General features: G+C 42.1%; 3 protein-coding genes across 4 annotated transcripts; 1 reads left to right on the forward strand and 2 right to left on the reverse strand.

Moving 5' to 3' along the window:
* Positions 1 to 11840: 11840 nt before the first annotated feature.
* On the reverse strand, positions 11841 to 37510 carry LOC130121531 (TBC1 domain family member 10A-like). Its single transcript, XM_056290366.1, has 9 exons — positions 36884 to 37510; positions 31432 to 31531; positions 29751 to 29858; positions 25355 to 25461; positions 25160 to 25274; positions 22012 to 22077; positions 19239 to 19428; positions 16830 to 16984; positions 11841 to 15822 (listed from the first exon to the last, which is right to left on the reverse strand). Exons 1-9 carry the CDS (start codon positions 37084 to 37086, stop codon positions 15421 to 15423), a joined length of 1446 nt encoding a protein of 481 aa, XP_056146341.1. The 5' UTR covers positions 37087 to 37510; the 3' UTR covers positions 11841 to 15420.
* Positions 37511 to 46508: 8998 nt separating this feature from the next.
* Positions 46509 to 54892, reverse strand: LOC130121824 (protein phosphatase PTC7 homolog). The gene is made up of 6 exons (XM_056290744.1): positions 54379 to 54892; positions 52328 to 52507; positions 51005 to 51203; positions 49106 to 49229; positions 48860 to 48989; positions 46509 to 47975 (listed from the first exon to the last, which is right to left on the reverse strand). Exons 1-6 carry the CDS (start codon positions 54578 to 54580, stop codon positions 47917 to 47919), a joined length of 894 nt encoding a protein of 297 aa, XP_056146719.1. The 5' UTR covers positions 54581 to 54892; the 3' UTR covers positions 46509 to 47916.
* Positions 54893 to 55742: 850 nt separating this feature from the next.
* prnpb (prion protein b) lies at positions 55743 to 60468 on the forward strand. Of its 2 annotated transcripts, none has more exons than XM_056290284.1 (2): positions 55743 to 55821; positions 56394 to 60468. In XM_056290284.1, exon 2 carries the CDS (start codon positions 56401 to 56403, stop codon positions 58012 to 58014), a length of 1614 nt encoding a protein of 537 aa, XP_056146259.1. In that variant the 5' UTR covers positions 55743 to 55821; positions 56394 to 56400; the 3' UTR covers positions 58015 to 60468. The 2 variants fall into 2 exon arrangements, with proteins under 2 accessions (XP_056146259.1, XP_056146260.1); XM_056290285.1 differs by having other exon boundaries at positions 55788 to 55821; positions 56399 to 60468.
* The last annotated feature ends 3653 nt before the right edge of the window (positions 60469 to 64121 follow it).

A 64121-nucleotide genomic window follows, 5' to 3' on the forward strand; every position in this document is an offset into this window, starting at 1 on the left:
ATTTTGATCACTATCCAAAAATAATCTCACGCATTCGTTGTTGCAATGTCTCCACTCTCACATCACAGATCTGGGTTAGTCATACATTTCTTCAGTTTCATAAATTGCTCCAGTTAAAGAACAACGTTGTCAAAGACAACTCTCGTTATTTTTTATTGGTAATGCCTACAGCAACTCATTCTCTAATCTGTTTTTCAAGCATTACATGTTGTCATATGCTACAGGCGGGTCGTAAATGTGTCTATTTTAAGCCCAACAGCTATGCAGCAGTTTAAGGCCCTTTTTCATAAGTGGACATTATAAAGCTGTCCTGTATTTTACCGCATTTTTTTTACTGTTTGTCCTTCATTTGGATTGTTTACATCCGGTATCCCAAGAACCCTTCTGTGCACCATTGTGAAAGGTCAGGGTGTGACCTTGTTGAATAATCATTTCGCTGGCCTGCATCTCTGGTGACAATGCATGTTTTTAGCCCTCGGCTACACACTGATAAGAGTCACAACGTTTTTATGGTTAGTTGGCTCTCCTGACCCCACTCGCATCCCGAAGACAACTAGAGCAACTGCACGGTTACCAGTGTTGTAGTCGAGTCACTAAACCTCGGGTCCGAGTTGAGTCTCGAGTCCCCAGTGTTCCAGTCTGAGTCCGAGTCCCCAAAGAAAAGTCCGAGTGCGAGTCCGAGTCAAGTCCCTATTACCCGAGTCCGAGTCATCAAGGTTGAGTCTGAGTCGAGTTCCAAGATGGGCTCCAGTGTTCCACTCAGGCACCGTAAAAAAGCCGCCATACAAATAACAAAGGTCTACATTAAACAAAAAATGACACTGCTGCCACCATTTCAAAGGGAGTTTATTTACTTTGTGACACAATAGCCAAAAAAAACTAACAAAAACAAAGAAAAACAGTCTTTATCAATTAACAAGTCCGAGTCCTCATCTCCAACTTCCGAGTCCGAATGCAGTCAATGCTCGAGTCCAAGTCCGAGTCATTAGTGCTCAGTCCAAGTCGAGTCACGAGTCCTGAAAATCAGGACTCGAGTCGGACTCGAGTCCGAGTCCTGGACTCAAGTACTACAGCACTGACGCTTACTGGACCCTTAAGGAGCCTAACAAATTGTTGCCTGGCACCAGTGATGTGCAATCAGGGGAGGCAGGGGAGGCAGTGCCTCACACAGGCTAATAAAAAAAAAAACCATGATAGTTACAATTTTACCTTTTTATTTTCTTAACTTTAATTTGTTTGTACTTTAATTTGTAAAACTTGTTGTTTTATCAATAAAAGGCATGCCCTATTCAGGATGGCCTGCTCCCAAAGCTAGCATTTGTGAAAGCAGGCTGCTGAGGCAGAGTCTGCTTGTGCCTCTCTCTGGCACAAGTAAATATAGTTCACTGCCTGCCCAGCCATGGACCTCACTGCACGTTACTGCCTGGCACCTGTTTGCTGGTAAATACTGACGGTCAACCTGGTTGACAGAAAACACATTGTCCTGTTCTTCCTCCTGTTGACTCCTGGTTCAGGGCCTGCTGATTAGGGATATTTATTGATATAAATGTTATGACAGAAAAGGGCTATCCCTAAAGGTTTGCCAAAAGCTAAAAATAGCCCAGAGCTGCGATCAGGGTCACCAGTGAAAATATAACCATAATACAGAGCCGGGGCGCCTCCCTGTCTGTGACGCAGAGCAGCAGCGAGAGGTGAAACCAGTTAGTGTTTACAGGAACAATGAGCCACCTCTGTTGTAGCTCACTTAAACTGCCCATCTGTGTTTGTTTGCATTAACAAAGAGTTGTAGCAGTGTTACCGGTCAGTCCTCACTTCCTGTCTGACACAGGATAGGGACCAACTTAAGTTCCAGGAGGGGTGTGTGTGTGTGTTTGTGTGTGTGTGTGTGTGTGTGTGTGTGTGTGTGTGTGTGTGTGTGTGTGTGTGTGAGAGAGAGAGAGAGAGAGAGAGAGAGAGAGAGAGAGAGAGAGAGAGAGACAGTGTGTGAGGAGGGTGTTAAAGATGATAATATACCTGACCAACAACCAACATGCTTGACAAGCAAGACAACATGCTTGACCCAAGTTTTGACCTTTGACCAGCCGATGCTGTTTGGATTTACTGTAATAACTAATATATAGTTGTTGTATTGTTGTAGACACTGTAAAATCTTTCCAAATGATTATTACTCAGGGAAAGTGGATCATAGTAAAACCATAGAAAGAGAAAAGCAATATCACATTTCTTGTGATATTGCCTCTTTTTTTAAAATTAAAATACTAAACAAACTCTATAGCCATGTATTATACCATTTATTTATTTATTTATTTATTTATTTATTTATATTCCCACCTTTTTCTCCCAATTATACTTGGCCAATTACCCCACTCTTCCGAGCCATCTCGGTTTCTGCTCCGCCCCCTCTGTCGATCTGGGGAGGGTTGCAGACTACCACATGCCTCCTCCGATATATGTGTTTCGGGGATTTGAACTGGCGATCCCTGTGTTGGTGGGCAACGGAATAGACCACTACCCTACCCAGACACTCTGATAGTAACTCTGTAAGAGCACTTTAGGAATATCTTTTAAACTAAAGAAGGACTACAGCATTTGTTTATTATTCTGACAAGAATGCTAATATTTTGTAATGGTTTTCGGTAGTGCATTTTGTATGGGTTTGCAGACTTGCCCACTATCACTTTAACCGTAGAAACAATGCCACATGCGCCACATTGCTCAAACTTAATGCAATGCGCTATAAGCCATTGAATGCCATGCTATGGGAATGGACACAGTAATAGAGTTCACTATTGTTTGGTGAAAGTTGGACTCGAGAAAGTTAGAGTCAGCATTTACTCAAAGTCCTGCATTTGTTTCTCTGCATTGAACATGCCGCTCCATTTTACCTGAACTGCATGTATCGAGGGCACTAATGTCATTATCTTACCCTAGATATCAATATTTTCTTGCATCAGTATCACAAAGATTGACAAATACTATTAACTACCTCGACCATCTATAGGAATCTGTTAAGGTGGTGCTCAGTAAAGGATCTCCCCACCCACCCCATTGCTCCATCATACAAACCCATCTCAGAAAAAAAAATTGTCATGGTATAGAAAATGCAGATAAAAAAGCAGTGATTTCTAAACATACTTTGTATGGTATTTCACTGTATGAAAACAAGATAATTCATGTTTTGTCTGATCAACTTCATTTCATTTGTACATACATCCATTCCTGCCATTCAGGCCTGCAACACATTCCAAAAAAAAGTTTAGACAGAGCAGTTTAGGGCTAGTAATGAGGTAAAATAATTATATAATGATGTGATTTGAAACAGGTGATGTCCATCATGATTTCGTGTGTAAGCAGCATCCAGGAAAGGCCTGGTCCTTTACGCGCAAAGATGGGCTGAGAATCGACAGTTTGTCAACAAATGCGTGAGAAAATTATCGAAATGTTTAAAAACAATATTCATCTCATCTCATCTCATCTCATCTCATCTCATCTTATCATCAGCCGCGATAGGTCGCGACGGCAGCACACTAAGTAGGGCACTCCGGATGTCCCTCTCCCCAGCAATGCCCTCCAGCTCCTCCTGGGGGATCTCAAGGTGTTGCCAGGACAGATTGGACATGTAGTCCCTCCAGCGAGTTCTGGGTCTACCCTGGGGTCTCCTCCCACTTGAACGTGCCCGGAAAACCTTCAAAGGAAGGTGCCCAGGGGGTATCCTAATCAGATGCCTGAACCAGTTCAACTGCAGAGGTGTAAAAACCAGGTATAGAAAGTAAAAGTCCAAACCATGTATTTGCTCTACTCATGCACTATACCAGCAGATTCTAGTCAACACCACTCCTCAACTAGGTAGGGAAAACTAGTTAATGAAATCAGCTGGTTTAGTAAAATGGTTGGAGCAAATACACGGTTTGGACATTTATTTTCTGGACCTGGTTTTTACGCCTCAGCTCAACTGGCTCCTTTCAACGCATACGAAGGAGCAGCAGCTCTACTCTGAGCTCCCTCCGGATGTCTGAGCTCCTCACCCTATCTCTAAGGCTGAGCCCAGCCACCTTACAGAGGAAAACTCATTTCAGCTGCTTGTATCCGCGATCTCACCCTTTCGGTCACTACCCAAACCTCATGACCATAGGTGAGGATTGGAACTAAGATTGACTGGTAAGCTTTGCTTTCTGGCTCAGCTCCCTCTTCACCACCACAATAGTCCGGTACAACGTCCGCATTGCTGCTGATGCTGCAACAATCCGCAAGTCAATCTCCTGCTCCATCCTACCCTCACTCGTGAACAAGACCCCGAGATACTTGAACTCCTTCACTCGAGGCAACAACTCATGCCCAACCCAGAGGGAGCAATCCATCATTTTCCGATAGAGAACCATGGCCTCAGACTTCGAGGTGCTGACTCTCATCCCGGCCATTTCAAACTTCGCTGCAAACCACCCCAGTGTGCGCTGGAGGTTGAGTTCTGATGAAGCAGACAAAACCACATCATCTGCGAAGAGCAGAGATGCAATTTGGTGGTTTCCAAAATGAACATACTCTGCACCTTAGCTGTGCCTTGACATCCTGTCCATAAATATCACAAACAGAATTGGAGACAAGGGACAACCTTGGCAGAGTCCGACACCCACTGAAAACGTGTTTGACTTTGTGCCAAGAATGCGGACCGGATGGCTTGTAGTAAATGCCCCGGTACTTCATACTCCTGCAGTACCCCCCACAGAGTGCCCCTGGTGTACACGGTCATAAGCCTTCTCCAAGTCCACAAAACACATGTAGACTGGCTGGATAAATTCCCATGCCTTTCTTAGCACTTCTGCAAGGGTAAAGAGTTTGTCCGTTTTTCCACGGCCAGGACGGAATCCTCATTGTTTCTCCTGGATCCGAGGTTCGACAGTTGGTTGGAGCCTCCTTTCCAACACCCTAGAGTAGACTTTCCCAGTGAGGCTGAGCAGTGTGATGCCCCAATAATTGGAGCACACCTTCCGGTCCCCCTTTTTTAAATATGAGAACCACCATCCCCGTCTGCCACTCCACAGGTACTGTCCCCAACCTCCACACAACACTGAAGAGGCGTGTCAGCCAAGACAGCCCAAAAATGTCCAGAGCCTCAGAATCTCATCCATACCCGAAGCCCACACCCAAGGAGCTTTTAAACTACCTCGGAGACCTCTGCCAGGGATATGGGTGGGGCTTCCCCGAGTCTTCAGATTCTATCTCCTCCACTCAGGACGTGTTAGCCGGGTACAGGAGCTCCTCAAAGTGTTATTTCCACCGCCCGACAACATTCCCCGTCCGGGTCAGCAGCCCCCCCCCCCGGCTGAACGCAGCCTGAGTCAAGCCCTGCTTCCCCTTCCTGAGTCACCGGATGGTTTGCCAGAACTTCATTGAGTACTCCGAAAGTCCTCCTCCACAGCCTCGCTGAACTCCTCCCACACTTGGGTTTTTGCTTCCACAACTGCTGAAGCCGCAGCCCTTCTGGCCTCCCGGTACCTGTCTGCTGCTTCAGGAGACCCCTGGGCCAACAAACCCGAAAGGCCTTCTTCTTCAGCCTGACGGCTTCCCTCACCACCGGTGTCCACCAGCGGGTTCTTTGACAGGCACTGCTGACCTTATGACTACAGTTCCTACCCTGCCACATCTGCAATAGAGGCTTTGAACATGGCCCACTCAGATTCCATGTCCCCAGCCTCCCTCAGGATACACGAGAACTTCTTCCGGAGGTGGGAGTTGAAGACCTCATGGACAGGGACCTCTGTCAAATGTTCCCAGTTCACCCTCACTACACGTTTGGGTTTGTCATGTCATGGTGTGTGATCCTGCACACCTGCGCCCAAGCTCCCTGATTGGCCTCCCCTAGGTATATATGTCCCTGGGTTGCTCTGGCGCTTTATCGTTCATCTCACACTCTCTCAAAGACTCTTGATTGCCAGAGTGCTTCGTCTGTTGTGAGCTTTCCCCACGGTCTATTCCTCCCGTATGTGCCTGCTGTTTGTAAGTTTGCCACTTCCTGATGTGAGCTTTCCCCGCTATCTGTGTCGTTTGTTAGTCTCGTTTAATGAAAGAGTTGTCTGCACTTGGGTCCTCTCCCTGCTCTTGTCGTGACAGTATAAACTGACCGAGTATGAACCCAGTGGATGGCTTGCTTAGCGTTGGCTGTTTTTAGTGTCATCGTGTGGAGTTCAGGGAGTTGTGAATGGGTGGGAGAGCTAGCGTTGGATTGACTGAGGGAGCGTCTGCTGCACCCTGTCCGAAGCTGCGCCTGAAGAGGAAATACTGAGGGTGATCTGACAGGACGGGGAAGTGGGGCAGGCGAAGCTAACTGCTAGCCCATGCAGACTGGCAGTTCCGGTAACACCGAGGGCATTCTGCAGGGAGGTGTTGAAGGTGTCTGGCTGGGACAGCTAGCGTTGGATCGACTAAGGGAAGCTGGTCTGCTGCATCCGGTTGGCCCAAGCACCACGGCCCTGCCCGAAGCTGCGCCTGAAGAGGAAGCACCGAGGGCGGTGTGACAGGACGCGGAAGCGGGGCGGGGCAGGCTAAGCTAACCGTTCTGACAGTCATCCTGGCGTTCATTCTATTGGACAGTGATTTATTTTTTTTTAGTTTGGATGTATGTGTTAGTTTGGATATGTGTTCTTGTAGTTCTTGTTGTTTTTGGATGTGTGTTTTTGTCTTTGTGTTGCACTGCTGTGGGCTGGGGAAAACGATATTTCATTTGAAATATGAATAATATAATATCGTTTAATAATGTCGTTTGCAATGACAGTGTTCCTGATTCCAGATTTTTCTGAAATATGTTGCAAGAATCAATATCGAAGCAAGTGCTAATTAAAAAAAACAAACAATAAAATTCATTAAGTAAATAATCAAATAATGAATGTGCTGTTGTATTGTTTTCGATGAAATACTGGTCAGAAATAATTCAGTTTTGATACTGCCCCAACTTTTTCTGATTAGGAGCTGGAGCTGCAAGATGTGCAACAGCAGAAATGTGTAGTGCTGCTGGGCGACTGGCTCCACGGCAGCGCAACTGCAGCACTAAAAACGTGTGCATGCTCAGTATGCAACCATCAACAGCCATATCTTGCTTGAGGGAATACCGAGCGGGCAAGGACCACGTCCATCTTGTCTCGTTTCCTGGATGCAAGGCCGACATTGTTCTGGAAGCACTTCATAGCGACCGGGCATGAGAATGGCGCAAAATATAAAAAGGGTGCGGAATACTGCGTGAGGTGGGATTTAGCGGCGTTTTGTGTTGTTATCCTTTTTATCCGTGTAACACGAACCACTGCATAGATTTTTATGGCTGTCCAAACTTCACAGCATTTGTGAAACCCAAGTCATTAAACCAGTTCAACGTCTTGACACACACACACACACACACACACACACACACACACACACACACACACACACACACACACACACACACACACACACACACACACACACACACGCTAAGCAACATCAATGAATACACTGGCTGAAATACAATAACCTATTGTAACTTCAGACCAGGGGTCTTGCCGCCCATATGGTTTTGTCATCAGTCTCAATTATGACAGGGCTGCACGGTCCCTTTCTGCCGTATCTACTAACACATCCATCCCTGAAAAAGTCAGTCTCCGTGTCTCTCAGCCTCAACACGAACACGAACACGTGCTCATAGGCACGCCTGCATGATAGTTGTGTTGATTATGTGTTTTAAAGTGCAACATTTTTTTTACATTTTGCACCATTATATCTAATAACGAGTCATTCGAAGGACTGAAGAGAGCTCCCTTTCTGTTTTCACTCACTGTATCTTGGTGATTGTCCCTGTGTTATCACAAGCTGCCTGTGCTGCTTCTGTTCTCCTCAGTATCAGCACGTCTGGCACAACGTTCACAGGGTTGGCGTGAAGAGCAGTGGTCTTGACGCGCGTGCGCGCACACACATAGATGCACGTGCGCGCGCACACCACGTTCACAGGGTTGGAGTGGAGAGCAATGGTCTTGACGCGCGCGCGCGCACACACACACACAGATGCACGCACACGCACGCACGTGCACACACACACACAGAGCTGTGCTCCCTGTATCCTCTCCAAACCCCTGGCTTCCTTGCTGGGGAAAGAGGGGAGTAGGTGATAGGAAGAGAGGAGACAGTGGGGATGTGATACAACAATAGCAGGAAGTGACTTCAGATCAATGCAGGTTGTGTAAACTATACCAACAGATAAACACCTAGCAAACAAACGTCTCCGGCGAGCCATAAACAAGATCACTCACGCTTTTAAGCCTCATGCTCAGGATTAAGGACAACTTGGCCTTTCATCAGTCGTGGACCAAAAAAATAATAATAATAAACAAATAAACCTGCAATCACAATCGTAGCAAAATACATATTAAAAAAAACAATTATCAAAAAAATAAAAATAAATCAATGACTGAAATTTAAAAATATATATACCATGATGCTCTCTGCACTTCGGATCGCAGGTGAGTGATAAAACATTGTGTTTTTTTGTGGCGTTTATAACAACTGACAAACATTATTTATTTACACATCAACATGCTTAACACTGCAGCACTATGCCTAAAAGTACTGTTCTTCATTTTGCTGCTTGGTGTGTTTTGTAATTGCCAGCAACTGTTTAAACACTTATTAATCGACTCAAAAACACTTAAACTTCAAACGTATTTTTATAGTAAATCTTGGGTGTTTGCTGTTGAAAAGTAGCTGGCGGACTTGGGACTGTGGAGGTTATAACTCAAGCTACTGTTATCCTGCGGAGCTCCATAAAAGGGCCCACACATTTCCGGTCTACTGTCCATTGAAAGAGCATCTGTCTGACCCCTGATGCCTGCCTACTCAGAGGGAGCACGTGCATACACGTGCTTACGCGCGCACGCGCACGGTTTGTTTTTTATACTTAAGGACCTTCACTGTCATTGACTACGTTCGTCCCCTAGCCCCTGACTCCAACCTTAACCATCAGCACTACATGCCTAACCTTAACCCTTACCTGACATTTCAGCCAATCCCAATTCTTTTTTATTTTCGTCCTTTTTCCTCCCCAAATGTATCCGGCCAATTACCTCACTGTTCCGGGTCGTCCCCGATCGCTGCTCCACCCCTACCACAAGACTCATCAGATATACATGTGGAGTCGCCAGCCGCTTCTTTTCACCTGACAGTGAGGAGTTTCACCTGACAGTGAGGAGTTTCACCATGGGAATGTAGCGCGTGGGAAGATCACGCTATTCCCCCCAGTTCCCCCTCCTCCCCGAACAGGTACCCCGAGTGACCAGAGGGGGCGCTGGTGCAGCGACCAGGACACATACCCACCCGCAGACACGGCCGATTGCGTCTGTAGGGACGCCCGACCAAGCAGGAGGCAACACTGGGATTCGAACCGGCGACCCCTGTGTTGGTAGGCAACGGAATAGACCGCTACGCTACCCGGACACCCAGCCAATCCTAATCCTAACCCTGAACCTATCCTAACCCTAACGTAACCCCTTGAAGACGTGAAAATGTCCCCACTCGTTTGATTAAAATACTCAAATCCACCCTCACAAACACAGCAGAGCAGGACCCAGAGACATTTACATGGTGAGTACCCCCCCACACACACACACCCACACACAGATTATACAAAAACCTCATGTTCCTTTTTTTTTTTTTTTGCTGTGTGTTGTTTTTAACTCTAGCCCCACATCCCAATGGGAAAAGGGGCGCTATGGGGTTGGGGGGGGTCAGCGGTAGACCCTTATTACTTGTTACTAAAAAGCTTTACAGGAGATTTACAGCTCATGAAGACAGACTATAATCTCTTAGACGCTTCACACATATGGCCAATGAGATCATCAAGTTCACCCCTCTGAAAAATGCCATAGTGTATAAACACATCACATTAAAACAAAAAGAAAAGATGATTAAAGGATATTTCCCCCTCGGAGACAACAACGGTCCCAGCCTGTGTTGTTATTTTAAAGCGATATGCAGAGGACAGCGTTATCTATGTCCAGGCTTGTACTGTGTCTGTAGATGTGGCTGGTTGCAGATGCACGTCTGGGTCAACTCTCCTCCACACCAGATTAGCTGTGAGGCCGGTCTCCTATTACATCCTCTCCAGTCTAATTCCATGGTCTAATAAGTATCCGAGTCCCAAAAGAGAGAGACGGGTCAAGGGGCAGACAAAACATTGTTTACTGAAATATAAGGAAGAGAAAATAATGAGAGGAGACAGAAATACCAGAGAGCCTAATGAGAGGCATCTTTTGACATGGGCACAGACAACCCCGTTTAGAGGAATGTCAAATGTGGACACAGTGAATATATGGCAGGCCGTAACTAACATCTGACTGCCACATTGAGTTCTTTGTCTCATGGGGCAACCGTTAATTTGCCTATGGTGATGCTGGATAAAGATTCACTGCTTACACTCCACACTGTTATTGGGGGCCCCGGCTCTCAATGGATCTCTAGCATGGAGACAGCAAGAAGGCATCTCTGAGTTTTATCTTAATGTATAGCCTACGTAGCGAATTTGGGGGGCAGACGGGAACCGCCGCAGCCGGGACGCGAACCCGGGTCTCCCACACCACGGGCGACTACACTAACCACTCAACTAAAGGGTCAGACCCGTTAGCTAAGGGCTAGCGAATACACATCCGTGGTCGTTAACCAGTCGACGAAAGCGATTTCACTACCCCCCCCCCCCCGGGAAGCGCTTCCCCGCGCTTCAGCACACCAGCTCCCTCGCCTCTGGGCGCACGCGCTTCCGGTGGCCTCACAGTCTCACCATCCCACTTCTGACACCAGCGTAACGACCACAGATGACTAGACTCGCTAGCCCTTGGCTAACAGGTCGGACCCTTTAGTTGAGCCCAGTCAGCTAAAGGGTCCACTAACCAGTCAGCTTCAGGGGCAGCGAACCCGGGTCACCTGTGGTGCGGGCGACCCGGGTTCGGTTCCCGGCTGCGGCGGCGGTTCCCGGCTGCCCCATGAATTCGCTACATTGGTGTCAGAAGTGGGATGGTGAGACCGTGAGGCCATCGGAAGCGCGTGCGCCCAGAGGCGTGAGGGAGCTGATATGCTGAAGCGCAGGGAGGCGCTTCCCGAAGAAAGGGGGGGGGGGTAGTGTAACGACCACGGTTGACCAGACTCGCTAGCCCTTGGCTAATGGGTCAGACCCTTTGATTGACTTTTTAGCACAGTCGCCCGTGGTGCGGACGACTGTCGCTTCCCGGCTGCCCCTGAATTCACTACACATATAATAGGATTAAAAAAAAATCAGTTGACAGAAGTATTGTGCAAGATATATTTTGCAAATTAAAATGATGTCTTGCTCAAAAGTCAACAAAAACGGAAATAGTGTTGGAATTACGTTGCTTGGCAAATCGGGACATTGGGGAGGCCATGCTCGGTTGTGTATTCTTGGGCTGTGGCCAGTCCCTCCCGGAGAATAAGGCCTGTATAGATGCTGAGGACTCCTATATCCATTCAGAGACTGAAGGGAAATGGTTGGGCTGGGCACTTTGGAGGGTGCTGTGGGAATTAGCCCTATTTGAAATGCAAATTCCACACAAAGCTGAAAGACCCGGGGAAACAGGTGTCCGAGGAAGTGTGCTACTGTGTATGGATGTGAGGGAGGTTATGTGGTTAATGTGGCTGTTGTGGGGTGTTGAATGTTAACACTGTGTGCATTGAAGCCGACCCATTTGATTCTGTCAGGCGAGTCTCTCCTCCAAACACCGTCTTTTAATTATGGTGATGTTTATATGCAGACACAACATATAACACAATATGAGTATGTGTAAGAGGGAAAAAGGAAAACAACTCCCTTAGCATTTATTGATGTAAATTTAGTTTGGTACAAAAACTGCTTTTAGATACAAGAAAATGCCTCCTGATTTAATGAAGAGATTTCTGGGTAGCGAATACACTATATAGCCATGTGCTGTACATACGCTGAGAAATATAAGTAGTCCCTACGTTTACCTACAATTTGTGATCCTGGAGGATTCTACTTTAAGTCTGGTGAAGTAGAATATTTTAAAATCACTCAACACACTCTTGAGATGGCAACATTCCCTGATACTTGTAAGCATAACATCATTTAACATCTGAGGTTTTAAAAACTCGATTCAATCCACTGAAACAAAATGATTGGGTACAACACTGAACACGAATGAAATTTCCCAAATCTGGGTCAAAGCTCTATGGCACCCCCTACAGGACAGTGTGTCAAACTACTAGTATCAAGTCCAACTGGCTGGTTTGTGTCGGATGAATGTGCAATGTGTACAGTGGAAAAAAATATATATAACAAAATGGAAACAAAATGGAAATAATATCGGTTCAAATGCAACTAATTATACATTCAAATTACATTTTCTTCTTTAACTCATACATTCAACATCTAATTCCACCAGGTATGCCAGTTTACATACTGTAAACTGAGATAACTTTTGGAGATCTAAAATAATAATAATAATAAAGACTTCATTGCAAAAGTCGATGTTTCATTGCTCCTTTGGTAAATTCAAAAGTAGCTTCAATGTTTAATGGCAAATAAAAACAAAATGATTCCTGAGGGATAAAAATGACCTGTAGGATCATATTAATTATATTGTATTAAAAGGACAAAAAAACAAAAAATCAAATACCTTATATGGTTAAAAGGTTAACAAGACATTTGCTGTTTGGTTTATAAACATTATCATGTTAAGAGTTTGAAGTACATAGTGCAGAAAAATAAAATATCAAGTAATTATATTTGAGATTTTACATTAATTTCTTCACATTACACTTAGTTCAACATAAGTAAATAAAGACAGTCTCAATCAATGATTTGTCATCCATTTGACTTTTCAGCCCATTTTACTAAACAAAATGATCTGAAAAGTAATTATTTAATGTTAGTGTTTGTCTGACATGAACATACAACTCCTTTTTATATATCAAAAAACAACTCTTGGAAAGAACAATGTGGCAAGTTGTAAAGCTCAAATAAGAAATAAAGCTATTGTGCCAAAGCATATTCATCTGTGTTTCGTCTTAGTCAACAGTGGCAAGGATTTTTTCTTTTTAAGCCAGATGCTTTCAAATACACCTTAATGAAACGTCCGCATGTGGAACAGACAGAAACAATAGAGCATAGAACAGACTGCATGGTTCATTTGGAGGAGTCAAGTTTCCAAAATTTCTAAGAAAAAAACAAAATTCTCCTATAACTTGGGAAGTGGTAGCTTCCCCTGTGGAACCTTCTTCCGTAGTAAAATTATACAAGAACACTACACAGTTCCACAACATGATAGAGTATAAATATATAGATTTGTGTTAGCATCCCTAAAGCTGGAATTCAACCCTGCTTCACAACATAAGCACCTTGTGCTCTCTCAAACTCACACAGAATCATATACAAGACTTAAAACTGCTTGGGCAGTATACAAATTAAAAACAGTAGTAAAAAAACATCTTTGGTTGGTGCCAAAATTGTCCCTGCACACATCCTTCATAGGTCAGACAGCTACTTTGGGTTTTTTTTTTTGGTCATACAAGATTGAAGCTGGTCATGGCTGACAGCTAATCTGAGGATGCCCTGAAGTGTTCAATAACACTAAGCAAAAACCCTGCACTCATTGTTCCAGTTAAGACATAGCCCTATATGGTCGCATAAGCGAATTGTGTTCAATTTTGTGCAAAGAATCGATTCTTACAACATAGGATAAGTATGCCACTCTACGTGGGAAACCTAGTGACTATAACATGACTATCAAAGACAAAGTGCTAAATAGGTGTCCGGGTGGCATGACGGTCTATTCTGTTGCCTACCAACACGGGGATCACCGGTTCGAATCCCCGTGTTACCTCTGGCTTGGTCAAGCATCCCTACAGACATAATTGGCCGTGCCTGCGGGTGGGAAGCTGGATGTGGGTATGTGTCCTGGTCGCTGCATTAGCACCTCCTCTGGTCGATCGGGGCACCTGTTCAGGGAGGAGGGGGAACTGGGGGGGAATCGCGTAATCCTCCCACGCACTACATCCCACTGGCGAAACTCCTCACTGTCAGGTGAAAAGAAGTGGCTGGCAACTCCACATGTATCAGAGGAGGCATGTGGTAGTCTTCAGCCCTCCCTGGATCGGCAGAGGGGGTGGAGCAGAGACCGGGATGGCTCGGAAAATAGGGTAATTGGTCAAGTACAATTGGGGAGAAAAGTGCTAAAGAGAAGATTTCCATCAGTTGAGGAAACATATCAGTCTAAATCTTAATTACAACATAATCACAGGACTGCTTTGAGGAGCAAAGCAGCAGCCCTGTTGTTGGTTGGCAAGGATGTACCTCTTTATGCCTAAATTGTACATTCACTTTTCTATCACCTGGCCCAAAGAGTGGAATGAACTTTCGGCTTCAATCAGAACTACAGATTAGTTTCCTTCATTCATGAAATACCTGAAAACTTTCCTTTGTCAGGCCATCTCGATTGTGATTTGAATCCCCTACATCACTGTTTGTGATCCATCTATTGTGCAATTACACTATCTGCAATTGACGTAACATGTACTCTTGGCTATGATATGTCTGATACTGATTAGTGGCATTGTCCGGCTAATTTACAATATGAATCTCTTTTTCTTGGATCACTCTTGGTCATCTAACTATTGCACATGTCTTAATGCATGTTCAATAATCCATGTAAGAACATCAAAGAAGGTTGAACCAGTTCATCTGGATACAACGTATCTGTCACTCAGTTGAGTGATGAAACGTATCTGTCAATAAACGTATCCAGATGAACTGATTAAACTTTCTTTGATGTCTATTGCACACTTTCTGTAATTGCTCTTGACATGATATGCACTCTTGGCTTTGCTATGATTATTATTTAGTGCTCTAAGATGCTTGTAGGTTGACACGCTAATATAGCCGCTAATTGCCGAATCTTATAAAAATGTCTACTTTTTAAAAAAAAAAGAAGATTGTTTGATTGTTGTATTGTATTGTTGTTATCCTATGCTAAGTACATCGAGAGAGCCACGAAACTGGAGTCAAATTCCACATATGTGCAAACCTACATGGCTCATAAAAATAACTCTGATTCTAATTTTTAAAAAATGTAAGAAAAAGTGCACAAAAGCTAAAAGTGACACTGGACTCTCTCAACAGATAAAACCTCATACATGAGCAAACCAAAACTCTATTTGTCCCATACATACTCTTGCTCCCTGGGTATTAATCATTTAACGCAACATTCCTTCTAGGAGTGCTTGTTACAGATGTATTGTATTGTAGATTTTCAGTTTTGTTATGACACTGAGAAGTATGAAGATTTCTCCAGATTGACTGTGCATGTCATAACTGTGGATAAAATAAGATTGGATGGAATGCTTTATGTGTAAATGATTGAAAGATTCCTCCGAGTCCAGCTACAGGTACGTGTCATGCTCTGCGCTGCTCAGACTATCCCTGGATCCTCGTACGGCTGTGTCTTTGTGGAGAGGTAAGGGTTCGGTGGGGACAGGGTAAGGACTGGTGGTCTGTTGCGGGGGGAAGGCTGTGTTCTTTCTTTCTTCTTTGGTCCATTTAATTTCCGTGGCCTCCTCTTCTCCTTTCCTGTAACTCTTATATCCGAGGGGGGATTCCACTATAATGGTGGGGTTCTGTCTCAGGTCCTGTTGGCTGGGTGGTTCAGCTGTGATGATGGCCTTCGCACCATGCATCCTGGGAGGAGACTTGCTGCGAAGATCTCCATGATTCTCCTTCCAGCGCTGCAACTGAGTGAGATGTTCCCTCTCAATGTCTTTCTCTGACACTGGTAGCTCAATAATCTGAAGCACAGAGAGATTGAGAAATCTGTGGTGAGGATAAGCGGTTTGGATAATGGATGGATGGATGGCTGGTCTTCAGTTCCTGTGATCTATTGCTTTGACTGCAATTGCAACTTAGAAATTTTTCAATGAAAGCTAGTTGGTTTTAGGTTACATAACTTTATCTCTTCACTAGGTGGCAATGTTGTTGCCAGACTGAACTACTATACAGTTGCGTACTGGTACCTCAGTATCTACTTGCAAAACAATAACCCAATTACTGGGAGTGATTAGCTGAAGGCAATTCCTCTAATATCCAGATATTATTAAAAAGAACCAGTAAAAACACATCATTAGCTTATCTCGGGCCATTCATTCATTATCCAAACTGCTTATCCTTACTCAAGGGTTGTGGGGATGTTAGACCCTATACCAGCAGTCATTGGGCGGCAGGTGGGGAGACATCCTGAACAGGCCGCAAGCCCATCACAGGGCCAACACACACACACTCACGCACACATTCACACCAAGGGACAATTTAGTACGGCTGATTCACCTGACCTTCATGTCTTTGGACTGTGGGAGGAAATCGGAGCACTCGGAGGAAACCCGTGCAGAAACAAGGAGAACATGCAAATACCACACAGAGGACGACCTAGGATGACCCCCCCAAGGTTGGACTACCCCTGGTTCAAACCCAGGACCTTTTTGCTGTGAGGCGACCGTGCTAACCACTGTGCTACCGCGCTGCCTCATTATGCAGTCATGCCAAGCTAAGTTTTGTGCCTGTATATTATGAACAAACACTGCATCTCATGTCATGACCTATAAAAAGCCTAAAGAAATTGAAGAGGTGTACATGTACCAATAAATTGAAAGACATCAGGTGTCTTGATCATGTTATGCTAACTCTAAATTTGACCTTACCCCATTAATAATCAAAACAATGCATATACAGACCAAAAAACTGTCTTTTAAATGGGAATAATTTTCCATCTAATAAACTCTGTAGTTGAGCAACATCTTACCTCTCGCACTAGGAAGGCCTCCTGCATGTAGCGAGAGTCTATGGCCCTTAGCAGAGCCATTGTCTCATATAAACCTTGACATTTCTTCACTTTCTCCTGTGACCCCAGCATGCATCTCAGCAGCACTAGGCCCACGCGGAAGATGATCTTCACCCCTGACAAGAGTATGAGATAACAGATCACAAGAGGAAAGGTTGATTTTCTGTTTTTCACTATTTGTTGCATCAGTTGAGTTAAACATGACAAGTGAATTTACACCATTGAAAAAGTGATATCATCAAAGCGGTTTGATTATTGCTTATATTCAGTGGGATAGCAGAAAGTGAGCACATAACATGTTGCCACTATTTTGTGCCTTTAATTCTGCTATTCTCTCAAAAATATTACTCTAACTAGCCCTGCATACATGGCATCAACTCAGTAAAAACTTGAAAACATTCATCTGCTTTTGTGTGGTTGTTTGACTTTCGAAATTGTGCTTAATTTTAGAATATTCAACTTTTTTCCCCAATAAATTAAATAGCCACACACTTTGTCTTGCAAGATGATTGTTGCGTCACAGGCTGCTTATGATTTGTTATTTAAAAGGTGATGAAACCCCCAGTTTTTCTACCCCTCTGCAACCCACCACTTTAAGAAATGTAGTAAAATTGGCATGGAGATCAGCAATGGAGAGGGAGGGTCCAGGACTAAAACTGTCTCGCTCTCCAAAAACAACTGTGTGACAATCAAGGCTCTTCACTCAGGCCCCCAGACATAAGACCAGCACATGCGCCTGGTAAGGGCTCAGTGGCCAAGTTTGGAACTGCAAGTCACATGACGCCATTTGACCCAAAATGACTTTTCCCAGACACATTAAGAAAGGCATATGAAACCTCTTTAATTCAGTGTATTATTGTCATGTTTTACTATTATTATCATTACTAATATTATTAAATGTTAACCAGTCTCCTGTTTTTTGTTTGTTTTTTTGCAGAGAACTTTCGTCAAAATAGTGTACTAAGTGCATTAACAGTAGAGTAAAAGCAAACATTCTGAAATTTAATTAAAATGTAAAAATATAAAAAATAAAATAAACCCCCCCTTTTTTCTCCCTAATTGTACTTGGCCAATTACCCCACTCTTCCGAGCCGTCCCGGTCGCTGCTCCACCCCCTCTGCCAATCCCTGAAGGGCTGGAGACTACCACATTCCCCCTCTGATACATGTGGAGCCGCCAGCCGCTTCTTTTCACCTGACAGTGAGGAGTTTCACCAGGAAGACGTAGCGTGTGGGAGGATCACCCTATTCCCCCCAGTTCCCCCCCCCCCCAAACAGGCGCCCCGACCGACCAGAGGAAGCGCTAGTGCAGCGGCCAATTGTGTCTGTAGGGACGCCTGACCAAGCCCGAGGTAACATGGGGATTCGAACCAGTGATCCCCATGTTGGTAGGCAACGGAATAGACTGCCACGCCACCCAGGGGCCCCAAAAAAGAACAATTTTCTACTTTAGTGAACACTACAGTTCTTATGAAATATGTAGACTACACACAATATAATCACCATTTCCTGTTGTTTTTATAAATTAACTGCTGTACTCTTGTTTGCTTTGTTTTTAAGGTTAGGGTCACCAAGGTACCAGCAACATCTTACTACTCAACATTGTCTTGCTACTCCATCACTCGGAGAAGCAACTACACGAAAAGGTTTGTCTGTTTGTCTGTTAAGTTTATACTGATGTAAAGACTTTGCTTTATAGTGGTGTGTATTATTTTTAACACTTCATATTATCTTCTTAGTGTTTATCTTTTGCTATGGCCAACAACATAATATCACCCACAATGAAAGATCCAAAGAAGGATTTAACTAACATTTGTGTTATTACATTTTCAATGTTTTAAGTGGTTTCTATGATCATAATTAGATGTGTTTTTATATGAAAGATGTTTAAATACTTTTACTTGATACTGGACAAGATTTTAGTTGGAAGAAATTGCTGATTTTTACATAGTGGTGAGGTAAGATTCTAGTAATGGGAGAAACTAGGGTTTGAAATGAGGAAAGGTGACTATTTTTGAGCTACGTATCGCTTACTGAGGACGTAAAGAGCAAAAACAAACTCCAAATTCTGTCGAGAGACTTATTAGACCAATACCAAAAGGTGAAATCGTGCCTTTCCCCGGACTCGAAACCATATTGATAGTAGTCACAAATTCTTGGGATTAACACAAATTATGATTTGTCTTAGAAACAGTAGTATAAAATCAGACTTTAGATTGGCCAATATTTTTGTCAACATAACAGCATTATGTGACATGCAGAACTGTATAGATGGCTGTGACTGCATTTGTCATTTCATGACTGCAGTGTGCTACTTATTCATCATATAAAGGAAATGTCAGGGGATAATTTTGCACCAGCAAGATCTCACCTTCACAGAGGAACATGTCCCATATGCGCAGAACTGAGGCCCATGGAAGGGTCCTAGAGAAGGCACACATGAACCACTCTGTCATGTACAGGATGGGCTCGAGCTTGTATTTCTTTAGGTGGCCGTGGGCCACAGGAGACACCCGACGCAGCAGAGCATACAGGATCTCCCCATCCAGCTGTATTGCCTCCTATGGGGACAGCAGGGAAAAACAGTGAGCAAAGGCAAGGTTAAGAGGTGACAGAGAAAGAGAGAATGTACATTCCATTCCTTCAGCTTAATTGGATTGCCTGATAATCTAATCACCTACTGAGTCATTAGGGTGCCAAGTTAGGGACACAAGAGCTTCCAGAAGCACAATACTAGCTTGATACGCAAATTATTCATACAAAAAAACAAACCATTTTTTATACCTTAAAACTGAATTGAATTTAAAATGTAAATGCAAATCTCATATTTGATGGTCTATTTTCTATTTTCTATCTAGGTTTCATTTAGCTGTTGACTTGTCTTATTCAAGATCTTGAAATCCTGCAGTTGGCTGTGCTTCTTCTTCCACTGGAATCAGTTAGTCTACGCCAATACTGCATGAGAATTTTGTCATCTCAAACAGTGTTTCTCAAAATTGCCGTACACATGTTCGAAAAAAAAAAAACAACAACAATAGTAACTCTGTTCTCTCAGTTTTACCAAATTAAATGATCAGTTAAAGTATAATGAGTAATTAGATGAACAATTGACTTATTTCTTTTACTGTAATGAATTTGGTTAGCCAATATTTTTTATATAACCAAAAAAATTATTAACATACTTAACACTCAATCTCATTTTAGAGTCATCTGAATTCTAGGACCTTCGCAAGCTATGTGTAGGTCTGTGAAGTAATTTTTTGCTTTTGATGCACATTTTGTTTTTAATATTTATTGTGTGTTATTTGTTTTTATGTGGCACTGGGGTCCATGTGAAACGCAATGTTGTTACCTTGTATGTATGAGACATGCATATAGGGCAATGACAATAAAAGCAGTCTAAGTCTAAGCTCTGAATAATTTTTTTAGGAAGAGAAATTCTATAAAAAAATGAAAGAAAGTTATAATATTAAAAAAAGTTATACTTCTGCTACAACAAACAACAACAAAAATTAAATATTTAACCACAAGCAGCAATTAATGGGGTCCAAGCAGTTCAGAGGAGCACCACCTATTGTCAAATTCTGACCAAATGACATAGACTTGCATCTCAAGTATACTTACACATGACTTGGCATAACAAACGGTTCAGGACGAGCAAAACTTTTGATTCAAGACCAAACATTTTTTGAGCTAGATGCAAAAATGTAAAGCGGGCTGTAATAGCACCACCATCAGGCTGATTCTGACCAAAGGTTGTATGCTCGTATCTGGAGTATACCTGCACATGTGTATCAAATGTCATGATGATCAGTCAACAGAATCGTCTGTGCTGGCAACTGAAATTTAACTGTCTGATGGCAGCCATATTTCTACAGTCAAGCGGTCATGTCAGCTGTCATTAGGACGCTTGAGAAAGACATTTTTAAGGAAACACTGGGAAAATGGTTAAGAAGTTTTCAAAATTTTATTGATATAGCACCACCTGTTTCAAAAAGCTCAGGAAATTTGGAGGATGTTTGTTAGTCCCTAGTGATTGTGTCTCAATTTATTTATTTAATATTTTCTCCCGAATTGTACTTGGCCAACTAACCCACTCTTCCGAGACGCCTGGTCGCTGCTCCACCCCCTCTGCCAATCTGGGGAGGGCTGCAGACTACCACATGTCTCCTCCGATACATGTGGAGTCCCCAGCCGCTTCTTTTCACCTGACAGTGAGGAGTTTCATCAGGGGGACGTAGCACATGGGAGGATCACGCTATTCCCCCCAGTTCCCCCTCCCCCCAAGCAGGTGCCCCGACCAACCAGAGGAGGCACTAATGCAGCGACCAGGACACATACCCACATCCGGCTTCCCACCCACAGACACGGCCAATTGTGTATGTAGGGACGCCCGACCAAGCCGGAGGTAACACAGGGATTCGAACAGGCGATCCCCAAGTTGGTAGGCAATGGAATAGACCACTATGCCACCCGGACGCACCTGTGTCCCAAGTTTGGTGACAATCAGATATTATGTTCACAAGATGTGACTCGTTCTGTCAATACAAGCCATGCCCCAAAATTGATTGTCCTATTGAAGGCAAGATAGGTTTGACCTATCAACTTTCCTTTGAGAACTTTTTGTCATGGGCCTTTGAAGATGACACGTGCCAGATTTCGTGACGACTGGTTTTGGAGGAGTTCGAAAGAGTAAGTTTTTCAGAAAATTTAAAATGACGGAAAATTCAATATGGTGGAAATAAAACTGGGAATACAAGTTAGTTCCGGCATGAACCAAGGATTCGGGAGAAGTAAGAAATGTGATTATAGACCAAATGGTTCTTGAGATGAAGGCCAAAATGTAAAGTGGAGAGGCTGATTGGGCTGATTTTATATTTATTTATTTGTTTGTTTGTTTGTTTTTTTGTTTATTTTAATGACTGAATAATGGGAAGGTTTGGAAACTATTGACCAAGTTTGGTGTCTTTAGGCCTTGGGGTTTCTGAGATGCAGACACATTTAGGGCAGAAAATCCTGTAATAATAATAAAGGAAGAAAAACAGTTATTGGAACAAACACAGAAAGGTTCCAGTGGCTTGCTGCTTGAACCCCTAATAACAACATGGTAACATGTAAATAAGAATGACATGTGACTGCCTTACCAGTCCAGTACTGTAATACCCAGGAAGGTACTTCTCACAGATCTGAACAAGACCCCAAAATGCATCCTAAAAAATAAAATGGTTTTGACATTTAAAGCCAGAAGCAAACATTTCTGTATAGGTACACAAAACATTTTGCATTATTCTTACGTCTTGAGTATGTGTGAGAAAGGGTGACAAATAATAACTGACATTATCTATTTTTAGTCAGAGAAAGTTGAATCAGTTCATCTGGACACAACATTTATTGACAGAAAAGTTTCATCACTCATCTAAGTGACCTCTTCAGTCTCAACTGACTGCAAGTATCACCCCCCTTATAAACAATACAGTTGCATAATGACTGAAACTAACGGTCAGCCTCATATGCAAATAGGCGTGACCATTAACTAGAGCAGTGTTTCTCAACCCAGTCCTCAAGGAACCCCTGTCCTGCAGATTTTCATTGTAACCCTGCATAGGTAGCCCTGCTTGTACTTACTCAACCAATCATCTCGCAGCACTTAATTATGCAAGGTGTGCAACATCTGACAAAATTCATTGCTGATTGGTTGAATAACTACAAACAGGTACCTATTCAGGGTTGCAAAGAAAATATGCAGGATAGGGGTTCCTTGAGGACTGGGTTGAGAAACACTGAACTAGAGGTACAATGGTAATGTGTTCTATTCACAGAGGATTTGGGAATGTTTACAATCACAGCATTGTAAGATGGTGACAGATATACTCTCAGCCCCCCGATTCAGGGATGGTCGTTCCCTCTTCAGATAGACAGCCTCTTTGACAGTCCCTGTTCAAACCAGCATTCCTCCCTATCAAGGACGTGCACATCCTCATCCTTGAAAGAGTGGTCACTGGCCCATGGATGGGTGTAGACTGCGGAGTCCTGGTCTGACATGTTAGCTCTCCTGTGTTGTGCCATTCTTTTGGCCAATGTCTGTTTGACTTCGCCAATGTACAATGCGTGGCAATCCTCCTGGCACAGCATACTGTTGTTTGTGCCAGGGGATCCAGTCCTTGGGGTGGACCAATTTCTGGCACAGCGTGTCTTGGGGTTTTGAAAGCAACTGAGACGCGGTGTTTGGGAAATACACATCTCAACTTTTCCAACACTCCCACCACATATGGAATCACCACTGGTTTATGCTTACACAGCTGTTGTCCTTGTCCTCTCTTCGACTGGCTGGTGCACTGGTTGGGCATCTTCCTAGCTTTGACAAACGCCCAGTTAGGATAACCACACTTAGCCAGGGCCTGTTTAATGTGGGATTTCTCCCCTTCCCTGGCTGCTGTGTCGGTGGGAACATTGTCAGCTTGGTGGTTCAGTGTGCTGATGACTCCTAGTTTGTGCTCCAGTGGATGACGAGAGTCAAACCTTAAGTACTGATCAGTTGGTTTACGGTAAACATCAACAATCAAATGTCTCCCATCACCAATTGCAATTGCACAGTCTAAGAAGTCTAACCTGACATTTTTTACATCCTCCCTGGTGAACTTCATGTGGTTGTCCACAGAATTAATGTGGTTAGTGAAATGTGGTATGTCCTGAGATTTAATATTAACCCAGGTGTCGGCCACAAAAATCTGAACCAATGGCTAGGTGGTGTCCCTGGATAGGACATCAGAGTCATCTTTTTCACTTCTTCCATATACAAGTTGGCCACTATAGGTGAGACTGGGAAACCCATAGCACACCCATACGTCTGCCTATAGTACTGCCCCCTGTATGTGAAGTACGTGGGCTGAAGACCAGCTTCAGGAGCAGATACACTTGGTCAGTGTTAAGGGTGGTCCTATTGCTAAAGGTGGGGTCGTTTTGTATTTTCATATGGACTACCTCCACTGCTTCACCAACAGAAACGCACATGAAGAGAGACTTAATATCATAAGAGACCATTGTTTCATCTTCCTCCATAATTATGTCCCTCACCTTATCCACAAAATCCATAGTGTTCTGAATGTGATGTTCATTACTGCCTACCAACGAGTTAATAATAGACGCAAGAAACTTAGAGATGTTATAGGTCACTGAGTTAATCATACAAACAATAGGCCCGTAATGGCACATCCTGTTTATGTTTCTTAGATAACGCATACAGACTAGGTGTAGCTTCCCCTGGGTATAATATGTGGTACAAAATTATGTCAATAGCATTGTCCTGTTCTAACAGCTTCAGACAATCTGTCACTTTTTACTGGTAACCACTGCCTGGATCTCGTTTCAGGAGCTCATAAGTATGTCATTAAGTAATGTCATAACGTTCTCATGATAGTCTGCTTTGATACAACAGTGCATGTCTCTTTGTCAGCCGCAAGGATGATGATGTTATTGTCCTTACTTAGAATCGTGAGAGCATTCCTCTTGTCTGTACTGATGTTGGACGGTGGTGCCTTTGCATTGCCTCTGTGAATAGTACACATGGCCATCGAAACTCTAGTTAAAGGTCACACCCATATTTGCATATGAAACTGATCGTTGGTTTTGGTCGTTATGTAACTATTGTTTATGAGGATGGGGATACATGCAGTCAGTTGAGACTGAAGAGGTCACTTATGTCCCTTTTCCACCGCATGGTACTGGCTTGACTCAACCCAACTCAACTCGCTTTTTTTGGTTTTCCTTTGGGCAAAAGGTAGGGAATATTACTACAGCTTGTTCATCAGAGTGATGGCTGGTACCAAGTACTTTTTTTGGTACCACCTCGGTCGAGGTTCCAAGTGAGCTGAGCCAATACTAAAAGGTGACATGAACACACCACTATAAATAAATAAATAAAATATAAATATATGTATATTTTTAAACTAGTCAACACACCCACAAATGACCAGCGGGGCTTCGCCGTGAGGAGATACTATCTGCAGTGGAAAACAAAATCCCAAAAAGTAAAGCGAGTAGTCAATTAAAGTAGAGTCGAGTTTAGCCAGTACCATGCAGTGGAAAAGAGGCATTAGGTGAGTGATGAAACGTTTCTGTCAATAAATGTTGTGTCCAGATGAAATGATTCAACTTTCTTTGATTTTCTACCCTGGATTATTGAGCATGCATAAAGACATACCTATTTTTGGTGTCTCAAGCAGATTATGTAAACAATTTGGATAACCAGGCTACAGATGGTTCTCAACTGTGTATCTGTGTATAGGAGTTTACCTCTGCTGGCATATGCATGAGGAGTACAGCAGCAATAGGGGCCTGAGCCTGGCAGTAGCCCTCTTCTGGACGATGGAGAGTGTAGGCTTTCAGCACACGGAACAAGTCCTGCTGCCTATAAATAGGCAAAACATAGCTCAGTTTCTCACTCTGAATTAATCATAGGACATCATAGGACTTCAGAAGGCTGTTTACCCATGGCCTCCTCTTGCCACAAACATCTCATGGAAGGGGAACTGGCGATGAAGGTCCCTCTCTATCACATCCAACCACTTGGGATCTCCTGGCTGGCTGTCCAGCTCCTGCACATAGTTATACTTTTATTTACATTTAAAAGTTAAGGTACCCGAAAAGAAAATAAATTAATTCATACTGCTGTAATTCATGCTACTCATACATTAATATTGCCATATTAATACAAACTGTTGTAAAATTCAGAAGGATCTATGGGATGATTACATCCAGACTGAAGAATGAGATATTTTTAAACTTGTACATTGAAACAATCGAGTTTTTATTGATTAATTTACCCAAAGTCAGAAAACTATATTGATAAAAGTACAGATAGAATACTAATTGTATACATAGTTCACTTTAAATCCCATATCTATAACGCTTGTTACCCATCATCACCATCAACCATTTCAAGAATGGTTAGAATATATGAAATGGCACTTAAGGTTTTATCACAATCAACCTTGACCCTGGTGCCTGAGCCCCACTCTATCAAAATGTCTGGGGAGAATGCAGAACCAGAAAGTTAATGAGCCTTTTACGTTCCAGCTCGGTAACTTCCAACACTGGGTAAGGAGTTGAGGAGTCGTGTGCATGGCCATCATTTGTTTTTCTATTAGAGTTGATGCTGACGTCAGGACTAGAAAGTCTACAGAACAACCACAATACAACAAATGACAACATGCAATGGCATCCATTTAAGTACCGCACTTGCAATGCTTGCGCCAGCTGTATCCTCCACAGACCATGACAAGGATTCAGACATTTTTCGTTTTGTTTTCTGATAGAAAAAGACAAATACCTGCTAATTGAGATTTCAGTATGTGCAGTAAGATCAGTGCAGGATGTTATAATGGTGCCGTAGGATATCAACATCATATCAGATATGGCATCACTGGATGTAATGTGAATGGAAATATAAAATGTACTGAATATATTTAAGCCCTTCCACCACCACGATCTGGCTTTTATTAGATGGTGCCAAAAATCCAGAAATGAGCACGGTTTAGAACCATTCCACACCAAATCAGGGTCCGACATAACTGATAGCCCAATGGCCCAGGGCCGAAAAAAGATTATGCAGGCTAATCAGAGTCATGGGCAAGTCCCTTTAAACACTGCCTTTCCCGCCCTAGCGTCATTCATCCATCATACTCATTGTAATACTTAGCAGTACTCAAAAAAAAAATCATGAAAGAAACACACAAGGCTACGAAAAGAAAGAGGCGCTTTTGACCTTTGTGGAAGCAACAACACTACAAACCAGCGACAGTAGTGTGTTTTGTACAGTTTGCTGGCGATTCTTTGAAAAGGCCGATCGAGGGCATTCGTTTTTTGAAGGGACTGACAATTATCGAAAACATGCTCTCAACGCGGACGACAAAAGTAGGAACCACTTGCAGTGTATGCTAGCCGAGCGGAGGGCGGGCAATCCGTTATCAGCCCCCGCTTAACCTCTGGGCAAGACGGGCGAATACTGGAATACACGCACACAAAAAAAGCTATAAAAATAATGTTTAAATGTTGAAATGCTGTAAAAAATAATGCGTTGTATATAAAAATAAATTGTATTTTACTTGACATGTTATATGAGGAAACAATCATGTATAGTATTTTATACAATGAATAAATCACCAACATTATGGAAAAAAAGAGCTACTCCATTTTTTTGTCTGTGGGGCCAGTGAAAATATACAAGGCACCAGTAAAACTTTTATCTACTGACCAAGTGGGCCGGTGGGGGAAAAAAACGTTACGCTGGGCAATGCAAACCATTGACTAGTGTGGAAATCCTACTGGAATGGTTTCTTTCCATGCTCAGAGTTGTTCAGCCTTGCTGTGGAAACACACTGAGAGATGATATATATATACACATATATATACATATATATATATACACTACCGTTCAAAAGTTTGGGATCACATTGAAATGTCCATATTTTTGAAGGAAAAGCACTGTACTGTTCAATGAAGATAACTTTAAACTAGTCTTAACTTTAAAGAAATACACTCTATACATTGCTAATGTGGTAAATGACTATTCTAGCTGCAAATGTCTGGTTTTTGGTGCAATATCTACATAGGTGTATAGAGGCCCATTTCAAGCAACTATCACTCCAGTGTTCTAATGGTACAATGTGTTTGCTCATTGGCTCAGAAGGCTAATTGATGATTAGAAAACCCTTGTGCAATCATGTTCACACATCTGAAAACAGTTTAGCTCGTTACAGAAGCTACAAAACTGACCTTCCTTTGAGCAGATTGAGTTTCTGGAGTATCACATTTGTGGGGTCAATTAAACGCTCAAAATGGCCAGAAAAAGAGAACTTTCATCTGAAACTCAACAGTCTATTCTTGTTCTTAGAAATGAAGGCTATTCCATGCGAGAAATTGCTAAGAAATTGAAGATTTCCTACACCGGTGTGTACTACTCCCTTCAGAGGACAGCACAAACAGGCTCTAACCAGAGTAGAAAAAGAAGTGGGAGGCCGCGTTGCACAACTGAGCAAGAAGATAAGTACATTAGAGTCTCTAGTTTGAGAAACAGACGCCTCACAGGTCCCCAACTGGCATCTTCATTAAATAGTACCCGCAAAACACCAGTGTCAACATCTACAGTGAAGAGGCGGCTGCGGGATTCTGGGCTTCAGGGCAGAATGGCAAAGAAAAAGCCATATCTGAGACTGACCAATAAAAGAAAAAGATTAAGATGGGCAAAAGAACACAGACATTGGACAGAGGAAGACTGGAAAAAAGTGTTGTGGACGGATGAATCCAAGTTTGAGGTGTCACAAAGAAGAACGTTTGTGAGACGCAGAACAAATGAAAAGATGCTGGAAGAATGCCTGACGCCATCTGTTAAGCATGGTGGAGGTAATGTGATGGTCTGGGGTTGCTTTGGTGCTGGTAAGGTGGGAGATTTGTACAGGGTAAAAGGGATTCTGAATAAGGAAGGCTATCACTCCATTTTGCAACGCCATGCCATACCCAGTGGACAGCGCTTGATTGGAGCCAATTTCATCCTACAACAGGACAATGACCCTAAACACACCTCCAAATTGTGCAAGAACTATTTAGAGCAGAAGCAGGCAGCTGGTATTCTATCGGTAATGGAGTGGCCAGCGCAGTCACCAGATCTGAACCCCATTGAGCTGTTGTGGGAGCAGCTTGACCGTATGGTACGCAAGAAGTGCCCATCCAACCAATCCAACTTGTGGGAGCTGCTTCTGGAAGCGTGGGGTGCAATTTCTCCAGATTACCTCAACAAATTAACAGCTAGAATGCCAAAGGTCTGCAATGCTGTAATTGCTGCAAATGGAGGATTCTTTGACGAAAGCAAAGTTTGATGTAAAAAAAATCTTATTTCAAATACAAATCATTATTTCTAACCTTGTCAATGTCTTGACTCTATTTTCTATTCATTTCACAACATATGGTGGTGAATAAGTGGGACTTTTCATGGAAAACACAAAATTGTTTGGGTGATCCCAAACTTTTGAACGGTAGTGTATGTATATATATATATATATATATATATATATATATATATATATATATATATATATATATATATACATATATATACATATATATACATATATATATATACATATACATATACATATATACATATATACACACATATATATACACACACACATATATATATACACACACATATATATACTTAGCACAAAAAGTAAGGAAATTTGTGTTTGGTAGATTATTTCTTTGTTATAACAATGCTTCTTGGCAATAAATCTTATACCGTTGGAAAGCCTGTTTATTTGCCTTTTAAATGGTGCCACATTTGCAAGGAACATGCATTTGTGGGATGAGCAGCAGAGCTGAGTATGTGGGTTGCGCCCATGAAAAATTTGCCAAATCTTCTCTGCCAATGCCAAACAGCTTATTTTGCTGTTGCTATTGACTCTTGTTTTGAGCTTCTGGTACCCCAGGGGCTGACAATCAGGTGCCTGATATAAGATTTATTGCCAAGAAGCATTGTTACAACAAAGAAATAATCTACCAAACACAAATTTCCTTACTTTTTGTGCTAAGTTTATATATGATGTGTGGATACGAAACGTAATTGCACTGACATGTTATGATGTGGTCACAATGCATCTCCAACCAACGCTAGAGGTGGATTTCCACCAGTATTTGTATGTGATTAACCCCTACCAAAATACAATCCCTCACCCGTGATACATGCTGGTGACAGGTGGAAAAGGGGCATTAGGGTTAAAGTATGATGAAAAATTATGTTTTTATACACATTTTCCTAAAAGAGGAAAACGCAATCTGACTTTTTCAGGTTTTGCCAGAGCACTGAGACCCTATATTTACAACTGACCTGAAATGTGCCCCGATTCTGCTCTCTTTTCACCTTTCCCCCACAGAGGTAGAGCCAGGCCCGGCCTCGCAATGAAGGAGGTATCCCTTTCTGACAGCGCAGCTTCACCTGTCAATCAATATACTCCTTTGACTCAGTACCATTTAGGGAAAAAAATGTTCTGAAAAAAAATTAATATATATATACATATACATATATACACACACACACACACACACACACACACACACACACACACACACACACACACACACACACATATATATATATACACTACCGTTCAAAAGTTTGGGATCACCCAAACAATTTTGTGTTTTCCATGAAAAGTCACACTTATTCACCACCATATGTTGTGAAATGAATAGAAAATAGAGTCAAGACATTGACAAGGTTAGAAATAATGATTTGTATTTGAAATAAGATTTTTTTTACATCAAATTTTGCTTTCGTCAAAGAATCCTCCATTTGCAGCAATTACAGCATTGCAGACCTTTGGCATTCTAGCTGTTAATTTGTTGAGGCAATCTGGCGAAATTGCACCCCACGCTTCCAGAAGCAGCTCCCACAAGTTGGATTGGTTGGATGGGCACTTCTTTGAGCAGATTGAGTTTCTGGAGCATCACATTTGTGGGGTCAATTAAACGCTCAAAATGGCCAGAAAAAGAGAACTTTCATCTGAAACTCGACAGTCTATTCTTGTTCTTAGAAATGAAGGCTATTCCATGCGAGAAATTGCTAAGAAATTGAAGATTTCCTACACCGGTGTGTACTACTCCCTTCAGAGGACAGCACAAACAGGCTCTAACAGGTACTATTTAATGAAGATGCCAGTTGGGGACCTGTGAGGTGTCTGTTTCTCAAACTAGAGACTCTAATGTACTTATCTTCTTGCTCAGTTGTGCAACGCGGCCTCCCACTTCTTTTTCTACTCTGGTTAGAGCCTGTTTGTGCTGTCCTCTGAAGGGAGTAGTACACACCGGTGTAGGAAATCTTCAATTTCTTAGCAATTTCTCGCATGGAATAGCCTTCATTTCTAAGAACAAGAATAGACTGTCGAGTTTCAGATGAAAGTTCTCTTTTTCTGGCCATTTTGAGCGTTTAATTGACCCCACAAATGTGATGCTCCAGAAACTCAATCTGCTCAAAGAAGTGCCCATCCAACCAATCCAACTTGTGGGAGCTGCTTCTGGAAGCGTGGGGTGCAATTTCTCCAGATTACCTCAACAAATTAACAGCTAGAATGCCAAAGGTCTGCAATGCTGTAATTGCTGCAAATGGAGGATTCTTTGACGAAAGCAAAGTTTGATGTAAAAAAAATCTTATTTCAAATACAAATCATTATTTCTAACCTTGTCAATGTCTTGACTCTATTTTCTATTCATTTCACAACATATGGTGGTGAATAAGTGTGACTTTTCATGGAAAACACAAAATTGTTTGGGTGATCCCAAACTTTTGAACGGTAGTGTATATATATATATATATATATATATATTCATCAGCTGCCAAGTTGGCTATACCAACTTATAAAGGTACTTGGTATATACAGGTACTTATATACAGGTACTCACATGGACCTGTACTGAGAGGTCCATGTAAGGGTTATAAAAATATTTTGCTAAATCAAAGCAACATTAGAGGTAATTATCTCTAATACATTCCACAATCCAACAAAGCAGACCTTCTTGTGCTTTTTCGCCATCCATTTGTCCCAGCTGCCGAACATCTCTAGCCATTTTGCCTCACGTTGCCGCAGCACTTCAGGAGGAATATCTTCTGCACTGTTGAGATAGAGAGGTGGACAATGAAGCTGACATATATAAAACAGAGTTACTGATAGTCAGTTTAAGGAGTCTAGGGGTGAAAAGGTGGAAATTAAAGTAAGGCAGGGAGGGAAACTGGCAACGTTTCAATCAGTCTAACTGATTGAAACGTTGCCAAATAAAATAGCATTTGGGAGCAATTTAGTCTGCAGACCTTTCTCCTTCATTCCAGCTTTGCTATTTTTGTCTTGCACATTATTATTTCCCGGATGTGTGCATACGTAGTTCCTCTTCTGATGTTTTCCAGCACGGAGTCAAGAAATTGGTGACAAGACTGTAGACCGAACAAAGATTACTTGCAAGCTCTGCCGGCGCACTACGGCTCACACAATGGCCAACACCTCTAACATGCTCTACCGTCTACAACGGCATCATAAGGAGACGCTACAGTCGTCACCTGATAGATTAGGAAAAGGTCAAACAACTTTCTTTTTTTTTTTCAAGAGTTTACCTTTATTAGCAATTCAGGAATAAAAATACAACCCTTTTAATAAAATAGTATTGTGTTTGATGGGAGCTTATCAGTGGCCTGGGTGGGCTTAGAAGTGTGTTTACTTATCTAGTTGTTGGGATGCCACATCAAACTGGCTTATACAGGCTATATGATGTGAACTTTTAACATTAGTAAAGTAAAATAAGTAACAGATGTTATTTTTGTATACTGTTTGAGGTTTCATAAGTTCATGCCTTTTGCTGCTGCATAAAAATAGCTTTGTCGCAGCAGCCATCACTCTGATGAACAAGCTGTAGTAACATTACACTTTTATGGAAGATGGAAGATGGCGGCACAAATTCACGTTTGTGGCAGTCTCACCCAGTACCGTCTATGCAGTGTCTTTGTCCACATCTACGTCTAAGTTTATCTTCGTTTGATGGCTAGGAGAGCTGGCGTTGGATCGGCTGGCAGACCTCAGTCTGCTGCATCCTGTGGGCCCAGGGACCACGGCCCTGCCTGGAGGAAACACCAAGGGCGGTCTGACAGGACGCGGAAGCAGAGCAGGCTAATCTAACTGATAGCCCATGCAGACCGGCAGTTCCGATAACACAGAGGGCGGTCTGGCAGCGGCCTTGCCTAGCATAGACTGTGTTTTCAGCGTCGCCGTGTGGAGTGTGGGGAGGTGTGTTAAAGGTGTCTGTTTCTGGCTGGGAGAGCTGGCGTTGGATCGGCTGGGGGAGCCTGGTCTGCTGCGTCCAGTGGGCCCAGGGACCACGGCCCCGCTGGGGCTGCGCCTGAGGAGGAAACAACGAGGGCGGTCTGACAGGACGCGGAGGCAGGGCAGGCTACACCAACTGCTAGACCACGCAAACCAGCTGTTCTGATAGTCAACCTGCGTTCGATCACTTGGACATTGATTTTGTTTTTGCTGTGGGGTGGGGGATACTGATATTTCGTTTAATTTCATGTACGCAAGTATTTGAAATGAAATGAAAAATAAAGTGTCCCTCATTCCTGATCATGTTTGTCTATCATTCGTGTTGTTTGTAAAATGTGTGCCAAGATGGATGCCTTATCTTACTGCAAACTAAATCTACCTACAGGTACAAATAAAGTAACCTGAACCTGAACTATACAAAGGCAAAATACAGCAACTTCTATTAACGGGTCAAAGGTCATCAAAAGGTTAGAAACTATTTTCGATAAGTTTAGGCATCATTTTGGCAAGAAATCCTTATATATACGTATATAGATAGATAGATAGATAGATAGATAGATAGATAGATAGATAGATAGATAGATAGATAGATAGATAGATAGATAGATAGATAGATACATAGATACATATGTGTATATATACGTGTGTGTATGTATATATGTATACGTATATACATACACGTATATATATACACACACGTATGTATATATATATATACGTATGTATATATATCTATAGATATAGATAGATATAGATATAGATATATATAAGTGTAGTCTGTCCTCCTGTCAGGTCTACAGGGTGATGGTGGTCACGTGGCTGGGCTGTTCCGGTGGCATCTGGACACTCCTTGGCATCCTCCTCATCATATTCTTCATATATTTTTTAATCCCAATCTAATTCTGTTATCGTCTTCCAATGTTGCATTCTGTAAATTGTGTACAGACAACATCCATTGCACGTTGCCCATCTTGGGAGAGAGATCCCTCCTCTATTGTTCTCCCTAAGGTTTCTTCCTATCTTTTCTCCCTGTTAAAGGTTTTTTTTAGGGAGTTGTTCCTTATCTGATGCGAGGGTCTAAGAACAGGATGTTGTGTTGCTGTAAAGCCCACTGAGGCAAATTTGTAATTTGCGATAATGGGCTATACAAATAAAATTGACATGACTTTGCCAAATTAAATATGCGGATCATAAATCAGATTTCCATACCGGATCGGTCGAGGCCCGGGTTACCAACGACTGCCACCAGTACTGTTTGCCAGCAGGGTGCCGGTGTATTAAGTGCCATCAGTATTAGGTTGCTTGGGATGTGTGATAGTGTTAGCATTAGCAACATAAGCAACTAGCGTTAAACTAACCTTATTTACAGTTCAAACAAGTTGAATGGAAAATAAATAAAATATAATCTGAGCCTTTATTTATCAAAGATGTTCATACAACACAAAACACGGGCAACTGGTGACCTGACTGCTTGATGAAGCAGCATTGCAGCTACAGTGGCACTCCACCATTGAAGCCAAAATAAAATGTTGTTGTTATGCATCTAGTCCCAGTTTTACTCTCATGGTAGCAATTTTTTCCTGAATACTACTAATTTTTCCTTGCAACGACTGACTGCCATCCTGGATTTTGACAAAAAAAATTAAAAATAAAAAATCCCTTCTTCTTGGTTTCTATTGCCGTGCATTTGGGTTGCTGTCTCTAGTTTTTTTTTCTCCCCCTTCTCTCCCCAGTTGTACCCAGCCAATTACCCCACTCTTCCGAGCTATCCCAGTTGCTGCTCCACCCTCTCTGCCGATCCGGGGAGGGCTACAGACTACCACATGTCTCCTCCGATACATGTGGAGTCGCCAGCTGCTTCTTTACACCTGACAGTGAGGAGTTTCACCAGGGGGACGTAGCACATGGGAGGATCACACTATTCTTCCCAGTTCCCCCTCCCCCCTGAACAGGTGCCCCGGCCGACCAGAGGAGACGCTAGCGTAGCAACCTGGACACATACCCACATCCGGCTTGCCTCCCGCAAACACGGCCAATTGTGTCTGTAGAGACGCCTGACCAAGCCGGAGGTAACACCGGGATTTGAACCGGAGATCCCTGTGTTGGTAGGCAACGGATTAGACTGCTACGCTACCTGGACGCCCTGCTTCTAGGTTGATTTCAATGGTGTCCATGTCACTGGGCCAAAGAGCCTCGGCTGTGGTACCAACCTGTCACAGAGCTCTTTTAGACCTAAGAAACATTACTTTTTTCTCTCTCCTTACATATTCTCATATCAATGAATGGTTATCTCATTTATTGTAGTTCATATCTCTATCTTTAACAAAAATAAAGAATGATAGAAAGACAAATTACAAAGGACAATAAGTCAGGACTCTAATTAAATGCAAAATGGCTTTACTCTGAAAGGGCGAGTCCAATGTCAGTGTGTCAAATCCAGGAGGTTGACCAAATGCTTCCCTTAGCTCACGTTACACATCAGTGGCAGACAACATGAACTTTGTTTACTGTATTTGCTGAATCTATCAAACTGTTCATGTGACAGAAAAAAATGGAGGTCTGAGTTAAACAATATGTGAAGGCTCTACTTGGATCATAACAAATAATGGATTCTGTTAAGTGTTCTGCAAAGACTATTTATCACAAAGTGTATTTATGAAGTCTATGAAATGACAAACGTCCCACACACAGACTTCCTGAATAGGGATGAGCCTAGTGGGTACAAATTAAGAGTATATACTCCAGTGATGACCACACCCACTAAAAATGTATTAATGTAAAACACCACAGACACAATTGGCTTAAGAAGAAATGAGAGTCTTGAATGAAGCGCAATGTGATAGTGTGGCATACACAACTTTTATCACTTCCTGTATTTCTGACTGCAGAGATTTGTCATGAGAGGTGGTGAGGGAGTGGGTGATCTCTTCCTTCTCCACACAGGAAATCTACCCAAAGACAACATGGTAAAACCCTTGCCATAGCCAGTCAAGTACATGGAAAATAGGAAGCCCTGAAAGAACATTCCCCTAGTTCTGGTCTCTAATATCTCCTACATTGCAATATATCCTAATGAACAACTAGGATCCAACACGATACAGTAAATGATACTAATATAAGCATCAAGGGTTTTGAACTTCTAGTAAAGATAATTATTTGGCATGTTTGAGAAGGGACAACAGTGCTAGTAAGTTTTAACAGTTTCATGATAAGAACTACAGCTAGGAGCAGTGCTTCTGGTAGAAGTATAATAAACATCTGTTCAAATGGGATGTGGATAATATCATTCTATTAATAAACAATATCCTACTAACATCACATTCACTGCATAACCTATCCCTGACAAAGACTGGTTAGGCATGTACACATTTTACCTTCAAGTGTAAGCTTGATAAGAATTTCGATAGGTTTCACTGATCATGCACTTCTTGAAATCTTTTCAAACATCTCACAATAAAACCTACAACGACTTAACTGAACGCGGTAGCAATGATAAGCCAGGAGTAGGCCAGTCGCTATCTATCTTCAAAATAGCAACCAATGTCTAATTTCCTAATTAGGAAACTTGTGATAAAGAGGATTAGCCGGGGCAACCTAGTACACAGTTCAAGGTCAATGCCACCAGTAGGGTTTGAGTACAAGTACAGTACAAGTTCAAGAGCATGTTGCATCCTGAAATGTTGCACAACTTCAGCTTACAATATTGTTTTGATTCGACCCACTTGTGTGCTTTCCTTATCATCCATTAATCATTCAAAAGTGACAGGGGCCACAAGTTACATACTGATTAGCAACATCGCAACTCAGGTTCACTGTTACTCCGCATGGTGGAAGAGATGGCATGAGGGGAGAGAGACAGTGGAGCCCAAAGAACTTGCAAATGTGTTCGACCCAACGGTGTACTGACGACCGGGTAAGTTAGGTGGTGTTCTTGTCCAGCTGATTTAGCGATCACGTCCAGCAACATTAAGGTGTGGCGCGTCTGCTGGACAAACGTGTCTGTGCGGAGAGTGGTTGCTGGCGCAGTGCTTTTAGATAAGTCAACACTCTCAGCGGATGGTGAGCCCTGACATGTCGGGCTCAGCTCACGTACACTGCTGTAATAACATATCACTGTCCAAATCAACGGTTTGGGTGACCATGCAAGACGACTTACTATTCCCCGGAGTACTGTTGGGCACCTCCTATGAATCCATACTTGTCCGCCTGTCTCTCTCCGGAGTCGGCATAGCCGTCCGCCTCGGAGTCCGATCCAAAAGTGCTTCCTTCTCCATCATCTCTCAGATTCTCCGAGGCGACTCTTAAACTCCTGCGGGACTCCGCCGACTGGAGTCCATTACTTCCCTCGACTCGTGCCATTTAACTTGACGCGAGCCTAGACACTGGCTAGTTAACCAACTAATTCACCGACTAGTTCAGCTTAACGCTTGAACCGATTCTTGCGAGTTTTTTTGATCGTGTGTATCATCTCCATGAGTCCGTAGGTTGGCGAGAGAAAGTTCAGCTTTAAATCAAATCGTTCACTTTGGTGAACCAGGAAACTTCACACTGACGACAGCTAAGCTAACGCTAGTTACCTATCCAAGGTAAACAACAGCCGGTAACGACGACGACGTCTCCCTAGCTGCTAACTATTGCTAAACGGCTATTTTCGGCATGACATCGTTTGTACGTTGAAAAATTCATCGTTGTCGTCGCAGGGTTTTCCCTACCGCCGGCTGCACGTTAGTCGACACGGTTAACAACACGAACCCTGGAGTTAACGCCGTAAGCGCCGCAACACTGCCCGAGCTAACGTACTGGCGTCACGCAGCTGTCAGGTGCCACGCTTCTTTTTCTTTTTTTTTAAAACCTTTATTTAAACAACTTTGACAGGTACGAATCTTAAGGCGAATTTATGTTCCATCAATATAGAATGACTGAGCAAAAACATATATATATATGTGTGTGTGTGTGTGTGTGTGTGTGTGTGTGTGTGTGTATACATATATATATATATGTGTGTATATATACAAATAATACATATGAGTCGTGTATGTAACAGGAAAACAAACAAAAAACAGACAAAAAAATAAACAGTAATGAAGGAAATACGTTACATTGGGCTCAGATTAAAACATATTTAGTGAAGAGAAATGATTTTTGAGCGTGTTCCTTTTTTCATGGGTTTTAAGGATTTTGAAAACATTTTTAGGTCAATCTTGAAAATAATAAACAAGGGTGGGGATTTTAAAAAAAACATTTGTGAATAAAATATTTTGTTATAATTATCAGGTTATTGATCAGAAACTCCACCTTTCGATCCTCCTGGGGAAAAAAACCCAAAAACAAACCTTACACTGTCAAGATAAGATGATTCCCTGTGACTGAATCCACTCACATTAAGCTGTGCATATAACGACTGGGCCACCTCACGACTGAAAAACAGATGATCTGTGGTTTCCACATCATCTGGCAATTATTAGTCTAAATTCAATTTAAGTCTTAAGAATTCGTTTGAGGGATAATTATCATTAAGAATATTAAATTGTACCTCTTTGGCTTTGGCAGAAAGAGGAAAAGATAGGTATCTAGTCCGAATTTTACATGCAGCCCTTCTCACATAATCTTGTAAAATATATCCTCTTCTTGGTAGGCCTGGATAGATTTCGTTTGCCAAGACTGATTTTTGAGTTTCATCGTCGCTTTTTATCTTTCATTAAAGTAAACATTTCCAAACATAAAAGGATGCAATTTGGGAATCATCTTAGATTACGTCATATGTCCTTTTATAAGATGTAAGAGGTAAAGGGATTGCCTTCATTACTATATTATACTCTCTTACTGAACGAAGGACATCATAACTCAAAATATCCCCATTATCATCAAGCTGAATAACTAATAATGAATGAATGAATGCCTTTGTCATTGCACAGCTGTATAACGAAATTAACTGCAACTCTCTAGTGGTACAAACAAGATAAATATATATATATTTAATAAAAATTAAATATATACAAATAGACAAAATACAAATAGACACATTTGCAGCACAATCAACATATAAACAATGTATGGGTAAGTGTAAAAACAAGTGTAATCTAAATAGTCTGTGTATTGCACTAACCCAAGTCAGCATATATTATTGCACATGCCAAAATGTACAGGTGTTGTTGCACAGTTTCAGGATTTTATTGAATCCTTATAGTTGGTTAATAGAGTTCAGTTCTTTAATGGCACTTGGGTAGAAACTGTTCAAAAGCCTGCCTATTCATTATTTTAGTTTTTTATTTATTTTGTGGTCAGAATAAACAGTGCAGTGTGTAATTTCTACCTGAATGTTGAGATCAGAATGTAACGAAAAACTACACATCAACATAGACCAACAACCTGACACCCCCTTATGTTTCTATTGTTGTTCTAACAACAGCAGGCACACACAGACAATGTGGCTGCTGTGTGTTCAACTCAGAAATCTGGGGAGCGACTCATCTAATTTATATAGCACATTGCTCCTTAAACAACTTTGACTTACTGTTTAATTATTAATATAATCACACATAACTATTGTTGTCTTGGTTGTTTGGCCTGCAGCTTGTAGCTCTAGTAGCTCAAATTAGTGGTGGAATTCTGATTCTTTCAACAAATTCGGTTCTTTTGGACTCCACAGTGTCCTTAGAAAGTAAAGCCACTGCTGTGCCTTCTTCACTAAGTTGTATTGCCAGTTCATGTGAGGTCCTGGGAGATGTGCCAAGGAATTTGAAGCTGGTCACCCTCTCCACCATGTCTCCTCCGATGTATAAGGGAGCAGGTTCCTCTCCCTGTTTTCTAAAGTTGATGATGATCTCCTTTGTTTTGGAGGTGTCGAGTGCCAAGTTGTTACTGGAGCACCATATACTGACAGTTTGTGGACCTCTTCCCTGTAGGCAGACTCATTACCATTCTGTATTCGTCCCACCACGTGTTATCTGCAATTTTATTATGGCATTTTTACTGTGGTTTGGTGTGCAGTCATGTGTGTAAAGTGAACAGAGAAGAGTACTCAGCACGCAGACTGTGGAGCTCCAGTGCTGAGTGTCAGGGTCAATGAGTGGTTGTGTCCCCAGCCTGACAGTCTATGGATGATTTGTTAAAAGGTATTTTATCCATCTGCATGCGGAATGGCTGACAACCAGCTCGAGCAGGTTGATCAACATTCTGCTGGGGATTAGAGCTAAAGTCTACGAATAATAATAATAATAATAATGCATTTTATTTATGGGCACCTTTCAGATTACTCAAAGACACCTTCCAAAATACAGTGAAAAACAAGTAGCACTGTATCAGACATCATAAAATCAAACAGAGCACGGGTATACAATAAAAAGTTAATACAGCAGATACGTAGGTATAATTGAACAAATACCTTTTGCCAAACACCTTTACCTTTTCTAAAAATATAGAGTTAGGTCTAAATAAGATACATCTGTTATTCTGGATAGGGGTGTCGTGGTGAGAAGTTGTTTGTAAATGTCTTGATGCATGCTCAATAATCCAGAGGAAATCTTAGAAAGTTGAATCAGTTCATCTGGACACAACATTTATTGAGAGAAATGTTTCATCACTCATCTAGGTGACTTCTTCACTCTCAACTGACTGCAGGTATCCCAATCAGTCTGGCTTTAAGTGGGGTTACTCTACCAAGAATGCACTCCTGTCAGTAATAGAATCATTGTATTTGGCTAGAGCTGCTGGTCAGTCCTCAGCTTTATTGCTGCTAGATCTGTCAACTGCCTTTGACATGATTAACCACCATATCCTCCTCTCCACACTCACTGAGCTTGGTATCTCAGGATCTGCCCTCTGAAATGCAGCTGGGGCATTCATTAATCCAAAGGGGATACAAACCCATTCGTGTAAGCGCCATGGTGTACTGAAAGCTGTCCTATGCCTGGACTCCTCTGACATAAAGCCTTGGTGATAGGCCGACCCTTGATCAAGAATGGAGAACCATGTGGACCCTCCCAGGTTGCTCAAAAGATCAAGAACTCTCGGCAGAGGATGCTTGTCTGGTATTGTCTTCTTGTTCAGACCCCTGAAATCTTTGCACAGCCTCAAACTTTAGTCCTTTTTCTTCACGCAAATAATAGGTGAAGAGTATGCTGATTTAGAGTTCTGAATCCAGCCTCTTTCAAGTGGGGTGTGGACATAGTCTTTCACTTTTTTGTAGAGCGGCTTAGGAATTGAGCTGTGTGACTTCTGCACAGGTGTGTCATTACAGAGTCTAATTTTCAGATTGAATCCTGGCACACACCCTATGTTTCCTTCCGCCTTGGTGATTACATCTGATTCCCCAAATAACATTTGTCTTACTTTTTCTGCCTGCTTTGGCTCCAAATGGCTCAAGTCTACTGGTGGGTGCCACTTTTCATCTGTGGAATCCCTCAGTTTAGGTGTCAGACGCGTTGTGCTCTTCTGGCGCATTTGATGTCTTGGAGGCTTCATGCCCATTTCCATCCTCTACCACTGGTGAGTGAGGTCCTGGAGACAGAGCAGCTGCACAAGGCCCTGTTCCTCCAACTCCCTGAGGTGGTCACTGTTTGTGTAGCTCACCACATAGTCAAACAGTTCGGCTTCATTGTTCCCCATGCTGTCCGAAGGGCTTGGAAGTCATCTCCCTGCTGGTGGCTGTGGTCATTTCATGCAACTGGTCCTCAGACAGCTGGAACAGGAGTTTCTGGATGCTCCACACTAGCTTCTTGTACCACTGTCGGCTATCCTGCCTTCATTTTCTCTGAACCCGTATGTGACCGCTATCTGCATCAGACACCTCTGCCACTGAAGACCTGCAGCTCGCCTCCGTCTCTACATTTCTGTCACTGTGGCTCTTTCAAGATCAACAAGATGAGAAGTTGCAGATCCCGGACAAGCCCACCAATATTGCCACCCATGCCATGGTGACGTGATAAAGAACCCACAGGACACACAGCTCTCCTTCAGTGCTTTACTGATTGGTCTGCAGCCACAGTGTACAATGGACAAAGGTGACGAACGTCAATGCACTCTTGTAGCTTCCTGAAACTCAGGAAAAGTAAAGTTGTTTAATTTCTATTTTTTGTACATAAATTAAGTGTTGGAGTGGTACAACACACATTGCAAAGAAAAACATGTTAACACTCGATTTTGTTCAAATTTTACAACATGTCCACTGTAGTAGAACCCCCCCCCCCCACATGTGATGTCATTTTAAAGGCACAGTTGTCCTCTTTAAGAGAAAACAGGACTGAATACAGTGGCATGTATTGTATGAGAGATATTAGCAAAAACGCTACGCCCACTACAGTGGACAAAAATTAATTGCTGGGTCTCAAGAACAGCTTTCTCTCTGTCTCTCTCAGCCCCAAGTCCGAACTGAGGGGAAACCGCGCACGTGCCCATACCAATGTGCAACAGCTGATGTCACTTTTAAGATGCTTAACAAATGAGATTTAAAACGGCCTAAATTATATTGACTGCATTACTCTCTTTTCAATAAAGATAGAACAAGTGTGCTTTGTATTGTAAACTTTATATGGAAAAGCAAAAATGAACAACTGATTAATACCTTATATCGTTTCACCCTTTTCATCTCCCTCTAGTGTAACCTTCTGGCCCAAACCACTTCGCGAGCATAGGGGCACATTGTTTGTAGGGATCTTAATCTGACCACAACATTACCGTTATTACATGTGCATGGGGTAATATGGTCAAGATATTTACCATGGCTTAAAAAGGGCACATTTTCATAACAGCCACAACACACCAACCCCCTTGATGTATAGCTTCTACACACTCATCATTTTGTGTGTACTTGATGTGATAAACTAAACACATTGAAAGTTAATTCCACCATCGTTGGCCTTATCCAGGATGATGACGAGTCTGCATATAGATGGGAGGTTGATCAGCTGGCCCTCTAGGGCGGCCATAACAACCTGGAGCTGAACATGCTCAAAACGGTGGCGATGACAGTGGACTTCAGGAGGAGACCCCCCCCCAACACTGCCCCCTCCTCACAATGCTCAACAGCACGGTGCCTACGGTGAAAACCTACAGATTTCTGGGTTTTGCAATCTCCCAGGACCTAAGGTGGGCATCCAACATAGACACAATCATCAAAAAGGCCCAGCAGAGGATGGACTTTCTCCACCAGCTCAGGAAATTCAACCTGCCTCATGAAGTGTTGTTTCAGTTCTACACTGCAATAATTCAGTCTGTTTGCACATCCATCACTGTCTGGTTTGGGTCGGCCACCAAACAGGGCAGGGAAAGACTACAAAGGACAGTTAGGTCTGCAGAGAAAATCATTGGTGCCAACCTGCCCTCCATTCAGGACTTAATACACCTCCAGACTCGGGAAACGGGCAGGCAACATCACTGTAGACCCATCACACCCTGGTCACAACCTGTTCCAACTCCTCCCCTCTGGTAGGCGCTACAGAGCACTGTACCCCAAAACAATCAGATATAAAATGTTTCTTTCTGCGGGATGTCATTCAAATGAACACTTAACACTGTCAAATAAATCCAACCATTTTGTACATGCTGTACTGTACATAGTGGTACGCTGTCATGTCCATCTACCTCAGGCATGTATTTATGCAAGTAGCCTGCTAACATCTCTTTCAGCATCTCTGATATATTCTCTGCACTACTGCACTTTATCACCTCTTATTTCGCCTGTATATATCTCAAGATTGTTGTGTTGCAGGTTTTTTTTTAACTTTTCAATGGTTTTGTCTACGCTCCACTTTAAAGGAACTTGGGGACAGCCAAATGCAGTATTATGATGTTTACTGCTTTACACTGAAATACTTCAGTTTTTGAAAGTTAAAGTAGTTCTATAGAAAAATGTTGTACAGTCCTGTGCATACATAGTATTATGATTTCACTTACCTTTTTGGTATGTTGTCCATAAAGTGTATTAATGAATATGAATGAATTAAAGAATGAATCTTTAAGCAACAATTCTCAGATTACCGGATGTGACAGCCTGGCATTGCTGATAAAGGTCAAATTTTATATTCTGTGCATGATCCACACAATACTTTACATGTCACAGGAATGGCCATTACAGAGCACGAATGTTAATAAACGTGTATGCAGTCAAAATTCTGAAAATATATATAAAAAAATATTAATATAAACCTCTGTTTTAAGTATAAGCTAGTTCCAGTTCAAAAGAAGAAAAAAAAATTTGGGGTAATTCAAGCACTCAAAAACACATTTAATATAAATACTAGAATCTTTATTTAAATATTGTACATCTTTTAAAACATATTTACAGAAATTAGACCTGTGTTGTTACACTCTATACTAAGTGTATCTTTCATACGCACAAACATCGCTTGCTGGAAGGACAATCATACCTTGTATTGACTGCAGAAGCACCTTTTAAAAACTTTTACAGGACAAGCAGGGAAAATGGAGACAAATTTAAATGATGTTAAACACTGAGCAGCATGACCAAGACGAGACAAGCTTGCAATGCCAGGGAAGGCCTCTTGATTATTACAGGTCTAGCTATTTAAGGCTGAAACTGTGCTCACCTTCACATGTCAACAGCGCCAACCGCTTCTCACCATTCCTGTTTCGCATGGGATATTTCGCTCCGCCAAACATAGGCCTACATTTTACATAAATAAATATTTACTCTGTAAAAAGCACTAAGAAAAATAGATCCACTTAAATCCTTCGTAAACCAATTACTGGGCAGATTTTCGGGCAGGAATTGGGAGATGGGCCGGACAGTGATCTCAGCTTCATATTTGTGTTCTATTGGTGCAAATTAGCAAGGGCAGTAATCATGCAAGAAAGAATGCAGACAATAGGACAAACAATACCTAAAAAATTATGTTATTAATAAATACCAAGAATAAACACCAGTCAAATCCAAACGTTTTCATGTACAAATGCGTTCACTGTAGCGCTCCCACTCATTTGCTGCATCGCTGCTCCACCCCACAAAGGAATTGCTTGTAAAATCACGCTTTGCCAATGGAGAACAGAGGACAATGATCTGTTGAGCTTCAGTTTGCACATTACGTTTATGCTAAATGACAGTGACAATATTGGCCACCACCGACACAATGCTATCTTGGTAGAAGGGCTTATGGAACACTGCCCTAAGCACACACTGTAAAAAATTATCTGCTGGTTTGACTTAAAAAAAGAAAGTAAGGCAACCTATTACAAGCCTCTTTCTGAGTAATCTAAACTGAGATTACTCAGAAAAGGGCTTGTAATAGGTTGCCTTACTTTTTTAAGTCACACCAGCACATTATTTTTTACAGTGCATGTCCATATGGCTTTCCTTCTTTGGTTTTGTAAACTTGCCTGGTAGTTCCCTACAGATAGCCAGTCCTATGACTAAAGCCATGAAAATATGATGAAAACACTGTTATGACCAAATAACATCAGGCACACAAAGGCCATTTTATGTCCCCCCCAACTATAGAAAACAAAAACAAAACTGCTGGCCACAAAACATGAATCAACAAGTTCCCCCATGTGTACGAGCACATAGTATTGCTGTGCGTTGTTCTTACCAACAAGTCATAATGATATACATAAAGAAAGTGTGTCTTTGGTGCACCGTTTTTTTCAAACCGTAAAAACATTGTCCAAATCACTTGGGTGAGATTTAAAGGAAAGGGAATGGATATCTTTGATAAATGTAACTCCACAAAATCAAGCACACATTTATATACACTCATTACAATCAAGGTGACCATGTTCACATAAATCATGTACAGTCATACACCATCATCGAGAATGGAAGCAGCAAAAAAAAATTTTTTTTACAAAGACAGACACGACTAGGGAATTTTCACACTTGTGACATACTTTTGTTAAGATTGGATCTTAATCTTTGTCCCCCATCACAGCACAAGAACTAAATTTCATAAGACACTTCAAATTCGTATTCTGAAAACTAAAACAGTTTAAAAAAATAAATCTTTAATAATATTCCTACCTGACCTATCATTGTAAGCATTCCCAGATGCTCGTTTTAGCTTCAAGAGTTAATGAATATCAACATCAAATACCCCTCACACTATAACCACAGCTTACATTCGCTCACATTTACCCCACACACATCTCAGGACATTTTTTACATCCACGACCTGCTGTGCATATTCCTAACATACCACTGTTGCATATTAATCTGAAAATATTTTGTTCACTTTAGCCAATGAGCACAGGGACTGATGAGGCTTACTTTAAGATTCAATCCATTACCCAGTAAATTATGTGTACACCTTCCACAATAGCAATGTACTAGGTCTTGGCTTTTGCAACCAAAACAACGTAAAGGGCAGCAGATATCCCTATAACACAAAAATAATATTTACAGTTTGGGAAGGTGTGAACACTGACAAAACCCCTCAGCCAACTGACAAGCCAAATTAATCTGTTTCCTAGAAGGCGATATGACATATTAAGGTTTTGCTTTACGTTGATTTATCAGAGCTGAGCTGGTAGATACTGGCTAGCTCTTCCATCAAGCACATTCTGTTATCAAAAGTCCACAACCAATCACTTTGCATCCTCAAAACTGTACTTTGTCCTTTATGACAGCTACACAATGGAGAAAAACTGGTTTCCACAGTCCGATCCAACTAAATTTCTCTCCCTCTACTCAACCTACACATTTACAACATGGAAAAGGACGAACTAGAGCAAAACAGAAAGGTTAGTAGGCTCGGGCGATAGGACGAATATATCGGCAACTGGCTGAGTCCGTTCGGTGGTTGTCGTTTTGTTTTATTTATTTATTTATTTATTTATTTATTTATTTGCATGATTTTGTCCTTTTATTTTGCTAATTTAACGGTCGGCCTGAGAATTCAACTCGGTAAATAATTAACCTGAAACGCGCAACTGAAAGCATGCGTGAATAGGAACTGGCAGGTGGAGTGGGGCCATATGTACTCTCTGGTTGCACTGATTTCCGAAGTCTTTCAAAAAACAGGGAAATGACTGCAGTTACTAAATGCCATTTAAGCCGTCTTTAGTGGTTGCTGACCAATTGATTGATGCTGAAAATCAACGTCAATTCATAAATCACATTTGAGAACTAAACCAAAAACTGTATGTACAGTCAGAATCTTTTGCCGGCCCTACTCATTTGCAAGGACGGAAAATTACTTCATTTAGGTCCTTCGGCTTGCCGGTTAAATCTGGTTTAAAACAAAAATAATACCTAATTTTTTATCTTTTTTGATTTAATTTTGAGATACTTAATTGATCCCCGTGGGGAAATTATGCTCTGCATTTAACTCATCCTAGCTGTGTAGCTAGGAGCAATGGGCAGCCACCCTAACCCTAGCATGCATGTCTTTTTTTTTCTTTTTTGTGATGGTGGGGGAAACCGGAGCACCCGGAGAAAACCCACCGCAGACACGGGGAGAACATGCAAACTCCACGCAGAGGATGACCTGGGATGACTCCCAAGATTGAACAACACTGGGGTTCGAACCCAGGACCTTCTTGCTGTGAGGCGACAGCGCTAACCACTGTGCCACCATGCCGCTAAATAATAATAGGGGATTTTGTATTCTTTTTTCACAAGGAGATCTTCCATGATTGCTTTCGCTGAAAATGGCTGGCAGGGGGGTATCAGCAGTTGCTGATTTTGGGGCTGATGGTGGCTGTTAGGAAAATTTTGGCATATCACCCATCCATACAGGTTAGGCTCATTAGACAGCACTACTCTCTCAAGATTCCAGACCATGGCTTAATCCTTGTACAGCATCACCATTTTTAATGAAGGCGACAGAATCTTAAAACCCTCAACTTTATTCTCGCCAGTGAGAACAAAATGCCCTTTCCTTTAAAACTGACAGTTACACAACCCCAGATGTACTGACCTAAAGCAATGAGACGTGAGGGAGACTGAAAGGCGTCCTCTGACCTGCTCTATCCAGATTCTTCTGCATCAATTTCACCATTAAAATGTCCCAGGTGTCTGCCTTACATCAGCAGTACCCACACCAGAAAATGGAGAAAGAAACCAGGAAGGAGAGAGGACTTCAGCCTCATGCCGAGGAGTGTGTGATGTACTGGTAGGCTTCCACATGTCAGCCCACAGGAAGCAGTGCATTGAGAGAGCCACAGGTGGAAGACTCAGGCAGCAGGGAAGAGAAAAAAAAATACAGACCAGAAAAGCACACACAGTCAGACACAAATTTAGTCTGTATATTCAGCCACAATGGACAGCAGCACCGTGATATCATCTGGCTTCCCTCCTGTAGAGCACACAGACAAAAACATATGAGGCATCTTCCAAACACTTGTCACCAATTGAGTGTAAAAGAGGGCTGGAATTTCATTATTTTGCAACAAAACTGTTTGCCCTGTAGAGGGATCCCCCCTTTTTTTTCTCCCAATTGTTCTTGGCTAATTACCCCACTCCTCCGAGCCATCCCGGTCACTGCTCCACCCCCTCTGCCAATCCGGGGAGGGCTGCAGACTATTACATGCCTCCTACGATACATGTGGCGTTGCCAGCCACTTCTTTTCACCCGACAGTGAGGAGTTTCACCAGGGGGACGTAGCGCGTGGGAGGATCACGCTATTCCCCCCAGCTTCTCCTTACCCCTGAACAGGCGCCCTGACTGACCAGAGGAGGCTCTAGTGCAGCAACCAGGACACGTTCCCACATCCGGCTTACCACCCGCAGACACAGCAAATTGTGTCTGTAGGGAAGCCGACCAAGCCGGCGGTAACACGGGGATTCGAACCGGCGATCTCCATATTGGTAGGCAACGGAATAGACCGCTACACTACCCGGACGCCCCTGGATGTAAAATGTTTAAAGACATCTCAGACTGAACTGCCATCCTCACCACATACCTTGGGCATGTAAAATGCCATAATTCTGGTATTGGACAAATATAAACAGTTTTTGAGAGGCCAGATTTTTACCATTTTGACTGAAAACATTAAATCTGTGAGGAGTAGGTCCATTTATATGCTGCAGATTTTGCAATGATGTTGGTGGTTTTATAAGGAGCAGTAGCAGCAGTGGCCATTTAGTCGTCACAGAATGATTCTTATAAAAATACTGTGTAAAGTAAGAAAGTAGTTTCTACACAGGGACTACACCTAACTCAGAAACCAGCATGCTTACCTCTTACATTCAGGCCATTGTCACAGGCAAACTGTGCAAAAGGGGACATATAGTTGGGGTCATAAGCTAGGTCATGAGCTTGATTTGCAATGCTCTGTGCAGTCTGCAGGATGCTGTCATAGTTGGTTGTCTACAAAAAGCAAAAATAAAAAAAAATATTACAATATTAAAGAGGTTAAAGGGTAGCTGTATGAGCCTGAAACATATGTGAAAGTGCATCAGATATAGCACTTTTTATTTTGGCACCTTGAGTTTTTTGAGCTCTTGCAGAATCATGTAGTCTGGCATGTTGTCAAAGAGGCCATCCGTCGCAGTCAGGATGATGTCACCAAGTTGTACATCAAACGAGGAGCTGTCAGCTGCTTCCGGGCTACAAAGAAGAGACAGGGGGGAACAGAAAGGTCAGCCACAAGTGGAACATGAAGCATGCACAGGAAGAATCTCTTGCAAGCACCAGAACATAGTTTTACTGTGGGACAAAGTAGGTCAAAAGCCGCTTTGCAAAGTGTTGAGGGTGGTAGGGATAAGGTTGCTTAATCCAACAACATACTCTGGAACCGCTCGTCTGGTTTGTCTTTGGCAGGTCCAGCACGTCTGCTGGTTCCAGGTCCCAGACTAAGCTTAATTTTCTTTAACCCTCTGCTCTTGTTTCCCGTAAGTGTTTTTTTTTTCAGTATCACATAACACTTATTGTTCTCTATACAAATGATTCACTCGGTTGTCAGTAACAAAACCTCAAGTTTCAGTTTTCTGAAGATGAAACAAGTGGACAAACAGAATATTGAACAAGACCTCTTCACAGTAATAGTTCCAATAGGATTGGATTAGCATACCTTTTAGCCCCACTGAACAGCCTGCTTGTGCTAGAATCAAGTATTAACACCCACTTGGGCTAGTTAGTAAAGCTGTATGCATGCTGTTAGCTTGTGTGTGCTTACTGCATATAAAAAAGAAAAGAAAAAAAACCCAGAAAAACGATTTTGGACGTGCATGAAGCTTGCTTTGAGAGTTAATTTGAATGAGAGGTAATCCTCATGACAAGAACTTAACATAAGATAAGGACCTGGAGCAACCTGGGGTTCGAACCCAGGACATTCTTGCTGTGAGGCAACAATGCTAACCACTGGGCCACCGTGCTCCCCATGGGTACACTCAGCAACATGGCTGAATAATAACAAGAGTGAAACCAAAACACAACATAAAACAAGTGTTGAAGAGGATACAGTAGAAACTGTTGGGTTTGGCCTGTTTATCTGTTGGCTTTTGTCAATGTGTGTGTGGCTGTACACAGTCTTGTTGACATAATAGCTTGGGGGGGGGGGGTTGCCATTATACGGCGAGTTCACTTGCAGAAAACTGCAAGCATTTGGGACATAAAATGTACCAGAGAGGACACTTTGCAGATCGGCAATGGTTGCTATTGCCCACAAATATTAAGGACATAAATAACATAACTTGATCCAGAGTCAATCATGGTACCCATTAAGCATTTTCTCCCCAATTGTATCTGGCCAAATACCCCACTCCTCCGAGCCATCCCGGTTGCTGCTCCACCCCCCTCTGCCGATCCGAGGAGGGCTGCAGACAACCACATGCCTCCTCCGATACATGTGGAGTCGCCAGCCGCTTCTTTTCACCTGACAGTGAGGAGTTTCATCAGGGGGGACGTAGCGCATGGGAGGATCACGCTATTCCCCCCCAGTTCCCCCTCCCCCCTGAACCGACGCCCCGACCGACCACAGGAGGCGCTAGTGCAGTGACCAGGACACATGCCCACATCCGGCTTCCCACCCACAGACATGGCCAATTGTGTTTGTAGGGACGCCCGAACAAGCCGGAGGTAACATGGGGATTTGAACCAGCGATCCCCGTGTTGGTATGTAGCAGAATAGACCATTACACTACCCGGACGCCCTCCATAAAGCATTTTCAGTTAATTATTTTAAGGTGGATAAATATAAAAATGAAACAAATATGTACTTTTCACATTCAAAAATAAAATTCTATTTCACATCTCAGACTTAAAGCAATTTACCTGAACACCATATAAACCACTATTTAAAAAAAAATCATCTAGACTTGAGAAATTCCCTCTTGCTGTAGTACCTCATTCTAAAAGAATTTTTACTATCCGATAATGCTGACCTGTCACTAAGCACCACCCCTTCAGCCCCTGGAGGAGCGATGGACAACTGGAAGGGGGTGTTGAAATAGTGCTGCTGCTCGTCTGACCGGTGTATCACTTCTCCTCCTCGCACAACCAGGAAGCCAGAGTCACCGAGGTTACATGTGTGAATCCGGTGACTTCGTCGATCCAGAACGACAATACAAGCTGTACTGCTCCCTGGAGATGTAATGGGTATCAAACAAGACAATAGAAAAAGAAACATTTTTTTAACTGATTTTTATCAACTTGGATGCATTCTGATTTGATAGCAATTATTTCAAGCCTAGAACTCCAAGTAATATCTAGTTTGACCAGTTTGAACATTGAGAAAGAGATAACACAATAACTAGATGTGCATTTTCATCTATGGTTGTTGAAAAGACAAAACACTGAGCAACTACAATGCTATCTTTATGTTTCATGTCAGTTGTATACTTTTTAAATATCTTCTGCATGTCAGAAAAGAAACTGAAACTGAGATTACATTTAGTCTGTGCACTAGTTGAGCAGATTGGTAAATTAAGTCCTTTCCCTGCACCAAATTCATAACACTTGCAGTGTTACGAGACATAAGTCTGGGTAACCTTGAGCTGGGTCGGTTTAAACATATACCTTCTCACAGCTTCCCAAAAAAGTAAGTCGTTTGACAAACATCATGACATGGGGGCTATTTAATGTCAACACTGGCTGTAGTCCAGAGATATTAGGTCTCAGCAGAAACGTGACCTCTGTCACATGTAAGACATGTCTTGAGTGTTTAAAATATCTTTAAACCCTCTAGCCATATAAGTTAAAAGTAAAATGTTGTCTTGTACCTATTCTGGTTTGGGGTGAAAGTTTCACCAGCGATAAAGGGGCAATGTTTGAACCCGTGACACCCAAACGTTTTCATTTGGGGATGATGAAAGAGCAGGAATGCATTGTGATCAATTTCCAGTGCAGTCAGTCACCTCATGTTTGTTATGCCTACATCCCTAATCGGTATCTAGCCCTACTCCTCATTCACAATATTTTTAGGCCAACATACACAGAGAGGAATTGAGGAAGATACAAGTCATAGTCAAAACTGAGCGGGAGTTGTGTGCACCAAAATCCAAAAAAAAAAAATACTCCATGCAGGTAGTTTGGCCTCTCCATAGTGAAATCATTATATGTAGCTCTTTAAACAGAGCAACTGCTGGCAGCCTATGACTTATCCTGCAGCTATATTATTTCAGTGAGCCCATGTGTATACACGGGAGGCTTCAAGACCACCAGTAAGTTTGCGCTAAGTACTGTGTGTCGTGTGTGTATGCACTCACCGAGAAGTGGGACTTTGTTCTGTAGGAGCTCATAGTATCCAGAGGTTAGGATGCCCACTGGGTTGCTGGGTATGAAGCGGCCCTCCTTCACTAACCGCTCACAGGTCCGCATAAGTGTGGCAGAGAACTGAGAGGGGTCAACACCATAGTCACGCCAACCACCTACACCATCTGCAACCCCTGAAAAATCAGAGTAAAAACATTTTATTCAGTAGCAATGGACAATCCCCAAAATAAACAATACTTTTAATAAATTCATTATTTTGTAAAGCTGTAATCCTAAGGATGTTGTTTGTTAGCTGGACCTGATCTATTTCACGTCACACTTATGATTTACTTTACAAATGAGAACATACTTTCTTTTGCCTCGCACCAGTAAAAGCTCTTGAAGTTACTATGTCAAGAGAGCAGTAGCCATTAAAGGTAAGGAGAATCACAGGGGAGGATTTGGGACGAGGCTACAATCGATATTGGCATAATAAGATATTACGACGATATGCATCAATGCAGTGCAATTCATACTTTCTATTAAATCTTTTTATTTGGCATATAGGCCTACCTGCATCAGTTCATTTGACTGCATGTAGTCTGATTCTGTTTACAAAATGCAATGGCATCAGGAGAGTACCAGGTTATAACATTAACATTATAGATCTGACATGTTGCTGAGTCTCGAGTGTAATTTGTAATGAGACATTGCTCTGAAATCATGACTTCCAAAGATGGCTTGGCTCTTTTTCCTGTTAAGAGCTTTGGGAATTTGTGTGTCGTAAAATCACATGAAAACCACAAACAATAGCAACGGAAGACACTCCGCAGATTTAAGTGTGGCCCAACTTCATCCTCGATCCAAAACCAATTAACACCAGACTGCTTACTATTTATACTGAGCTTTCAGTTGTAGATAAAACTGTGGCACTTATCTTTACGTAAATAAATGGCATGATTGAGCATTGTTCTAGAGTGAATCAATACCAATACATTGTGCATCTTGTGTGCTGTTCTGCTGACCCACAAAGAGCACAATTCCAACTTTCCCTCTTTCCAACGCCACAGGAATGATCTACCTTAGGGTTCACAGGGTTTCCCTCTTCAAGCAAAACAGGGGTCATCTATCCAACGTATGTACTATTTGATGAACAAATGGTCTATGATCAAATGAGTTGTGGTCCTTTTAACAAAAGAACTTTCCAAACTATAACAATATATTTTTGAGGGCAAATGTCACGAAAAAGCTGTGAGCCAATCAAGCAGCCCAGCCGGCCAAGGGTTCACCCAGGTGAGTGACAGGCTAGACTACTACACTGCCCCCAGCTCAGACATGTGTCACATGGACTACACAGGGCTGCAGCAGGGAATATCTGAAAGCTGGTTGTTTATTCTACAGTGTCATTTCTAACATGAAGGTTTCAGAGCATTTTGGCTTTTTAACATATGTTGACAGAACAACGCCATGAGATTGTCTACCACTAGGGATGTTTACCTTCCTTGCAGACAAAGCACTTACTAGCGGCTAACGTCGTTAGCAATATGGCTGCCTCCACGCACAACCATTCTGACCTTTATAAGACATTGTATGTGTTGGTCTAACTGACAATTTGGTCCTAAACGTCAAGTTTTGGTCGCCCATAATGAAGCACGTGTCACTCCATCTACTCGTTTCCACTGACGTTGGACTTCGGGTGGCTCTTTATGGGTTAAAGGTCGTTACGGTTCACCTCACAAAGCACCCTCTTTGTTCCACATTTAACTTTCCGTAAAGATGAGAAGGCGACATCCGCATTGTGCTACGAAACATTCAATAAGGCGTTCTGCATCCCGTAGAGAACACGAAACCATGATATGTACAGTTGTTTTCTCAAATGAATCAGTTGTGCGTGTGTGTGGGGGGGGGGGGCTGCTGTGTTTTCATTCTAGGCGTACGCACACGTGTTTGTCAGCTCACTGAAGGTCATCCAACCGTGGCACGGACGGCGCAGTTACAGGGAAAGACAAACTTCAGTATCTGAACCGAGAAATCAACAATACAACTACAGTCGGCGCCACCTTACCTAAAACATCAGCAGTCTTGTGTCGAGCAATAAAACAGGCGTCATCCCCGTAGCACATCCCTTTCTTCAAAATCCCCTTACGAAAGTCTTTCCCAAATCCATAACTAGCCGTGACCAGGCTATAGTCCCGACCATCGGTTTGAGAGAGTCCACCTAGGACAGCCCTCGCAACCAGTCTGCCATAAGAGAGTACGGATAACATTCCCAAACACGAACGCCGTCCTTAAGAACCCAAACCCCACTCTTGCCGTCCTACGCCGATACTGCTTCGGAACAAACCCGGCTGTTTATCCGTCCATGCGACTCGACAGCCCAGCTTCCGTAAAGGGGGCCTCGTACAGCAAAAACCGCAATGTCGAAGAAACGTCACCGTCCACTGATAGCCGTTATTTACGTTTCAGTAGATTTCATGAGCGCTGTTCCTCCGGTGCGCTTTAACCTTCCCGGCATGTTTCTACTCTACGAGACATCAGCGCTGGATACCGATTCTCCAAAGTCGCAGCCCCGACGTCGTTACACGCGTGGCCGTGTGCGCATGTGCGCCGGATAATTTCTACGTAATGACGTACCGCGCCGACCTTTCGACGCACTGTTTCCGCCCCCCCCCCCCCCCAAGGCTTTTGTCCTTGGTCTTTGATCTGAAATGTCTATTTTATTTTTCGATGGACGAAATATTGAATGACTCCATTGAATGACTCATCCGCCTGGGGCATAGGCAGAGTCTCTGTCTTCTGATAGTCAAGTCTTGTGTTATAGACAAATAGCGTGCTAGTATGATAATAATAATAACCCCCCCACAGGCCCGTGTCCTCCATTACCGAACAAAAAGAAAAAAATAATGTAGGATTTTCAGTTAGACAAACACATTCAAATGTTAAACTCTTAATGGCTTCATAAAGAAAACGTTTTCATTGAGCTCAAAACAAAACAAAACAAAACAAAACGGAGCAATCCGGCAATATCAGGGAATATTGACAATGATAATTTTTAATGATCAGGGAATGTTTTCATTAGCCCGTGCTGCTGCCCCCCCCCCCTTACCGCATGACAGAATTGTACAATATAGGATCATTTTTCCAAGAGTTCAGTGGTTTTAGAAAATTGCGCTACATGGCACACAGGCCAGTAAACGGTTTTAAGGAGGAATGAAATTGTAAAATTTCAGAATGCATTAACAGCTAAGTGCTCATCGTCGTCATTGCCTTAACTAACGGGTGATGCTAATTTTTAAAGCGCGTGAATGCGTGATCCCAGCTATCTGCTGCTGATGTTCTTCAAAGACACCGATCGTTGAGTTAGAACTAGGAACGCTGGGTGGTAAAACGAACACACCCCGTCCGGATGAACCCACCCACCCAGTACCAGAGCTCACATCACTGCGTACCGTAGTGGAAAACATTGCGCGAAACATCCCGGATAAGACCACAAAATCGAGAGGAATCGGTATGTAAACATAAGCGAGGCAAATAGATAATGTATCTCTTGTGTGATGCTTACACAAATATAATATGATATCATTAAAAATACTATAATACTATAGTATAAACCAGACGATTGACGCCCATTGAGAGGGGCACGTAACGGGTTTCGTTTTTCGTCATCAGTGGGTATTGATCCAAACCGACATTATATAATAGATTAGCGAATACTAAGCCAGCTGCAATGGATGCTGGTTATTATGTTACAAAGTAACCGCTTTTCTTCTTTTGTTTACATCGCCAGTGTTGCCATGCAGTAAAATCTCCCCTCATGAACATCAAATGAACAGCAACAAAGTGACCAACATGAATAGTTTTGAACAATGTAGTTTTTTTATTATTAAGAGTAATTAACCCATAGCTGCTTATGTTACATACAAAATAACGCAACCTGTGCAGTTCACGTTGACTGAGGGATTGTCGTCATGCTGTCGGGCTACAGTTGTTACCGGAGATTGTTGCATTGTGTTTTCGCTGCCATGTTTCCTTTTATTATTATGACATTTCTCCCATTTTTAAAACCCTTTTTTTCACCAGGGCAGCAATGGGGAGATCTTATGATGTGGCCCTTGTCGCTCTTCTCATGATCACGCTTATACACGGTGACTTATCATGGGCCAAAAGAAGTAGCAGCAGCAGTAGCAAGAAATCATCATCTTCCAGCAACAGGGGTGGGTCTTCGTCCTCGTCTCAGAAGCCGTCGAAAACAACCAACACTCAGTCAGCGAACTACCCCAGACAGCCGCAGAGTCCAAACAGAAACCCCAATCCATATCCTGCAGGTGGCAGCTATCCCTATCCAGGGAGAGGTGGAGTCAATACTGGAGGACAGCCCAACCAGAAACCAGCGGGGGGATATCCAGGAGCAGGAAGTTACCCTGGAGTCGGTAGTTACCCCAACCAGAATCCTGGCAGAGCTAATCCTGGAGGCTATCCAAACCAGAACCCTGCAGGTGGCTATCCACATGCAGGTGGACACCCCCCAGCGGGTGGCTATCCAAACCAGAACCCTGCAGGTGGCTATCCGCATGCAGGTGGACACCCCCCAGCGGGTGGCTATCCAAACCAGAACCCTGCAGGTGGCTATCCGCATGCAGGTGGACACCCCCCAGCGGGTGGCTATCCTAACCAAAGAAATTATCCGAATCAGTATCCAGCCGCCGGAGGCTATCCAGCAGCGGGTGGATACCCAAATCAGTACCCAGCTGCAGGTGGTTATCCAGCAGCTGGTGGCTATCCAAATCAAAGTCCTGGCAGAGGAAATTATCCAAATCAGTATCCAGCTGCTGGTGGATACCCGGCAGCCGGTGGATATCCCAACCAGTACCCTGGCAGGGGGGGCGTGAATCCAGGGGGATATCCCAACCAGTATCCGGCTGGTGGTTACCCAGTCAGAGGAGGAAATGTTGGACAGGGCTTTGGTTCAAATCCAGGTAGTTATCCAGGTGGTGGGATAGGAGGTTACCCCAACTGGAACCCAAACAATAAGATCCTCAGTCCCCGCTATGGTGGAGGTGGCTATGGTTATGGTGGTTATGGAATGGGAGGGTCTCCCTTCTCACAAGTTGTTCAGAGTAAGGGATACTCTCCTTCTTTTAAATCTCAAAGTTTTGGGAAAAAAGCCCTAATGGCTGCAGGTGTGGGGGCTGTGGCAGGCATGGCCATAGGCTATGGAATTGGGCGCTTTCCTCGACCACATTATAGCTTTCATAATCATGAAGAAGAATATTATTATAACAACTACATGTACCGCCGTTATGGCTCCCGCTCCACCGATGAAAACGACTTCGGGCGAGATTACGCCTACAATCCACCACCACGTGCAGAATCTTATGATAGTTTTATGGGCAGCTGCATGAATAGCACCGATCCTCTAAAAGACCAGGGTCGCAACTCACAGTTACCAGAGAATGGCAGAGATAATGAGGACGATGACGAATTAGTCAGCATTGAGGAGATTGGCTACCCAGCCCTAATAAAGCAAGTCAAAGCCCGGCGCTGTATGAACCACTATATGGAGTACTCTGAACGCTTCTTGCAGAAACGGACTGCTGAACATCATTTCCAGCCCAACCGTAGCAACCCACTGAGCTATGGGCTTATGCAGCTTCTCACCTCTGTTCTAATGCTCTTGAGCAGCATACTCTTGCTTCAGTGAGATATTAAAATGGCACTTGAAACATGTCCCAGTTTTTCACATTAGGGTAATTTGTTCCTCATAAATAATGGTCACTGAGTGTATATGTCATCACAGACGCTTCCCTTATATTACATTGCAGCTCATATGCCCTTTAAATAGCCTTGTTTTTTGTCAGGACTGAAGAATTCCTTAGGGATGCTGATCCATGCTTGCTCTCATAGTCTCAAAAAATTGCATTGAGTTGACTGATGGTAAATCTTTTCTTTAAATATCTTGTGCCATCTCATCACACAGTTGTTCAATCAAATTGAGATCCTGTGTCAAAACAGCTCACTGCAACTATGCTGCTTTCATTTCCATATTTGCGGAATCTCATTGCAAAATCTTGGCCATGGCCATAATTGTGCTGGAAAGAAAACATTTGCCGATTAATGAACTGTTGCCATAAGAAAAGATTAACCTGGATTGCAATAGTGCTCGAGTATCCTGCAGTGAATAGACTTGCTCCACTATCATCAAGTGTCCCAATGTTTGCAAGATAAACATCTTCCACTCCATGACTCGTAGTGTTGCAGTTCTTGACAAACAAAAACCACCATGTCTGGCATCTACAATCTTTCTTACTCTCGTACCCCTCTCCATCCCTTCGTGTGCACTGATAGCAAGGGATTTAACAGGTGGATCACAACCTTAACTGGAACTCACCTAATCAGGCTAATTCATGGAAAGTTTGGAAAGTTGTTTTCTCAATGTATACAGTTCATATTAAATAAAACAATAACAGCTCTCTTGGAGGCAAATTTAGTTATGCTAAACAACGTCTCTAGGCCAAACTTATTCCACGGGAAAATAGGATGAAATGAAGGGATTTCATGGCTTTGCTTTTAATAATCAGACATTTGTCTAGAATTATATTGGCAGCCCATTTTCTTTGTGTTCTTAATCTCGAGGTGTGTCTACTAACTGTAGCTGTGATTGTAATTGTGTTTTATTTTACAACTTTGCACTATTATTTTCCTTTGACAGCGCAATATTCAGCACTCAGTGTTTGAAGAAAAAACGTCATGTTTGTGCATGTTTCAATTTCAATAGTTTAAAAAAAATTTGAGCAAGTTACCCTGACTTGAAGAGTTTTGTGTGTGTAAAGTATATAATGTGATCTAATGATCAGTTAAGCAATGCACGTTTTAACAAATGTTTAACACAACAACTTGGAAGATTTTTCTGTTGTTATGAGATACCACCCAAGATGCAAGATTAAAACCGGCCGTCTATCTCCATAGAAAGATGCTTTGGGGAGCAGAGGGACGAGGGGTGGGCTCGAGTTGGGATTTCAGTTGCTTTGCTGAGTCAGCACTGCCGTGTAGATAAACTCTTCCAAAAACCTTGAAATCATTTAAATCTCAGAATTAAATCTGACGATACCTGCTGTAAACTGCTGTCCTATTTCCTGATATTTAGCTTTTCTCAGCTGTCCTAACTTACCTTTTTGATTATGTGGTAAAAAAACAACAACTGGTAATTCCAACAATCAAATAGTAAATTGTGTTCAAGTTCTCTTTCCAAGCCTTTTGCATTTAAGTACATCTTTATGAGAACTGATCTGGAAGCTAAGGTGAAGTAAAATACTTTGAAGCAGGATAATTTAGACCATATTAATAATAATGATAAAAAAACCCAGAAAAAGAGCAAAGTAATCAGAAATGGCTTTGAATCGTCGTATTCCTGCAAGAGCTTTAAGAGTTGACATTTACAACTGTTGCAGTTATTCAGCTTTTTTATTATTATTATTTTGGTGAAATATAAAAGCATAAATTCTCCAGTACATAGAATGAAAATTAAAAATGGCTGAAACTTGACTTTTGATATCAAAAGTCTGGTGCTCACATATATAGAAGTCATTGCAAATCCAGATTGCAGTTATATCATATAAGTGATTACTCACTATATTAGCAAAGCAAAACAAAAAGTTTATGGCTGGCCAATTGCTTGTTTAACTGATTTTATTTGGAACTGACCATATGAAACCTTCCGTATAGAAGTTCTTTGTTTTGTAAATTATTATTATTATTATTGTTGTTATTATTATTATGGTGTTCCAGACAATCTATCAACTGATGTAGTGTCATGAAATGTTATTTTATAACATAAAACGAAATGTTTTGTTCTTTTCATAAATATGTTTTCATGAAGAAAAAGTTATTAAACTGTGTTTTATAACCTGGTTCATTATGTACAATATAATGACGGAGGGAGAATGTTCAATAGTTTAACGATTAACTATTTCTACCCCCAAGTCCACCAATTTCATGTCAATTCAGAATTGAATTCTGCTTTTAATGCCCACCCCTGTGGTCTCACTTGTAGAATATCTGTGAAGTGCACTTATTTCTCTTTAACTGTGGATATTCTGTGTATTCTCTGACTGTATATTATTGCTCTATTATGAATGGTAATAAAAACTAATATTAAATTAAATCATGTTTTAATTTTGAAAGTTTACTGTATATTAAAATAAGATTAATTTTAATATAGCAGTCCACAGCTTAGTCTTTGCCAGAGCATATTTAAGGTTTCAAGCCTGAAAGGCTGAAACTCTGTTGTTTTTTTGTGTAGGTTTATTATTTTTCTTCTTCAGAAATGTTCGCGCAAATTCTTGTGAGATGGTAAATGGAAGAGGCATGAGATTTTGCCCATGGATTGGAAGTTCTGTGCAAGTGCTGCCCAAGTAATACGACCCCAATCGGCCAGATGGGGTCACTATAATTAACGGTCAAAATTTTGAACTTTGAAAAGTCATAACCACTACGTCGTAAATCCAATTTACACGACATTTGGTGCAGACAGCCATCTACCCTCACGCCACAATTTCGCCCCAAGAACCACTAAGGTCCGCCTGACTAGATTTTCCAACATTTTTAATTTTTTGAACGCCTCACTTTTGACATCTCTTAAACCGTAGGTCCAATTGCTACCAACATTTCAGGGGATCATTATTGTACAAAGCCTATTAAAATTTGTACAAAGCTTAATGATATCTTATTTAGTTTTCAATATATTGACTCATGAACTTCAACAGGGCGTGGCTCAGCACATAAACAGACCAAAGTCAACAATCGTTGGGCCATTCATCACAAACCTTGAAGGATATGTCTAAGGATATGCCCTAAAAGTGTCATTCAAATCATCCACTAGGTGGCGCTACAAATGGGAAAAAATTGACATGGCATAACGCAAATCAGACTATAAATCAGAAATTGTTTGTGCAATCATTACAAAACTCGCAGGATAGCTTTCATAACAACATTGAACCATGTGTGTAAAAGCATCATGAAATCGCTCAATAGAGGGCGCCACCAGTTCTAAAACACGTTCATAGGCCTGGAGCAAATTTGGCCATAAATCAATTACAGTTTGTCCAAACATCATCAAACTTGGTGGATATTTTTAATTAAGCTGTTGAAGCTTTCAGCACCGCTTGTGGCTATATTACTATTTATATTTTATTTAGGTTATTTTTAAAATATGGGACTTGGACTTTTGCATCATAATGGCTTATCTCAGACAAAATGAAAAAAAGGACTTTCACAGGAAAATTTTTGAGAGAACTTTAATTTAAAAATCAATAACTTTTTGGCCTGTTTTTGAACATTTGTATCTGTAATTGATGGGGTAAATCCTCCTCCAGCTCGTGATTTTTATGGTAAAAGTCCTATATCCATGCTCCAACAAGGAAAGGTACCACTGGTCCAAGTGTAAGAAAAATGTTAACCATTAGAGCAGGGGAAGATGCACGTATGTAGACTTTCCAGTCAGAGTGGTTGCGAAACCGTTGGCCTTCATGATAGTATTGCTGGTCTTTCTCGGAGGAGTGTTTCTTAGAATCGTAACCATGCCAGTAACCATACCTTGGCCTACCAAGTGAGCCCAACCCATACCCAATGGCAGAGCTTCCCATTGCACCAGATGCTGCTGCTGCTGCCCCTGCCAACTTCAGCCCTTGTTTAGAGAAACCACGGCTCTGGGAGGGGGACGCTTTGTCACTGGGCCCATAACTTTTTCCCTTACCCCGGAAGCCAATTCCAAGCTTAGACTGTATAATTGGGCAAAATACTGCCATAAGTAACATCCAGGCCCAGAGGATGAGACACTTCTTTTGTCCAGTCATGAGTGGAGATTCTTGTCCTGTAAAAACAAATGTTTGTTTCATGTTTATTATATGACAGATGAGAGTCTATATTTCTGACTTAATGTTCAATTAGATTAATCGATTATGATGAGAAGACATTTTACTTCATTTGGAATCACATAAAAAGCAGTTGTTCTCTATGTTTCTAAAATGGCATTACTGATAGCTCAGTGCACATGGTCACACGCTTACCAAAATAAACCTCTTCAACTATCTCTCCATTCTGGTGACACTAGGATTAGTCAGGCATTTGGTGGGAAATGAAATGTTTCTCCTATAGTTTAATATTTGTTTTCTGTTTTGGCACATTTGTCTTATATCCAAATCCAATATACCCGATCAATGTGAAAAATATGCATTAAAACTTAAGTTTAGATGTTGTATAAAGTTATATAATGATCAATGCAAAGTATTTGTAAGAATGTAATTAGTCGTTATTCATAAATAATACTGTTGATAAATAAACATTAGATTCAGTAAGTTATGACTCAACAACACCAGTGTTCATATCATTCATTTCAGGTAATGAAAATCACATTTTTCATTAATCAAAAATTTCTCACTAAATAATGAATGTACTGTCAAAGGCTTGGTCACTAATAACATGAAAATAATGTCAAAATGACTGATTTAATTCAAGAGTTTTTTTTCTAATCATTTCACTAAAATAAATGTGTGTTTTCATTACCTTTGTGTCACGATAAGGGGAAACGTTGCCTGGTGTAATGATGCTGGAGTAACAGTCTTTACACAATACTGCTCAAAACACAACACTGTATCATGCTGGTTTTCAGCGGCATTGTTAACAGACAGTAAAGCTCCTCCCCAAACCTCCATTTGCTATTGGTCCAACAGCAACAATACAGTATGAGTGAATGATATTTGCTGATGGTGGTCTTTCACACGCAGATGTGAGACCTCTTTCTCCTCCCATTGTTTAGCAAGTGCAGTGTCTATTACAGTGAATATGAGAGAATGGCAACCGATCTGTTTTTGTCACAAAGTGCATTCTTTGCTTATTCATTATTCTCAATCGGTTTCCTGCCAACTCTCCAGAATACAGCTCAGTGTATCCCTCAGATAAATAATGGCTTTTATGCATAGCTCATATTGATCTGCAACAGTGAAAGGCCTCACTCTTTTTGCTAACACATTTATTGCACTTATTTTACACTTAACACCTATCACCATTCAAATTTCACATTATGCACCATGCACAAAACGTCATTTGTTGATTTACCTCATTTCAGGTTAGCCATACAGCTTAAAGGGAAAGTCAAGAGATGGAAAAACAGAAAAGTACCTGGCCCAGACTGTCTCTTAATCCACTCAGAAGCACTGAATTGACAAACTGGCTGCCCTTTTCAAAGCCATTTTGAAACCAGACACAGCACATCTGCATTACTTCCTTGTGCTTAAAAAGCACTATCATTATTATATTCCTAAAAAAAAAGCACAGGTTTAAGTTGGAAAATAATTTCACCCTGACATCTGTGGTTCTGAAACGCTTGTGTTTGTCCATGTAAAACTTATCGCTGAGGCCCTTTTGGACCCCTACCATTATTATTATTATTGTTATAATTTCTTTCGTGTTTCCTGTTTTACATCCTGTAGAGCTGGGTCCAAACTATGGACCTGAGGCACTATAGGGCAGATGTCACTTGATTGACAGAACTCGTCATAATGTGTGGGCTGTTCCAAGTAGGGCGATCTTCTGGACTCCACAGATGTTGATGTTGCCTGAGATATGGTTGGTGAACTTTTCCATCCCCTTCTTCATGAGTCCTAAAGCTCCGAGGACCACCGGTGTTGTTTCAGCCTTCATTCCCCACATCCTGTTGATTTCAATCTCCAGGTCTTTGTACTTGGTCAACTTCTCTGTGACTTTCACTGAGGGTTTTTTTTTTCGGATGGTATTGCCATGTCGATGAGCATG

This window comes from Lampris incognitus, chromosome 12 (genome assembly GCF_029633865.1).
Source record: "Lampris incognitus isolate fLamInc1 chromosome 12, fLamInc1.hap2, whole genome shotgun sequence".
NCBI classification, from domain to species: domain Eukaryota; kingdom Metazoa; phylum Chordata; class Actinopteri; order Lampriformes; family Lampridae; genus Lampris; species Lampris incognitus.

Excerpts from the sequence above, each read along its gene's own strand:
- LOC130121531 (XM_056290366.1), bottom strand. The coding sequence starts at position 37,086 with ATGGCACGAGTCGAGGGAAGTAATGGACTCCAGTCGGCGGAGTCCCGC. Across the intron at positions 31,532-36,883 it reads CAACAGTACTCCGGGGAATA|TGCAGAAGATATTCCTCCTG; the intron begins GTAAGTCGTCTT and ends CTATCTCAACAG. Across the intron at positions 15,823-16,829 it reads AGGCCTTCCTAGTGCGAGAG|ATTATTGAGCTACCAGTGTC; the intron begins GTAAGATGTTGC and ends TCTGTGCTTCAG.
- LOC130121824 (XM_056290744.1), bottom strand. The coding sequence starts at position 54,580 with ATGTTATCCGTACTCTCTTATGGCAGACTGGTTGCGAGGGCTGTCCTA. Across the intron at positions 52,508-54,378 it reads CAAGACTGCTGATGTTTTAG|GGGTTGCAGATGGTGTAGGT; the intron begins GTAAGGTGGCGC and ends CTGATTTTTCAG. Across the intron at positions 51,204-52,327 it reads GAACAAAGTCCCACTTCTCG|GGAGCAGTACAGCTTGTATT; the intron begins GTGAGTGCATAC and ends TTACATCTCCAG.
- prnpb (XM_056290284.1), top strand. The coding sequence starts at position 56,401 with ATGGGGAGATCTTATGATGTGGCCCTTGTCGCTCTTCTCATGATCACG.